General features: G+C 38.5%; 1 protein-coding gene across 2 annotated transcripts; it reads right to left on the bottom strand.

Moving 5' to 3' along the window:
* Nucleotides 1-16,650: 16,650 nt before the first annotated feature.
* On the bottom strand, nucleotides 16,651-70,047 carry LOC149187112 (uncharacterized). 2 transcript variants are annotated; one of them, XM_089411287.1, is made up of 7 exons: nucleotides 69,605-70,047; nucleotides 69,230-69,381; nucleotides 18,634-18,767; nucleotides 18,275-18,501; nucleotides 17,909-18,115; nucleotides 17,731-17,811; nucleotides 16,651-17,426 (listed from the first exon to the last, which is right to left on the bottom strand). In XM_089411287.1, the coding sequence occupies exons 1-7, from the start codon at nucleotides 69,616-69,618 to the stop codon at nucleotides 17,177-17,179; spliced, it is 1,065 nt and encodes a 354-aa protein (XP_089267413.1). In that variant the 5' UTR covers nucleotides 69,619-70,047; the 3' UTR covers nucleotides 16,651-17,176. The 2 variants fall into 2 exon arrangements, with proteins under 2 accessions (XP_089267413.1, XP_089267414.1); XM_089411288.1 differs by having other exon boundaries at nucleotides 18,275-18,483; nucleotides 69,605-70,045.
* Nucleotides 70,048-72,089: the final 2,042 nt, after the last annotated feature.

Raw genomic sequence — 72,089 nt, 5'->3', positions numbered from 1 at the left:
GCAGATGGTCTATACCTTTCTGGCTACCTTCTTTCTCGACCTGATCTTCTCACACCCGGAGTTTGTAGCTCTTCATTTTCTGATTCCTCGTCTGTTGTAGAGTCTGATTCTTCCTCCTTTAGTTCAAACTCTATCTTCTCAGGTTCCTTTGGTTGAACTTCATGTCTAATAACATCTTTCACCTCTCTGAACACCACATCTCAGTTGTACACAACCTTCCTTATCACTGGGTTCCAAAGCTTATAACCCTTTAAACCATCCTTATACCCAATAAAGATGCACTTTTCAGATTTGCTATCCAACTTGGTTCATTTCTCCTTTGGAACATGTACATATGCATCACATCCAAATACCCTCAAATGTGAAAGAGAGGGTTTCTTACCAATCCATACCTCTTGTGGAGTTTTATCCTCCAACGCTAATGAAGGTGATCTGTTGACCAGGTAACATGTTGTCTCCACCGCCTTTGCCCAGAATTCATGTCCTAACCCGGCACCACTGAGCATGCTTCTTGCCCTTTCCATCAATGTCATTTTCATTCTTTCCGCAACTCCATTTTGCTGAGGTGTATATGAAGTAGTATTCTGCCGTGTTATACCACATTTCTTACAGAATTCTTCAAATTCCTTGCTGCAAAACTCTCCACCGTTATCTGTCCTCGGCACCTTTATCTTCTTCTCTGTCTGGTTTTCCACGAGAGACTTGAATTCTTTAAACCTGTCAAAAACTTCAGATTTATTCTTAAGGAAATATATTCATGTATTCCTTGAGAAGTCATCTATAAATAATACATAGTACACAGACTTACCTAGTGATGGAACCTTCACAGGTCCAAACACATCACTATGCACAAGCTCTAATATGTGTTTTGCCCTCTTACCACCAAAGGTGAAACTCACCCGATTTTGCTTCCCATATACACAATTTTCACAGAAATCAAAATCCAGAGAGCTATTACTCATACCTTTTACCATACCTTTACCATGAAGTATTCGAAGGCCCTTCTCTGCAATATGTCCAAGCCTTTGATGCCACAGTATGGTCTTCTCTCCAAAGACCATTAGATTTTATGCTCCACTTTCAGGAACCACAGAATTGTTGCACCCATCAACAACCGTGCTACCTTGCAGCTTGTACAGAGTGCCAATCCGAACTCCCCGCATCAATACCAGTGCTCTCTGAATCATATTGCAGGTATCCTTCTTGAACACTATTTTTACACCTGCATCATCCAACTTGCTTACAGAAATTAGATTTCTAGCCAATGCAGGAATATGCAAAACACCCGGAAGTGTTCTAACCCTTCCACCTCGCAACTTCAACTTTACTTTTTCGTGACCAATGATTCTAGCCTTCCTATCATCCCCTAAGAAGACATCACCACCATCGTATTTCTCATACTCGCAGAACCACTCTCTATGGGGAGTGAAGTGAAAGGATGCACCTAAGTCAATCAACCATGCCTCATGATCTACATGTGTACTTGAAGAAGCCAAGTACACATCCCCACCTTCATCTGAGGTTGTTTTCACCTCTGCAGAAGGAGCATCACCAGATCCATTTCCTTTATTAGGAGCTTTAGATTTACAGTCCCTTTTGTAGTGCCTTTCCTTTCTGCATTTTCAACACACCACCTTTACAGGTTTTCCTAGAGATTTAGATCTCCCACTTGATGACTTATTTTTGTTCCTATTCTGGGACCGTCCTTGTACAGACAAGGAATCACCATTCTGGCTCTCCATATTTTTCTGCCTCATCTCCTCCGTCAACAAGGATGAGACTATTTCATCAAACTGCAAGGCAGTTTCATTGCTACCTATTGCAATAACCAAACTATCCCACGAATCTGGTAGAGAACACAACAAACTGATGCACTTATCTTCATCTAAAATTTTAATATCAACAGATGCTAACTGACTTACCACAGTATTAAATGCGTTCAGATGCTCTATCACCGAGTCTCCATCTTTCATCCTCAGGTTATACAGTTTTTTCCGCAAGAACAGTTTATTCACCAGAGACTTAGATTGGTACAAAGTCCCTAACTTGTCCCACAAAGCCTTCGTCGTAGCTTCCCCTAATACATTCAGCAATATTGAATCTGAGACACACAATCGTATTGTGCTCTTTGCCTTTCGATCCAATTTCTTCCATTCTTCATCGGACACTCTCGTTGGTTTAGTACCCGGATCTACCGCGATCCACTGATCTTTATCCACCAACAGATCCTCCATCTTGAGTTTCCAAAACTCAAAAATCTGACCATTAAATTTCTCGATCTCTATCTTTCCAGTGCTTGCCATCTTCTTTCACCACCAGAATCGATCTCGTAGATCTCCCACTGAACAGGGTCTACCACAAGCCTGAGCGAAACCCCTCAGCAACAAATGCGTCCCCTTGAAGCCAAAACAGCTCTGATACCAATTGTAGGTTTTAACCCCGTACAGAAATTACCTGCATACGAATTCTAAAACGCATAAAATAAACAATGCTAGAGCATAACACATATACACAGAGATTTTCCCTTGGATCCCAAAACCGGGACTACCAGCGTGATTTTTCATTATGTTCCTTTCAATGTTATAATACATATTTATACATGCCAAAGCATTCAATACCATGGACCAAAAACCATCGTGTCCAAAACCATGGACCGAAAACCATCGCGTCGAAAAACATGTGCAAAAATCATGCACAAAACCATAGGTGGGTCCGCCCAACCTAACATAGGTTCCAAAACCAAAATTTTCCGGGGTGCTGCCTTGGACCCCATAGAGTGGGGTTACCTGCATCCCTCAAACCCCCTGTGACCCCCCTGCTACGCAATTGGCGCAATGAAGGGAGGGCTCTACACCCACTCTAAACCCCCGGTTAACTACGTGGGCTAGTTGTGGAAAGAATATAACACAACCCAACAATAATCATTTTGTAAGTAAAGGCTAAAAATAAAACATTTGAAAAAGATACTTGGTTTATGGAAAGAACATAATATCATGAAAAATTATTCATTTGACTTCAACTCTTTGTAGAATTCTTCATTCTTCAAGTAAAGGATGGGAATAAAACATTTTTTTTAAGAGACACTTTGTGGGGTGCCTAAGGACCAATTTATGACACTTTGCAAGATGACATCAATGGACTTTCTATACACCAGTGGAAAAATTTGGGGGTCACTATTAATGCACATGTTATTCTGTGCTAGCTTTATTGTTTTCCTAATCCCTGGCCAACTAAGGGGAAAGGTGACATTGTTACAAGATGACCTCACAGTATGATCTTCATGCTCCTTTGCTCATTTCAATTTATGAAGTGTATTAATCATATATTGTATCATTTGTGGAGGTTGCTTCAGTGGAATATCATGTATAGTCATCTTGTTACAAGTGATACTCCATGATTGGCTTTTGGTGAAGAAATCTCATATCTCCTATCTTGTGCTCATGATATTCTTGTCATTATTTTCTCTTGGTCATTTCATGGTGGGTTCAAGCCTTTCCTAGTTATGGTGTCCTTAGCTAGGGGGTGAACTCTGTAATAATATGTTTAGATGCATAATCCATCCATTATTGAGCTTAGATACCACTCATTATGTCATCACATTTCTATTTTTCCTAAACAATTGTAGTATTACTCATATGCCACCATTTACCCACTAAGAGAGTGCATGACCCGAATTCATCTATTTCCATATAGTGTTCCTACATTACTTAACTCTCATTTGGCATATTTAATAAAACCGCATTTCCCATGTTTGAACATGTCAAAGTGATTTGTGTATTTTACTACTAGTTATCAAGCCCAAACCTACCGTTGAAGCACCTTATTGACCTACTTTATTATCAGATTTTAAACCTTAATCAAAGCTTATTATTTATGCTCCAACTTGATTAAAATAGAAAAAGACTAGGAAATATAACATGCTGTGCATGAGAAACACATGTTCAGGGTAGCACTCCCCTTTCACATACACATCAAGGAAATTCACATAAAAAATATGTTGTTGAAATTACCCTCATGTAATATCAATGGCATTCTTTTAGCCTTTTTCACACTCCACGTGCCACTTCCATTAACTTCATCTGGCACACACATTGAGCAGTGTGTTGGGTTTACACATCCTTTGAGGATTAGTTGTGTATACGCCATCCCTTCATGCCAACTTTCACATCATTATTAAATAATAAGTTTTCATGTGAAATAGTTTTGTTCACATTTTGTTTGCGCCTACAATACGGTATTTGACTTGGTACTTGAACACATTTACTATTTTGAGGAGATTCTTTACACATTATTAAATTTGAATGTAGTCATCACATGGATTCTATTATTCTATTCCATAGAGTTTGTCACTTACTATTTTGAGAGTGGTATGCTTCCCTAAGCTCACTACTTTCTATTGGGAGATTTTATTGTTGACAACTTTGTTGACCTCTTAGAGAGCACACTTGTTTAGAACCCCTATTGTTATTTTAGGAAGTGGTTAAAAGTTCATGGTACCATCCTCAAGGGTACACTTCTCTTGAGCATCATTTTACTAGTATTTGGATCATTTCTCTCTTCAGTATGTACCAAAGTTTTTTTTTAACTCACGTGAAAATTTTTATTAGTATTTGAGAACCAAATTAAGAATTTGCAATATTATTTTTAAATGTTTACTCATCAAACATTATTATCAAAATATTATTATTTTATTTGAAATGGTTGAACCTAAAATTCTATAAATAAAAATCTCCCCTTATTTGTAAGATAGTCTATTACATGAGAACATTTGTTCGTGATAGAGCTTATGAATGCAAATTGGAGAATTGAATAGAGGCTATCAAGCAAGAAACTTGCTTCAAAGGTTAATAATTAAATGTGACATCCTTCTAATTTAATTTTGTTTGAATTTCAGTGTTTCTAATCTAAAATATTTTTAAAAAAATGTTGACATGAATTACCAATATTTCAGCAAAATAAATCATTTGATTTTGTGTAAAAATTGATACTACTTTTGAATAATTTCCTTGCATAGTATTTATTTTTTCAATAGAAGGGCTTTATAGCATATTTAGAGTATCCCCAAGGTGGGTGCATAAATGGAAGGGCAGCTTCCATAAATGAGTGCGTCCCATTTAATGTGTGGGATAGAATGGCCACCAAATGGCACTTTGCATGGAGTAAGGTACACCTATAACTACAATTTGATTTGGTTTGTTCATAAGAGAGGTTAGAGATGATGGCATTTGATGCATGGGCGTTCAAAGAAGGACAGGGCATCCTGCACTTAGCCATTAGGAGTTGTCGAGTGACAATTATGGCAAATACAGGAGGTTGAAGGCATATCGTGGCACTAGTTGGTCCAAGGATGTGAAGAGAGAGTGGCCTGATGCTTGATCTGAAAATGGGGCACTTAGGCTCCTTGTCTAACTTACAAGGACCTCTCCCACTTCCAAAGCTTAAATGTTCCCAAGTCTTATTGATTAACCAATGCGGAATTGATAATATATTTGAAAATAAAAGTGTATGCTTGTGTTTGGTTTTAAATTGTTTATGTGCTGTGAATTGATTTGCTTAAATTGATATAAGGCATATAACAGTGAAACAATGCAGCCAACAACAAACACACATAAGACAATAATTTAATATGGAGTTCACCCAAAACTCCTGAGCTACATCTCCTTGATCTCTAGTCAATTCAACTAAGCTCTCTGGGATTATGGCAAAGTCCTTTTTACAAGCTCTTGGCTCAACTCCACCGTTTTACACAGAAACAATGGGTTTAGACACCATTTTATCCCTGGCTCTTGAAGCTCTCGGCTTTCTGGCTCTCGGCACTCGCTCTCGCTCTCGGCTCTGGCTCTGGCTCTTGGCTCTGGCGCTTGGCTCTGGCTCTGGCTCTGACTCTGGCTCTTCGGATCTGGGTTCTTTGGCTCTCTGCAGCTCTCTGGCTTTTCACTTGACCTCCAAGTGACTCCCTCGGCTGCTCTGCACAGTAGCTTTCGCTCTCTCTCTGCTCTCTCGGCTCTCCAACTGCTTTCAGCATTCAGCCCCCCCTCAATTGAGCTCTCTGGGCTCCTTTGAGGCATTTTCCCGGCTTTTCGGCTTCCCCAGTCGTTTCCCTGCGTTCAATCATTCCCCTGCGGCTCTGTGGCTTCTCTGCGTTGTCTATTCAACTGGCCATCTGGCTCTGCAACTCAGTGGCTTCTTTGCACTGTCTGTTCGACTGGCCATCTAGCTCTGTGGCTATGTGGCTTTCAAACGCCTCATCGTCTACCAAAACCCCTACTTGTGGCGTGGAATGATGATTAGGCGTTGTTACAGAAGGAATTGGGGTCGTTTCATAGGCAAAAACCCAAAAACTAAAAAAATTGCCTTAAATAGAGATTTCTAGAAAATACATTGTCGGACGTGAAATTCCATTCAATCGCCCCTAAATCCCTATCGGGTCCACCATTAGGCGCCATATCGCATTGCATTAGTGTATTGGACAAAATCCCAAATACACGGGGAAACCTTCAAAAACCCGACAAAATCCTTTTTATCGGATTTGAAAATGTATCGCATCCACCCTATAATTATTTCGGGTCAGCCTTTGGCTGCAGTCGCAATCTCCACTGTTGATCTGCAGGATCTCTGATCCAACGGTCCACATTAAATTTCAAGCGGCTTAAGGATACGGAGGTTACCTGCCCGAAAAGGCGGTTTTCCTCTCTCCTCCGCCAGCCACGCGTCGTTTACTGTATGGGATCGGGCGGAGCCAGCCTAAAACCGTTTTCTGCCTAAGGCTCACCCGAAATCCCGCCTACAGAACTCAAATTTCATTAATCGTGCCTTTATTTCCCCTTCGGGTCTGATTTTATTACTTTCGGGCATTTTCCTTTGTATTTCGTTTATTCAACAAAAATGCGATTTTACATAGAAAAACCCCAACTCATATATATATATATATATATATATATATATATATATATATTTGGGCCAATCCTGTCGAGTCCGGCTTTATCGCAAGTCGCATATATCGGCCCCACTCCTTTGTGTTGCTCCGATGCGATATTGCGATGCGACATGTCGCAATCGCATATCGCAAAGTCCCAGGGTCTTTCCATATGGCATCGCCAATGCCGATTCGTCGATGCCAATTTGTCAATCCGATCATCGGCAATCGGCGTATCGCATGATCGGCGATTGGCGTATCGCAGGATCACAATTGCCAAGTCTAGGGTCCCGATATCACACATGTGTCTACCTCCGATCTGATACATCGGATCGGCGGATCAGAGTTTCTTCCGCCTCCGCCTAAGTCCGGCCCTTTGCCTTTTTCCAATGCCATTTCCCTTTATAAGGGTTTTTTGCCATTTTTAGGAGATTTTGCCTCTTTTTCTAAGGAACAAAGGACCTCTTCTTTAAGCGATAACTTCTGCATCCTAAGTCCATTTTAGCCTATTCAAGTTGCAGTAGATTCAAAAGGAGATGATCTCTGCAATGGAGCTATTTCCAGGAACTTCCTTGGACTTTCATTTTCCACTGTGAAGAACACTTAGACTTAGGAGTCTATCCAAAATCCGTTTTGGATCATGCCTTCCCACTAAAAGAACTTTTTGTCTCCAAAATACTGATATACTGATCTGAACAGTACCTGAGAGTAACAGCGCCCTCTTCTTTCAGCCTCCACACACTTGCCTTGCATAGTGCCTCTGAACCAAAGTCTCTGACCACTTCCCCTCCTGGATGGGCTGGTCTTCCTGGAAAGCATTGTCTTCCTCCTTACCTTCCTGCAGAACTTCTGCTGAAATGGTCATAGAAGGTGGTTTGAACTCCTTTGCCTTGATCATTGATCCAAGGTAACTCAAACAAATATGAAGTTCATCTGCTTCACAAAACTTTCATTTGTACCTGTTTGAAAAGTTGTCAACAACAACAGAAACATAGACAACAACTAGATGGCCTAAACTCCTGCTTCAAAAAAAGAAACAGATTTTCACATCTTGTGAACACCTCCATGTCTTATATCTGCATACAAATGATGGACTATATAACAAGCCCACAAAACATGTCTTTAAACAAATGACCCTTCAAGGCAAGCATGTAGAAAAAGACCATTAGGACTTTTTTTCAAAAGATGAAACACTTCATCATTATCTCCATTTGGAGACCAAGTTAACTTCTCCCAAGTCAACATGGCATCACATGCATGTCAAAGCAATCAACCCTGCAAGTTAATTACACATACATGTTCAAAAATGAGGAAATCATCAACATCCCTGTGTTCATACATCTCCTGCTCATGCATGCATTTCATCCTTCAACTTTCACTTAAGCACACTGTACTTTCGAAGCTGAAATGAAATATAATGTAGATGCATCAATAGACATGCAATCTTAATCGGATAAGAACTTTAACCGTTTCTTACCAATCCTTTTCAAAGGTATTGCCTTTGTCTGCACATCAGCATCATCATGTGAATCATCCTAAGAAACATCATTCATGGAATCTTCCTTTCCATTTCTGCCATCTTCTCTTTCCACTTTCTTCATTTTTTGTGGAAGCATTGCTGGATTCAGAGTCCAGCATTTTACAAAAATATGTCCTAGCTTATGGCAGTAAGTGCACTGCATGTGCATTGTCTTGGCAGCATGATTTGCCTTGTCCAATGGACCTTTGGCTTCTTGCTTATTTTCCTTCAAAAGTTTCATGTATGTGGCCATTCTCTTCCAAAATCTAGAAACATTATGGTTATCCAACCGACAAAAGGAACATGCAATTATTTTCTCATACATATGGGGAAATTTATTATGCTTTGCACAATCAAAAGGAAAATGTTTAGAACCAAATTTATACCTTTCTCTTTCACCTTTATTGCCTTCATGAGGAGGTGAATCAAATGAAAAAGTGGCTACCTTTGGAACACCATCAATCTCTTCAAGACTGTTAGAGTCTCCCCAACTCTCTGGTTCAAGTGTGTGCTTCTGAACACGTGCATCCTGCAAATGATGTTTCAAGCTATTGCATTCCTCCTGAATACAATCTTCACACTCTATAATGCAACTCCTCCTTGGAGTTGTTTCAATGGCCTTCATGGCAGCTTTGGAACTTTCTCCATAAGCTTGTCCATAGCCAAAACCCAAATACTTAGGCCTTTCCTCAATCATTATTGGCTCAACAATACCTTGTGCATGTCTACCCAAGCCTTTTCCTTCATAACCCATCTTGGACATTAGCTTGGAACCCATGCCTTTAGTATGTTTTTCAAAAGAACCAATATAAGCATTCTTAGAGGAGGCTGAAGACAAGATAGAATGGTTTACCTCTTCTTCAAGCTGATACTTGACCAAGGCTTTTTGGGCAACAAAGAGTTGTGTCTCCAACTCATGCATCCTTCTCAAGTTCATATTTGCAATATGAAGTTGTCTCTCCATTTCCTACAATTTGTCAATAAGCAATTGCTTCTCTTCCTTCATGGAATTCAACTGCTCTCTAAGTATGCTGCTATTTCTTCCATCCTCGTACATTTCTTTCACCATATCCATCATGGTGGACAAGTGTTGCTTCATGTCTTCATCAAAGAGTCTTGTGATGAAGAAAGAAGAATTTGATGACTCACTTGTAGAAGTAGTCATTATGCCAATGAACAAAAGAACTTCAAACAAGATTAATAAAGGGCTTTATAAGCAACCTTTTGCAACAAACCTCTTGTGCTTCAAGGATTGCTTTGAGGTCCTTTGGAATAGAAGAATGCCTTCAGCCCTTCTTTCTTCTTGTCCTTCCTGGACTGAGCTATCAACAACATTCCCTTCACCTCTGCAAACTCAAACAATAGTCAGTCTGCAACAAGCATACAATCAATCTTTAACTGCCCAAACACCTTTCAAACAAGCAATCTTTGCTCTATCAATGAAGCATTCTAATATAACCTTTTTTGAAGGTGGGAGTTAACCAAACTTATGGCTCTGATACCACCTGATCTGAAAATGGGGCACTTAGGCTCCTTGTCTATCTTACAAGGACCTCTCCCGCTTCCAAAGCTTAAATGTTCCCAAGTCTTATTGATTAACCAATGTGGAATTGATAATATGCTTGAAAATAAAGGTGTATGCTTGTGTTTGGTTTTAAACTGTTTATGTGCTCTGAATTAATTTGCTTAAACTGATATAAGACATATAACAGTGAAGCAATGCAGCCAACAACAAACACACATAAGATAGCAATTTAATACGGAGTTCACCCAAACCCCCTGGGCTACATCTCCTTGAGCTCTAGTCAACTAAACTAGGCTCTCTGGGATTATGGCAAAGTCTTTTTTACAAGCTCTTGGCTCAAATCCATTGTTTTACACAGAAACAATGGGTTTAGACACCATTTTATCCCTGGCTCTTGAAGCTCTCGGCTTTCTGACTCTCGGCTCTCACTCTGGCTCTAGCTCTTGGCTCTGGCGCTTGGCTCTGGCTCTTGGCTCTGGTTCTAGCTCTTCGGTTCTAGCTCTGATTCTGGCTCTTCGGCTTTGGCTTCTTTGGCTCTCTGCAGCTCTCTGGCTTTTCACTTGACCTCCAAGTGACTCCCTCAGCTGCTCTACGCAGTAGCTTTTGCTCTCTCTCTGCGCTCTCGGCTCTCCAACTGCTTTTAGCATTCAACCCCCTTTCAATTGAGCTCTCTGGGCTCCTTTGATGCATTTTCCTGGCTTTTTGATTTCCCTAGTGGTTTCCCTGTGTTCAATCATTCCCCTGCGACTATGTGGCTTCTCTGTGTTCTCTGTTCCACTGGCCATCTGGCTCTGCGATTCTGTGGCTTTCAAACACCTCATCGTCTGCCAAAACCCCTGTTTATGGCGTGGAATGATGATTAGGAGTTGTTATAGAAGGAATCGAGGCCGTTTCATAGGCAAAAACCCAAAAACTAAAAAAATTGCCTTACACAGAGATTTCTGGAAAATACACTGTCGAACGTGAAATTCCATTCAATCGCCCCTAGTTCCCTATCGGATCCGCCATTAGGTGCCATATCGCATCGCAATAGTGTATTGGACAAAATCCCAAATACACGGGAAAACCTTCAAAAATCCGACAAAATCCTTTTTATCGGATTTGAAAATGTATAGCATCCACCCTATAATTATTTCGGGTCCGCCTTTGGCTACAGTCACAATCTCCACCGTTGATCTGTGGGATCTCTGATCCAACGGTCCACATTCAATTTCGCGCGGCCTAAGGATACGGAGTTTACCCACCCGAAAAGGTGGTTTTCCTCTCTCCTCCGCCAACCACGTGTCATTCACTATATGGGATCGGGCAAAGCCAGCCTAAAACCGCTTTCCGCCTAAGGCCCACCCGAAATCCCGCCTATGGAACTCAAATTTCATTAATCACGCCTTTATTTCCCTTCGGGTCCGATTTTATTGCTTTCAGGCGTTTTCCTTTGTATTTTGTTTATTTAATGAAAATGTGATTTTACATAGAAAAACCCTTTCCTTCCGAAACTTAAAATATATATATTTGGGCCGATAAGACCCGTCCGGTTCGGCTTTATCGCAAGTCGCATATATCGGCCTCGCTTCTTTGTGTTGCTCCGATGCGATATTGCGATGCGACATGTCGCAATCGCATATCACAAAGTGCTGGGGTCTTTCCATATGGCATCGCCGACGCCGATTCACCGATCCGATCATCGGCGATCGGCGTATCGCACGATCGCAATCGCCAAGTCTACAGTCCCGATATCGCACATGTCTCTGCCTCTGATCCGATACATCGGATCGGCAGATCGGAGTTTCTTCTGCCTCTGCCTAAGTCCGACCCTTCGCCTTTTTCCGATGTGATTTCCTTTTATAAGGGTTTTTTGCCATTTTTTAAAAAAATTTGCCTCTTTTTCTAAGGAACAAAGGGCCTCTTCTTTGAGCGAGAACTTCTGCATCCTAAGTCCATTTTAGCCCATTCAAGTTGCAATAGATTCAAAAGGAGAATATCTCTGCAATGGGGCTTTTTCCAAGAACTTCCTTGGACTTTCTTTTTCTTCTATGAAGAACACTTAGACTTAGGAGTCTATCCAAAATCCATTTTTGATCAATGCTTATATAGTTAGTTATTGCACTCAACATACTTGGTTCGGGTGGGCAATTTTTAGCTTTTGCATACATATTATTCCTCGAGACAAAGAGTGTATAAAACTATAAGATCAAAGCCAATTTGGGGATGGAGATAGCACTACATGTTGGAGTGGCAGTAGTCTTCAACTGAAAACTAGTCAACTCATAGTGTATGAATTCTAATTCATTGCAAAATTGGAGTCATAATAGGTTATCGGTAATTTTCATCTGTATTGAACCTTTCCTCAATGGTGGATACTCTATTATTGTTGTTCTTCATAAATAGTGGTATCATTCTATTCTAGTTTTATTTCCATTCCCTGGTATTTTTAATCCTAGGAGGAGTTTGTTCTATGGTTTACTGGAATTGAATTTAGGCTTATGCACATTTACCTTTCCCTCTTGGCCTAACTCTCTGGGATCATGCCTCCCTAGTTTCAATCTTGTCTATCCTCTCAGGTTTAACTTTCCCTTTTGCAGTCTCCACCTCTAGTTTTATTCCTACTCCCTAATTATCCCTCTTTGTTGTTTTTGATTATGCTTATTTACCTCCCCCTTGTGATACTTTTTTTGGGTTAGGCTACTCCCGATCGCTCAACCACATGGCAAGATGTCATCTTTCTCACATTGTTGAGGGAGAAGAGGGCAATCAGGTCCCTCCCCTGTCTCCAACCCACCTCCCTTTACAAATCTATCCTAATTATCCCTCTTTGTTGTTTTTTATTGTGCTTATTTACCTCCCTCTTGTGATACTTTTTTTGGGTTAGGCTACTCCCGATCGCTCAACCACATGGCAAGACATCATCTTTCTCACATTGTTGAGGGAGAAGAGGGCAATCAGGGCCCTCCCCTGTCTCCAACCCTCCTCCCTTTACAAATCTATCCTAAACCTAAACATATGTCGAAGCCACGATGGATAGGTATGAAAACATCATTCCTGGAGTGGTTTAGAGAGCAATCTTTGAAGTCGAAGGCTAGGTATGACAAAGTAGAAGGTTATCCCTAATAGACAAGTTTACGAAGAAACAAGTGAATGGATTCCTAATGTAGGCAACTTTACCAAGGTGCACTCCTCATTTTACAAGTAGACATTCAACATTTACTGGCACATTTAAACTCTAATGGGGAGAGTGCTTACAAAATGAGCTAACACCCAACAAGAACCGTTAATTTGCATGGCTGAAATCATGGAAAATGTTAACAAGGTCAACAAAAAAGTCTCAAGACTAACCAAGAAATTGGCAAAGTATGACTTCCCCTCTTCAAACAATGATAATGAGCAACAACCATTGATCCTTGTGAACTCCCCTCCTGAATGATGATCAAGCAAGCCAGTTCTCTTATGAAAAAACACAATTTACAAAGTAGATATGTTCATGTTCATCAGTTTTTAAGTTTTGTATTATTTTCTAGTTATAATTTCAGTTTGAAAGACAATATAGTTGTCCATAGAACATTTAACAGAAAAGTTGTGAACCTGTGCTACTAGTGTAGATTCCCAAGTGGCACACTGGTAGATGACAATATTTTGTTATATATGCCCATCTAATAGTAATATATTAGGCCTAAATTTACAAAAAACAAAAAACAAAAGCTCATTAGAATAGCCCATAAATCCTTGATTATAGACTAAGTTAAGCTCTCCTTATGATAAATGTAACCCTATCAACCCAAGAATAGGTCGGCACTAGTTTCCCTCTCTCATTCAATTAATTTTCTTTTCAAACTTCCAACTTGTTAGCTTGCTAAAATTCCTATAAACTAATATATATATATATATATATATATATATATATATATATATATATATTCTTAAGAGTTTGTATTTTAATGTAAAGCTACATTAGGCTATAAATATAACTCATTAAAAAATTCATTTTAAATTTCTGTTTCAAGTTTAATGCAATCTAACACAACTCAGAAACATTGATTTTTGGCTAGTTTATTTGCCTTCAGACCAACTTAAATCATAATTGTATGTTCTTTAATTATATTCATTTTAACATTCAGAAAAAATTCAACACCTACATTTTTCCTGGAAAAACCAATTCTTCATATCAAGGTTGGACAAAATTCTGAATTTAACATTTTTTTTTGGCTTGACCCACAAGGGATTTGAATCTTGGATCTCGTTTACCTAATACTTTATAACATGTGATTGACTGGCTGCCCCTTGTGGGCCTGAATTTAACATTTTGGAAACTTAAAAATTTCCAAATTGCCTAAACCAGCTAAGGTTTGAAAATTGCATTTTAGGAGCACTTTTCAACATCATGCAATAAGGAGTTAATTCCAAAATTTCCATTTAAACCATTGTTTTATAAAAAAATCAGCATTTTGCATCATTTCTCATGTTGCAATTAATTTTTAGAATCTGACTTTTGAGACACATTCACTTCATGTTTTATCATTTACTTGTTTAACTCGAATTTCACATACAAATCTGAAACAATTATTCACTAAGACATATCAAAGATTCAAATCTGATACAAGCTAAGCAATCCAAACTCACATATCACAACACTTTGAAACCTAGTTTGGAACCACCATCTGTAAATCAACTTGAGAAATACTTCAAAAAAACTGTAAACAATTTCTTTGGTTCAATCAAACTTCACTGATTAAATATCATGATATTTTCAGTCATCTACTTTAGGGATACCCCGCTTTGGTTCAATCAAACTTCACTGATTAAATATCATGATATTTTCAGTCATCTACTTTAGGGATACCCCGCTTTGAGTTGGAGAGGAACCAACCTGAAGAGTGAGGAGACACCGTGGTTGTGATACTAGACAGCCTTCCACAGTAACACAAATTAACACCTTGTACTTGAAACTTTCACACATTATCTAAAAAATTAGCCATTTGGGTTCAACTTCTCATAATAGTCACTCTTCACAACTTCTTAAACTTAGAATTTGGCTCTATTTAAAATTCACCCTTAACAACCAACGAAGTTATTAAATATTCCTCTTAACTATGTAAAACTCACCATTAACAGCCCCTGATATAATCCAACAGTGAAATTTTGAATCATAGGCAACGCATTCGACATGTTAAAATATTTCAAATCCACAAGAGATCAAAGAATGCACCAATTCTGAAGATTATGTTCAGACATAGAGACGGGAAAGGAATCCTAACCTTGACAAAGAGATTCATCAAGACGACTTAAAGCAACCCAAATGATACCAAAGGAATAATATGAAGACGAGAGGAGGTGGTGCCAAGCAACTAATAAAATAACTGCATTCACCGGGTGGCAAATGTGTCATGAGAGATTCATCTACCCAGATAAACAAAATGAAATATTACTTCCCTCACCTAATGTAACATGAATAAAAAATAACACCTATTTATGTCAAGGGCTCTCTTAAATCTCGGGGATATAATAAGAATGCTTTGAAAAACATGAAATGTCATCGATCCAATAAGAATGTCACGAAAAATATGAGAACAGATCTATGTTTATCCAACATCCTAAAATAGAGAGGATGCCAAGACCTGAAGCATTGACGTGTGTAAAAGCTTAGTGGAGATTAATACTCGAGAACATCCAAACCAAAAGGGCTTTCACTATCAAGAATATTTGATTCTGATTGCCTTGTTATCTCCTCTATAAATGCCGGTAACTAGGTTTCCTATAATATAGAGTTAGTTGATCTTACGTTGTATCTATTGCATTTGATATGATGAAAGATTTTATTTTAAAAAATATTCAGTTACTCTACACGGCACAGAATCTGAACTAAAAGTTGACCCATCTTAAAATGGCATTTGCTACTAAACGTTAACAATAGTTGGATATTGACACAGAGAACATGGACAAGAATTAACAGTTTTCAGACCCTCATATAAAATGCTAAGCAAGCATGGTATGCAATTCACTAGACAAATATCGAGTCCCAAACACTCACATAAAAAACCAATGTCAATGAAAACCTTTATGGCTTTCCAAGGAAAGTTGGAAAAAACTTGTTTACGAAATGCTTCCAATTGTTTATTTTTTAGATATGTAGTCATTGTTGTCATGCCTCAAACAAAAGTTTCCATTACAAGCCAAGAAAAGTATTCAAAATTTTCCAAATAAGCATATCCAAGTATATGCAAATTCACCAAATAAGAATAGTTATTTTACCTTTCCTAAAACATTCGCTGTGCCTAACTAAAGATCATCCCTGGATATAGATACGTCAAAGCCTTAAAAGCCTCTCTAGTTATACTATTTACAGATTGCCTCAGGAGAAAGATCAAGCAAACGCAGGAGGAGCCGTCAATGCCAAAAGACTCACTTTTTGCATCTTGCGTTAACCACAGTTTGATATCAACAGAGAGAACATAAGCAGCACTTATAACAATTTTCAGATCCTCGTGTAAAATGCTAGTAGGTGTGCATTCACTAAACAACTATTGTGAATCACATTGAACGACTAATTAAAACCAATGTCAATGAAAACCCTTATGATTTTCTAACAAGGAAAATTGGAAAAGCATACGTGTTTCCAGATGGAGTTGTCTAAATATTCTACTTCTGGGACCTATTTTGGTCATATATAGGCCCAAAAAGTATAAAAGTTATAATACTCCATTTCCAAAATGCTTCTAATTTGTTTATTTTTCAAGGTATAATGTCATAGCTGTCATGCCTCACACAAAAGTCTTCATAACAAGTTCAGAAAAATATTCAAAATTTTCCAAATAAGCATATCCAAGTATATGCAAATTCCCCAAATAAGAATAGTAAATTTACCTTTTCTCAAACCTTCCCTGTTCTTAACCAAAGAAGACCCCTCGATATAGAACCATCAAAGTCTTAAAAGTCTCTATGGTTACACTATTTACAGATTGCCTAAAGGAGAAAGACCAAGCAAGAAAATGAGGCCATCGATGCTAAAAGACTCACTTATTGCATCCTATCTAATGGAGGGCCCTCCAAAATCCAAACAATAGCCCTTAGAGAGGTTTGGGCAAACAGCCTAATATGGTGCAAAGAATAATTCCCTAAAGAGAGCCTATCAGGCCAATTGACACAAGTGAGAAAGAAGGACATCATGGCAATCAATATGAGACGCAAATGGCAAATAGCAGCAATTTATCGATGCAACCTGCCTAAGTCAGCATGAATTTGACCTTACATCAAAGCACCAGCAGTAGTAATCAGGTTTTGAAATCGCCAATAGAGCTTCAGGTGTCATTTTTTCCAAATCTGACTGTCTCAATGAATTGAAGATATTGTGTCTATTGGACTCTGCAGTACTTTCGCCATCCTTCTGCTCATGGACTTCAGATCGCATTTTCTTGTAGAGGCGCATTGATGCTATTGCATCCTCGCAAGGGTCATGATGACCATTTTGTATCTTGTATCTGTGCCAATCATAATAAATCATTTACTATCAATCATCAAATAAATCACAAAGTAATAACTATAGAATCCCATGTTTCATATTGCTTAGTATATCTACTTTTAGAATTGTGAACTATAATATGGAACTTAAACTTGCGACCAGTGATGACCAATTGCTAGACACAGATCATGAGAGCAAGGCATCTTTTCACTACGAACTTCTGTTGCAAATAATATAACTTGAAGGTATTATCCAAATTGAAGAAAGAAAACGACTTTCCCTAAAATATGGAATGTTTCGAGATTGGAAGGAAAGCAAAGTACCCTAATAACGTTTTAGTGAGATACTTGAGAGAATGACTTGTCTTTCCAGTTTTGCGCAGCGGTGGATACTTGGAGGTGTCCCTGAAGATGATAATATGAAATTATACATTACAACTTTATCACAAATAAAACAGGAGCAAGGTAGTGCTCTAGATTATGTTCTTAAAGGGGCAGATACCTGGTGAGATTACTAGGGTATTCAAGCATTAAGCATTGCAAATCATGGTCTAGGCCATGTCCTACAAGGAGCTTTGCTTTCCCCCCTGTCAAGCGTACTCGTGAGACAGATTCACCATTATACAAAATTTGCTTGACTCTCTCTGCTGCCTCCTTCACTGGCATGGCATCTGCAATATGCTCTGCTTTTATGCCAGTTATGTCAAACCTGCAATACAAATTGACACCATAATTTACCTAGTCTAGAAAATATAATTTCAGAGTTGATTTTCTACAAGAAGATAGTCATTCAACATATCACATTTCTTACAACTAACCTAAAACAACAGTTTAAAATTTTTGTATTGGCAAGGTAGTCACTGGTCACCTGTAATCTGTGACAGGAAGCTGTGGCTTCACATATGTCTGAAAGAGAACATTTTCTTCTTCATCAACCAAGCAGACTCTGGCACAGAGGTCAAGTGAACCATCCTGTCCACCACCGACCATCTCACAATCCAGAGCAACAGCAGAAGCTGGACCATTCTTTTCAGCTTGGACACGCTTATTTGCCCGAGAAAGAGAACCAGCCTGAACCTGCAATAATAAGCCAAGCTAAATAGGAAGATTAGGCCTCATATTTTCATACCCAGTATGGTATATTGACAAACTATTTAAACAATCAGTAAATTGGAACATTCTAAAGTCTATTCTTAAGCTCACCATAAACTAAAAACATTCACTTACGGACGGTGAAGCAGACTGCATTAAGCATGTTTCCCGATGAATGGAGGCTGCTGCAGGGCTATCCAGAATAGTTAAACACAACGAACACCCCCTTTTGCTGAATTCTACGGAGCATTCAGCCTTAGGCAGAGGACCTGCAACAAAAAATGCTCTATAGTTGAATTATGAATGAATCATCTTATAGGACTAGAATTCTAGCAATAAAGATCCATCAAACTTGAAATTACAGCAATACAGATGTAGTGCTCACAGATGGCCATAGTATTTAGTATTAAATAGGCATCCCTAAACTGGTTATGAAAAAATTATTGGCATATTCGAACAGATGAGAACATTTAAGTGTATCACAGAATTTGGGCAAAGCTTAAGCACGACAAAAAATGGCTGAAGATACCAAATTTGCTTGACTTCAAAACTAACCTTTCGTCAACACCTATGACAGAGCAGAAGTCTGGGGAATCCTTTTAGTGAGACGACTATTCTTTGGAGATGCTTTGAGGAACATCCCTGAGGGAGAGCACCACAAAGTGAGGACTTTCTACAACTGAGATGCCTAGTCTGATGAGGCACCTACTCTGCCAAAACCAAACAAGACTCGCCAAGCCTCATCACTCTGACCTCATTCCATGCAGAATGGGAGGGACCACAGCAAAGTTGGAACTTTAACGGACAGAAATAGGGAATTACGAGAGGCACATCGAAATGACTATATGCCAGATCTGCTCGATTTCAAAATTGGCAATAGCAAGCAGACTTTCCTCAAGAATCGACACCTCCCATTGGGCCAAAGTTGAGGGATGTTTTTAGCTATGTTCCACCAATTTTCCAGGACAGGGGAGAGCAGCAGCAGGGAAACACACAAGGGGCATGTGTGGGAGCACCCACAAACTTTAGGAAAATTCAGGGGGAACAAGTGATGTCTGGGTCCCTAGCATAGCGGTCCCCATCTATAAAATTATAAAATATTAAAATAATAATGATAAAATCACAGGTCAACTGGGTTTATCTTGAGTAGTTAGGAGGAATGATTGTTATCCTCCACACCCAGGTTCAATTCCTACAAGTGACATGATGAGCTTTGTTGTAATGACTTTGAGCCTTGTTGAGTTTGAAGTCTCTCAAGGAACGAAACATGTATATTTCTCATATGGCATATAAAGATATTTCTCATAGGACAAAAATAGTGATTAAATCACAACAATCACAATTCATCCATGCAAATTCATCATTGGGCAATTCAGTGGAAATGCTATATTCTTGCCAATCCCGAAAGCTTGAAAATTGTTAAGTCTGCTAAATTCTAAATGAGATGTGAAATTCCACTTTCTCCATATGAAGTCTGATGAGGTTGGAACCACTCTCAAATATCCTGAAACAATTAATGGTAATGTTAAAAATTTAAGTAAAAGGATAGAAAAGGTAAGATAAAGGAGAATGAATGTTTGAAGAGTTTCCTTTATCTTACCTTTTCTATCCTTTTACTTTAAAAATTTAATATTACCATTAATTATCAAGGTCTTAGACTCCTCAAAGCTCTAGCACTTTTTTTTTTTTTATCTTCATGGACTGAGGGGGATCACTCACGCATCCCCCTTCTTGCTGGCAGAGGGGAGTTTGGGGCAGGGCGGAATGTGGGTGGTGTGCTTAGACATCCCCCTTTTGGGGAATGCATCCCCAACACTAGGGAAACGTTTCCCGTGCATTTCCCCAAGTTTCCCCCAAAGGGGGGCATGTAGAAATGTTTCAATAGGGTTCCATTCTCACGTGAGGTGCTTTTTAGTGAGAATGGAACCCTAATGAATGGTTTACACTCTGTAGCTTTCCAGTTAGGTGAAAAATTGGAAAATTGTTTTTCTAATTCACTTGGAACATAGGTCATGTTCGTCTATGAAGCTACTAGTCAAACTTTGAGAGTGGGACCACCAGTAACAAGCCTCAATGTTCCCCTTGTGATTTAATCCCTTCAAAAGGCTAAACTGAGAATATAAGCCTTATAATTTTGAATTAAGCTTCGGCAAATAGCTAAAGAAGAACAATAGCAGTATTATGGGAAGAACTCCAAGCTGAACCCTGACATGATTCTTTCAGCTGCTCCATGTAATTGGTTTTTTATGATGTACTTTGTCATTAGGTATGCATTATGACGTCTAAATTGTGATGTTACTTTAATGTTTAATACCGAGAACTGTTTAGAATTCTTTTTAGAGATTCTTGGAACTGTTTAGAATTCTTTTAGAGAAATGGATTATTCACTATGTTACCAAATTTTGGGCTTATCATTTCACATATGGGAACTAGTACAGAAACCTTGGAACACCTGTGAAAAATTTTCCCATTAGTTTCCTGTATAGAAACATTTTTAGTAATGTTCGACATGGTATTGCCATATTATGATATTTTGATTTGGTAATTGGGCAATGTACTTGCCAACTTGGCATGCACTTATTTCTAAAATTTGATATTTAGTGAGAAGTTAGAACTAGTTCTAGTTCTGTTGAGGTATTGTCATTGATGGCAAAGGGCAAGCTCATGAATGCTATGGAATGGTCCATAATGTGATCATGGTTATAGTTGAAGCAGTAATGTGATCATGGTTGTATCACGGTGTACCTCCTGTCCAACAATTGCAAATAAGTAAATACTAGTTATCTGTCACCACCTCCTACTCAAGCATAAGACCAGAAGATCAGTTGTTGAACCAACAGGCAGGAGGCTGCAAAACATTGTGTACAAATTTGATGTCTGGGCAAGATGATCAGTTCTGTCGGCCCTGTTCATTTCTTAGTCAATTGCAACATTTGAGTTTATGAAACTTCATTGGAATGTGATCCCAACAAAATGATGATTGATAATGGTCGTGAATAGTAATGATAAGCCTGAGACTTGCCTTTGCATTTCCTCACAAGAGTTGTAATTTAAAGGCACAACAGAATCTAAATAATTTAACTCTATATTGATGTCAAATCTACTTTGCAGGCCTCAAAAATAGTCCAGTCTTCTAACACCTTAAATCTCTATTACCTTTTGTTCGTGTATACCGTTATAAGGCTTACCAATAGCATTTGTGTTTGCCTTTAAGCATGTCATGGATGAAATCTAAGTTGGTTGTGACTGTAAGTTTCTATTAGGGGTTTGTAATTTCGGTTAGGAGGTGTGAAATCAGTCTCTACCCTCACGTATTGCACATGCATGAACCGATTGAAAAAACAGGGAGCTATCTCTGCATTTGTCTATAAAAACAATCCACGTCGACCCTAATGTCGGCCCTATCCAATATAGGTTGGCTTCTCCAATGGACGTTTCTTTTCTACATGATTGAGCTTGCATACATTCGACCTCATATAGGCATCCAACTCGGCAGACAAGGAGAAAATAAAAGGTTCTTAAGAAAAGGATAAGTTCATAACTCATGAACTTTGTAACAAACAAGAAGAACTCGTGATGACTTCAGTGGTTGGATCTGGTTTTCTTGGTATATATTTCATTATTTCTTGGTGGTTTTTTTGTCTGGTTTTTAGTGAAATTCTTGTTGGATTTGTTGCCCTCCTGAAAACAAATTTTGGCTCTGGGATATTAATTTTCGGCCCTGAGGCCTGCTCCTGAATTTTAGGCCCTGATGCATGCTCCTGAATTTTCAGCCATGAGGCATGCCCCTGAATTTTCGGCCCCGAGGCATGCTCCAGAAATTTCGGACCTGAGGTATACTTCTGCAACTTCGCACCTGAGGTATACTTCTGCAACTTCGGACCAGAGGTATACTTCTGCAACTTCGGATCTGAGGCATACGAACCTGTGGTTGATATTTGTGACAGGCCCGAATAATTCTTAAGTACATCTTCTATGTTCAGTTTGAGGAGGACACTTGATGAATGCTGATTTCAGTAGACAATTCAAACAATCTTGGAGCTTGTGTGAGCTGACCTGGAGCACCCTTTTAGACAGACTTATAGCAGACCATGGAGACATCTATGGGAGCAGCTTATGGAAGGCCTATTGGGCAGACCTTGAAAACATCATTGATGCCTCGGTGATGTAGCATTAATGAAGCAGATGTTGTGAAGAATTTTGCAGACCTTGGAGAGTACCATGAAGCATTATTGAAGACTTATGTTAAGCAAACTTGTGCCAGTCTTGTTGAGCAATGTGAAGCATACCTCTAGTAGCAGATTTGAAGAATTTATGAGCATAACCTTGAAGATTTATTAAAGACATCTTTGAAGTTATTAAAGCATATTATTGAAGAAAGCTGAGAGGGTTGGAGCCCTAGAGGATTGAAGTCCTCACACAGGGTTGGAGCCTTGTGAAAAACCAGGTTGGAGCTTGGATTGAGATTTGAGGATTGGAGTCCTCAAGTAGACCAAGTTGGAGCTTGGATTTGTAGTGAGGATTGGAGTCCTCACCCAAGGTTGGAGCCTTGGAAAAGTTGAAGAATTTATTGTACAGGTTGGAGCCTGGTTGTTTGTAAGAGGATTGGAGTTATCATTTTTATTAATAAAATTATTTTCTTGTTGTACAACTTGTGTTCTAGTTTAATTAAAGATCTTAACTGGCATAATATAACAATTGTAAAGAAACACTGATTCACCCCCCCTCTTAGTATTTCCAACAATTTCATCATTCATGTCTTTTGTAACTCTAATTTTTTTGATAGTTACATGATTTTTTTGTAAGTAAATGAGCTTTGTATTACAGAAGTGGTGCAAATATTACAACCTTTTGAGCTTTAGAGCTAAAAAACCATCCATGGACATGGGCCTGAAATAGAGAGAGAAGATAGTGTAGGCAAGCATGAGGAGACCTCTGCTCACAAAGGAGATACCAAAGAACCTCATGACAGTTACATACCAACAAAATAAGCAAATCTATTACTAGAGCCGAGAACAAAGAGACATTAAAGCCGCAAAGAGGCTACCTAGAGGAACGAGTGATGCCCAGCTAGCGCTCTAGAGGGTACCACAGGGCATGGCTTATAGTAATTTGGGTCATATGGCAGAGGGAGCCCTCTGGAAGCTGGCTGGCTAGAGGAGGCTGGAAACTCATACTGCCGCTGGAGAGGAGTGTCACCTTGACTGCTGACCTAGCCGCCTTTGCTACTGGAGGGGCCCAAGCCAGTTGAGGTAAGCTTTGACTCGCCGCGAGACTGGCATCGCTTAGGCGAAAGGCTACGAGGCCTATCGTGGTGAGCTTCAATGTGCACTAGATAGAGCGAGGGGGAGTTGTCCACAGTGTCAATAGCGGGAGACACAGAGCCTTGGAGCTGCATGCCTAGGAGGCTGGAAATGCAGCGGTAAGCTATTGTTGTGTGGTGCAGATGAAATTCCATGTCGAGGACATTGCCTTCCAGCAAAACATTGACCCCTTCCTGATCCCTGTAATGGTGGCTAAGGAGGTTACGCAGAGCCTAGGTGGTCGCCTGTGAACCTGAGATCTTGAGCTTCCGCATTGGCCACCATTCTGCGATAGCAATGTGGGATGCTGCAATCAAAGTGCTCGTCTCCTTGCCCATGCCAGGGAAGGGGAGGAGGTCTACCTCTTCCTTGGCCACCTCTGCAGGATTGACCTCATTCTCGCACCATGTTTGCAGTGAAATCAATTGCAATTCCTCAGATTTGAACATCATCTCCACCTTCGAGCAGCTGAGGAAATGGGTGCCCATTGCCATGGGCACCAAGTCTTTTAACATTGAATTCGTCTCGCCAAACGGCAGGGTGATTGAACCTGTGATTAATGCGCTTTAAATGTAGGAGGAGGGTGGGCTTGCCACCACCTCCTTGCTCTGGACCCAAGACACCGTAGAAGGCATGCCAGTGGCGCCGCCAAAATTCCACACCAGTTGAGCTATGAATTGGATTCATGAAGGCAATTAATGTCGTGGGCTTGTTGTTTGACACCTGGATATATATATATTCTTTTTCCAAGAAAAAAAGACTTACATTTGATATTTCAAGAAGAAATTAAAACATAGTATACATCTGCCTGACACTGCCAGATCATTAGATCTCTGCTATCAAAGAAACAAAGCATAAAATCACCTAATGTCTGTTTCTACAGTCTTCCCATTGGCAATGATGACAAAAACTGTCCTATCAAAAACAAGAGACAACTTAAAAACAGAAAGCTGCCAGTAGGCTAACTTCAACAATCAATTCAGCAATTAAAAACAGATTTTCCATATCAATTCAGCAGATATTGAATATAATAGTTGAACCCTTTCTGGGAGAGATCCTTTTTTGTTACTTTCAGCTTCAAACAGGAAATCATCGTGCAGGAGTAAAGCGTCTTTTGAAATTTTAAATATCTTTTCATTCGGCTCCCTGTAAACATGATTGAACAAAACATCTAAGATCTTGCTCATTGCCTCTTTCACTCTATCAACAATTGAAATTAGCAGTAAACTTTCCAATCTGGATATCTCTTTTGTCCAATCAATGATCACCTTGGAATTTCCCATTAACTGAATATTTCAGATACCTCTTTCTCAAACTATTTCAGCAACAACCATAAAGCTAATAGTCAATTGGGTTTAGCTTGGCTGGTTGTGAGAAATGTTGTTATCCTCACCGCTCAGGTTCAATTCCTGCATGTCGCATGTTGAGCTCATAATGAGTATTCTTCTAATGGCTGAAACATTTATATTCCTCACATGGAATATACATATATTTCCCATGGAAATTATTATAAAAAACTAGAAAAAAATTAACCAAAAAATAACAAAAGATATAAAAAAAAAGAAAATAAACTGACTCTAGTAATTCAGCCCCATTGTTTGTCTCTTGCCTTATAGCTGCTTTACAAGAAATATAATGATTTTCCTTTATGAAAAGAATACTCAAGCTCCACATACCCCAGGGATTCCTTGGCACGCACCACCAAAGAAACCCCATGCTGCAGATTTATCTATTTCTGGACACTTTCATATCCTGACTGTCTTCACTGAACTTGGCTTCCATATTCCACCATATCCAAAACTAACTTGATGACTAACTTGAATTGGAAGTATTTCATTACCTTGGAAAGTCACTGCATTTCTTGCTAGCCATATTGCCGAAGAAACTGTGCACACTGCATGGCAATCACTTATGGCCTGAAACTGGAGTGCATAATTCATTGATTGGCAGAAATAAGAATAGATATTATTAATTATTGAATGATGTTTACAACTGTGGGAGGCCCTGGCTTAAATACAGCCCTGGGTGCCTCTTGGTGAATGGGCATGATCTTTGATCACGCCCTTTTCTTAATTAAGATCATGCCCTTTTCCTAATTACTTACTAATTACAGACTATTTAATTTTATATAGCATTGCCTTCCCCTTAAAAAGATGTTTTGTCCTCAAAGCATACGTAATGACAGGTATTGTTGACGAAATGCTTGTCTCCCAAGAAGCTTCTTCTTCTGGTAAGTCCTTCCACTTGATCAGGTATTCTTTGATTACTCGTGATCGCATCTTCTTTTCCCTTATGGAGAAGATTCCTTCTTTCTGGTTTTAGAATGACCCTTCCTTCATCATCTAAGATCAGAAGTGTTGTTTGTGTTGATTGAAGTTTGCCAAGTAAGGCACGATACATGGAAAATGTTGTGAACACGACTTTTATTAGGAGGGCTTAAACTGTATGCTACTTGATTGATTTTTTTTTTGATCTAGTATGGTCCATAAAACCTTGTTGACAATTTGTTTTTCCCCTTTTGTTTTAAGGACAACTGCTTGTAAGGCTGAAGTTTAACAAATACCCATTCTCCAACTTCAAATTCTCTCTCGGTTCTGTTTCGGTTAGCTTGCTGCTTCATACGATTTTTTGTATTATTTAGATTTTCTTTTAGAGTTTGGACAACTTTTTGGGTTTCTTCTAACTGGTTTTTAACAACTGGAAGTTTTGTCTCAATGATAGCAAAGTCCTTCCATTTCGGAGGTTCGTAACCGTACAGAGCTTGAAATGGAGTCATTTTTGCTGACATGTGGTAAGTAGAATTGTACCACCATTCAGCGAGATGTAACCACTGGACCCACTTATTTTGTTTCTCTATGCATAACAACATAGGTAGGCTTCTAACATTTATTGACAACCTCTGTTTGGCCATCTATTTGAGGATGGTAGGCTGAACTCATGTTGAGGTACGTTCCTATATAATTGAAAAATTCCTTCCAAAAATTAGCCTTAAATTTGGCATCTCTATCGCTCACAATGACCTTGGGAAATCCATGTAATTTGTAAACATTTTTGCAAAATATCTTAAAAATTTGTTTTGCTGAGTCTGATTTCCTCATTCCGATAAAATGGGCACACTTGGTGAGTCTGTCGACTACTACAAGAATTTTACCCTTACCTTCAGACACAAGTAAACCTTCGATAAAGTCTATTGATATTGTTAGCTCTGCTACATGCTGCTAATTTTACAGGAGAAGGAATTGGTTTGGTCCTTGGTTGCCGGCTCAGAGATGGCTTATAATGGTTATCATTGTCTCTCCCTATTTTCCCAGCTACCTCTATTTCATCCTTCCCTTTCATTCCCTTTATTCTCCCTATCTTCATTATTGATTGTTTACCTTTTTAAACCCCCGATAACCTTCGTAAAGCCCATATTAACTTTATAAACCCCATTCCTCCGTTTTATATAAAAGCCCACCTAAACCCTTTTACCAATTCCCGGGCATATTTTGTTTTAATACTTTTAAACCGCATAAACCTTTGTTAAAAGGCTTTTGGGGCATTTTTTGTTTTAATATTATGAACCTCGATAACCTTTATAACCTCGTGCATATATTAAGATTTCATAACCTTGAGCTTTAATAAAGCCTGGGCCCACCCCTCGCCTGTCACATTAGCCCTAAATATGCGCGTTGATTCTGGGTCGTCCGTTCCTCCACCTAATGATCCAATGATGTTCGCAAGGCCTTGCCCCATTAACTGCTCATTCATTAGCCCGCGGGAAAATGGTTTTCCCCGCTGACCTACCTGCCACGCGTCATCATATTATTGCATCGCACTGCCCTGTATGTAAACCGCCATAGCCCGAAAGCGGTGCGGGGAAAACCATTTACCGCCCGTCCCGCCTGTCCCCGGCCGTTAACGTGCTTGCTCCTTTCGCTCCCGATCACCGTCAGATCTGCCGCGTCCAGATCCAACAGCCCTCATTTCTTCATCCGCCTATCTTTCGATATCCTCCGTCAAATGATCTCTACCGTCCGATTACATGATCTGACGGCCCTCGTTTATTCCATCATCTGCCTCCCAATTCCTCCCGCTTCCAAGCTCCGCCGTCCGATTTGCCAGATCCCATGGCCTACAATCCATCTCGCCTCTGTGCCTCCCCATCGCCTCCCGCCATCAGATCTAGGTCGTCCATCTGATTCATATAACGGCTGGCGTTCATCCTCAGCTCCTAGTTCATTGTTCATGCATTCCCATACACGCGAAAAAGGAAGAGATGACCCAACAATCTGCACATTTAATCCTCAGCAACTTCATTCAAAGAACAGCACGGTCAAGGACGAGAAAGTACTGCCTCGAGCAGTTGAATTCCTTCAGCAGTTATGGACATTTATTCATGAAACATTCCACCTGTTCAAGGAGTACAACAAAGTACCAGGGAATGTCAAATTTGTTAATTAAAACAGTCAGAATGTATCAGAGGCCCATGATAGTTTGTAAATTCGGTTGGTGGTCAGTTATGACCCCTCCACGCATAGGTTTGCAGAGCAATTTTGTAGTCAAACTCTATACATATCAAAAAACAGAATGCAATTAGGTTGATGAGTGTCATTTTGCTATAAGGTTCAACTTCTGGAGATTGTAACTGTTGTGATACCTGCAGCATCTGGTCTTCATTTTCAGCTAATGCAAGCTTCTTTTTGTTGTTAATTGCTCATTGTCCACTTCTTCTTCTTGTTCCAGGCTGTGCCTGTTTTTCATTTATTCATGTGCTGTTAATGTTTGGCATTAGAGGAGCTGTCATCCCGCCTCTGTGTTAGGATTTAGCATGTATCATTGAATTTATATGCAGGTTTTTGTTCTTTTAATGCCAGAGAGCTGTCATCCTGTCGTGTATTAAAAAACAGATTTATAGACCTTTTAACTGGTTGCAGTCAGCCATCACAGGGTCCTGTGCATCTGCTGGTGTGGTCAGTCTTCTCCATCATCACATTTTCCTTAAACTGTGAGTAATTGGTGGTTAAAAGCCTTGTAGTCTGGGGGTGTTCACCCATGTCTGGGGTCAAGCACAGTAGAAGTGGTTATCTGGCTTGAATATGCAGCATTTCTTTCATTCATCCACCATTTATCCAACATTTTGTTGAGTTTGTAATGTTCCCGAGCATCTCTGATATACAACCTAGGAGAGTTTCTTGGGGTGATAACATTAATTGGCACCGTTGCTGGAAAGAGGAGAACTGAAGCTCAGCTTCCCTAGGAAAACGACACAGCTTCAAGCTTTGATGACAGACAAGGTTTGAACACAGTTTCTAGTTGTAATCATCTGTCTGGCGACTCCATTGGAGGAAGACCATCCTTTGGCACCTCCACATTGAAGTTCTGGCTCAGTTTGTGAGAAACACTCGAAGAAATCCTCAGAAATTACCAGTTGAACCAATGCCTGAACTTGAGGAGACTGTCAAATCGAAGAAAGCATCATAGAAAGGGGCATTAGGATCAGGTAAGCCTAAGAAATCTAATTCATCTTTGAAAAATAAAGTTGTTGCTGAAGATTTATAGTTTGAAGATTTAGAAATCAGCACTGTTAATAAGGAAAAATCTTCAGAGATTAGTTCAGCCCCTTGTACAATTAGTTCCCCTTTGAATCTCAGTTCAAAGAAAGCATCACATTCAGTCCAAAACATCCCTTTGTCTCTGCCATCCATCACATCACTCCCTACCATTCAAGCTGTTAGTATTCTCCCACATATTCCAATCATGGCAGGACAGCAAGCACCTACGAGGATAGAAAGAATTGTAGCTGCCAGATATGGACCATTGGTCTTGCCTGTGCCTTTAAACCCTATGCCTGTGGGAGAACATCAAAAATATATGCCTAAATTCACTGGCACAGAGGGAGTAACAGCGGAAGAACATCTTGAAGCTTTTTACAGTTATGCTGATAATTTAGATATAAGTGAAAATGATGTATGGATGAGAGTTTTTGTCCAGAGCCTTGATGGAGAGGCTAGGAAGTGGTTCAGAGAATTACCCCACAGATCTATAACAGATATTGAAGCATTAGATGATGCATTTTTGAAGCAATGGGGAGATAAAAAGGACTCGTTGTATTACCACACAGAGTTTGGTAATCTGAAGAGGGAAAATGGGGAATCAATACCTGATTTTAATAAAAGATTCAATCGTATGTATAATAAGATACCAGCTGAGGTAAAACCTACTCCTACTTCTGCCAAACTCACTTATGCCAATGCTTTTGACTCTGATTTCTGCCTATTATTGAGAGAAAGGAGATGTGCCACTCTACTTGACATGCAGCATGCAGCACTAGAAGTAGAATCTAATATTATGGCTGCAGAAAAGCTCAAAAGTCAAGCTGACAGAAGGAGGCAGAGAGGTCAAACTTCTACTTCTTCTGCATCATCTTCAGAGCCTAAATTAGATAAAATGACCAAGATGATAGAGTCATTGGCTGCTGAAATTTCTAAGCTGAAAGTTGAACAGAATTCAGGGAAAACAAGGCAGCAGAACACATTTGCTCCAAGAATCCAAATCCTTTCAGAAGAGCAAATGAGCAATTACAAGTTATGCAAAGGGGTGAAGAAACAAAAGAAGATCAGAAAGTTAAAGCTCCTTTCCAAAATGTAGTCATGGAGGAGGAACAATTTGAAGAAGATGAGGATGAAATTCACTGCATGGAAGATAAAGGCAGCGCTGCATTTTTGACATTGGCTGAGTATGAACAATCATTGCTACAGGAACAAGACAATCAAGAATGGGATAGGGAAGTCCTACAAGCTGAGCAGCAACAGAGATATAACCTGAGATCAAATGCAAAGAATGTCAAAGAAAATCCTGCACAAAGAGTTGCTGTCCAAACAGAACCACAGAATATCAAGCAGAGAAGACCAACAGCTGATCCAGTCATCCTCAAAGCTCCAGTTCAAGAGGTAAAAAGTTCTGATAAATCATCTTCTTCTTTCAACTTTGAGTCAGAAGTTCAAAAATTGAAAATATATGTGCCTCTGGTTGAGTTGGTGAAGAGTGAAGTATTTAGAAAGCCTATCCTTGAAGCCCTTGAGCTAGAAACCAAACAAGCCTCCACTGACTCTATTAATTTGCAAGATGACAAGCCTGCTATTGTGCTCAGCCCCATGATTGAACCTGCTGATAATAATTCTCCATCGTCTTATGTCTCCTTGACCATTCATGACAAAATCCTCCACAATTGCCTGCTAGACACAAGGGCCAGCCACAATCTAATGCCTAAAGTTGTCATGGAAGAGTTAGGCCTTGACATCACTAGACCCTATCATGATTTATTTTCTTTTGTTTCAAGGAAGGTGAAATGTCTTGGATTGATTAAAGATCTGGCCATTACCTTAACTCAACTGCCCATGAAGAGTATGATGATGGATATTGTGGTAGCAGATGTCCCTCCCAAGTTTGGCATGCTGTTGTCCAGAGGACGGATTAAGAGGCTAGGTGGGACCTTACAGAATGATCTTTCTTATGCAATTGTCCCAGTGTTTGGAGGAGAAAGCAGGAGGTTATATAGAGAAGCACAGTTGGCATATATCATTAGTAATGAGAAGAATCCTACAAATCATCCTATATATGCAGTGGACAATGATTCTAGAGCATGTATTCTCCAAATAGAAGAATCTCAGAAAGCCTCATTGCAAATCAGAAAACCAACAAATCAGGCTGAAAAAAAGCAAGGAAGTCAGGTTTGGGAAATGTTTTTTGATGGAGCATGTTCCAAGGAGACTGCAGGAGCAGGGGTGGTGCTAGTATCTCCACAACAAGAAAGCATTCAGCTGTCTTTTAAGCTGGTTTTTCAAGTCACAAACAATATAGCAGAATATGAAGCACTGTTGTTGGGCCTTAATGCAACAAAAGACATAGGAATCAAGAATTTGAAGGTGTTTGGAGATGCTGATTTGATTATACAGCAAGTAAATAAAACGTTTCAAGCAAAGCACCCAAGGCTGAAAGCAAATAGAGATAAGGCATGGAGAATGAAAGACTCTTTTGATTATTTCTGTATTTCATACATTCCTAGAGCCCAAAATCAGCTTGTTGATTCCCTTGTTGTTTCTGCTAGTTTATTTATTCCTGCTATGCCTCCCAAATTAGTTTATGAAGTCCAAATGAAGTACAGACCTTCCTTGCCTGATAATGTCCACCACTGGAAGGTTTTTGAAGATGATTATGAATTGAATAGGTTCCTTCTGGTCATTGATGAGTTTTCTGAATTGCAAATTGACCAAGAGAATGATGCCTTGGAAGAAAACCCCCAATCCCAGCTTAGAAATAAGATTGGTAAAGACAGCATTGTCCAGCTTCCTAGTAATCATATTCCTAAGGGCCTAATTCCTCTTGAAAGACTGTTTGACCAAAATGATGTGCCTTACAAGGCTGCCCAAAAAGAAGACCAATCTGCAGTCTGTAAGCATGATATAGGAAGTCCAAGTCAGCCTAGATATGTAAATCTGTCCACTCATTTGTCTGTTGATCGAAGTGTTGAATACCGCAATTTAATGAGGCAGTTTGCAAATGTGTTTGCCTGGGAGTACAGTGACATGAAAACTTATGATAAGAATATAATTCAGCATAAAATCCCTCTGGAAAAAGACACTATTCCTTTCAAACAGAAGCTGAGACCAATAAATCCTATGCTCCTTCCTCTAATTGAAAAAGAAATTAAGAAATTGTTGGCTGCCCAGATCATTGTTCCTCTCAGATATACAAAATGGGTGGCCAATCTAGTGGTGGTGAGAAAGAAGAGTGAAGAAATCAGATTGTGTGTTGATTTCAAAAATCTAAACAAATGCGCCAAGAAAGACAACTATACTCTACCAAAGATGGAGCACTTGTTGCAAAAGGTCTCAGGAGCTAAAGTGATGTCATTTTTGGATGGATTTTCAGGCTTTAATCAGATTGTTGTTCACCCAGATGATCAAGAAAAGACTGCATTTACCACTCCTTGGGGCACTTTTATGTATGCCAAAATGCCATTTGGATTGATGAATGCTGGAGCCACCTTTCAGAGAGCTATGGATATAGCATTTGTGGGAGAAAATGACAAATTTGTGCTTATCTACCTTGATGATATAACAGTTTACTCCAGCAACCATCAAAATCATTTACAGCATTTGAAAAGGGTATTCTTGAAGTGCGGGAGGTTTGGAATTTCAATCAATCCCAAAAAATCTCAATTTGCTTTAAATGAAGGCAAGTTGTTAGGACATATTGTGTCCGCTGCAGGTGTTCAGATTGACCCAGAAAGAATCAAAGCAATTCAGACTTTAACCGTCCCTAGATCAAAGAAGGATATTCAGTCTTTTTTGGGGAAAATTGTTGACACCTAATCTTCATGATTGGGAATTTTATGTAAATAAAATAAATTGGGAAGGTGAACAGTCATCGGGAGATGAACTGAACAATCACTCCCTATTGTATATAACAATGGGTTACCTATGGAATAATACACCAATCAGTTTTTCTGCCCTTGGAGAGTTACTGCCTGGCCTGACATGGTATCAGAGCCAGTTCTAAAAATAGTTGTAACTCCCTTCATTTTTGCTACTATGGGCTGTACGCAGGCCTGAGCTCTGTCCTCAAACGCCTCTGTCGTTCTGTCCACTGTTCTGCTCTGCCTCTGTCGTTCTGTCCACTGACATGCTGCGACTGTTCGACCTGCCGGATTCTGGTGAGCTGGTTCCGTTGAAAACTCACCTCTGACCATAACGCGCTGCCTTTTCCAGCGCTGCCTCTGCCGCAAGCTCATCTGCTATCCATTTCCTGTTGAATGCTCATTGGAATATTCGTGGTGAAAGAGTCCGTTGGCTTTGCAGCTAACGCAGACATCGCGGAGGGCGCTCTGGAGAGAAGTCAAGGGCGTAGAATGTTTTCCATAGAATTTTATCAAGGAAAAATTGGTCGTCTTCTCGGCCTCCTCGGTGTTCTTTTCGTCATCTAATTTTTGGTTTACAGTAGATACAGCAAGCCTTCTATGCTTTGAACGTAGAGGAGGGTGCCCGATCCTATTACAATTCCAGATAGGCAAGCCACCTCTCAATGTCGCTGCGGCACCAAAGCTCTCAACAACCATTGTCTTGATCCAATCTCTGTCTATTATCCCTCCGCCTTCCTGAATACCCAAAGGCGCCTGTTGTCTAAGCACCAGAGTATGCCCTTGCGTTTTACAACGTTCATCGTTGTAAACTCCTCGGCCGTCAGAATTCCCTCCTGAATTTGTTCAACTGCGTCGTCGACTCGAAGATCATCGTAAGGGCTTCTAAACTTGATCGCAATTGAGTCCTGTGTAAACCTAAGGTCCTCTGGCTTTACCGTGAGCTGCGCCATTCTTGTGTGGTATTTAAAGCCCAGCTCTTTCATTTTTTTTAAAAGAGGATCTCAATAGAGGAAGTATGCGGTGAGTGAAATTGAATATGATATCGACTGATTTGCTTGCACCGTGGGTACCAGTGCATTCATGGCTCAGGGTGGATATTGTGGTTTGCTCTCACACTAGTTATTCTATGTATTATTGGAAACGACAGTCTTTCCATCGCTAGTTCTCATAAGTCTTTACCGTTTCTACCTTAGAGTCCGGCAGTGGATTGTTATCTACAGTTTGTTTGGTTGCAGAATTGTGGCTCTCAGCCTTACCCAGTGGGAAGGCGCTTCTTCAACGTGGGTCTTCATCCACATCCGAGTAAGATCATACTCCAGTTGGGTGTTCTTTGGCTAAAAGTGGAAGACTTAGAGCGTAGGTTTGGCCTCAGCCTTCTGCTATTATTATGGTATCATTGTAATAAGTATAAGGTGAAACCGAGTTTGCATCATTGCAATAAGTATTCAGATAATCTTGTAAGTATTGAAGTTATGTATGGATGAACAGCTGGTATTATTCTGGATGCTTTTATTAGAGGGATTTGAAGAAAATATAATGCATAAAGTTGTAGCGTAAGGAAGAGATTTGAAATCCTTTGAGAATGCCTTTTTGAGTGCAATTTCACTGTGTATATCAGCAGAAGTTTTTTTTTATCAGCAGAAGTATTTTTTTTACAGAATGCATTCAATCATCTCTATGGTAGGAATAGTTCTCAGTGCTCACTGGCAAGGAGAACTATCCTGAATGGTCCCGGATGATAACAACACACCCTCATCTTCAACGAGTTGTGGAAAGGAGTGTGTGTCGGAGAAGAAGACAAAGACCCAGTGCAGCCTACATCAGATAAAGAGCTTGTCATTTGGGAAAACAAGAACATCAAAGCCTATGCATTAATCGCAGCATCTGTAAATGAAGAAGTAATTCGCCATATTTCATCATATTCAACTGCCTTTGAAGCTTTACAAACGCTGAAAGAACTCTATGACTCACACTCTGCACTTGAAGTTGTTCAGCTCATGATTAAACTCTTCACTCTTGAACTGAAAAATAATGATCCTCTTGCTCTTGCATCTGAAGTAAAATCCATAATGCATGATATCAAGTCCACTAAGGTTGAGCTGGATATCCCTCTTATTGCTTTTCTCAAGGCACTCTATCCTACTTACTCCAATTATCTTGAGTCTTTACAAGCAAATGGAAATCTTAAAGATATAACCTTTGACTCTCTTGTGAAAAAGTTTGCTGAAAGAGAGAAAGCCTTTGGAAAGAAGACAGTCCCTGAATCTTCTGAAGAGACTGTGTGCCTTGCTCATAAAGAAAAGCATCCTGCTCAAGACTCTACAAGAGGAAGAGGTGGACGAAGAGGAAGAGGAAGATATTTCAGAGGCAGGGGGGGCAGACATTCTCAAGGAGAAAAGGCAAATCTGCATTGCATTCGCTGCAAACGAAATGGATCACATGATGCTTCTACATGAAAATTGAGCAGAAAAGAAACCAACAGAAAGGTAAAACTGATGATACAGACAAAGGTAAAGCACCTGAATCCGCTCACTATATTGAGGCACAATGTAACATTGGAGTAAATGAAGATTTGTTTAATGCTTCACTTGCTTCTTCGAAAAATGATTGGTTGCTTGATTCAGGAGCAACCTGTCATATGACTCATAGAAAAGATTTTTTTGAAGATTTCACGGACAATGTTGATGGAGCAGTATACTTTGCAGATCAGTCAAAAATCAAGCCATCAGGGCTTGGCACAATCAGGCTTAAACTGCCTGGTCTTCCAGACATTCTTTTGGATCATGTTCTATATCTCCCACAGCTCAAGAGAAACTTGCTATCCTTGGTCCACATCCGCCAGCAAGGTCACTCCATTCATATGTTTGATGGCAAGCTTGAGTTAAGAAAAGCATCTGACCACTCACTTGTCATGAGGGGAACAAAAGAAGAAAGACTTCTCAAACTGCAAGGAACCTCTGCTCATGCACAACATTTCTCATATATTTCTCATCATGAAGAAGGTACACTTCCATCAAGTTTATTATGGCATGCTAGATTTGGACATTTAAACTATGACAGTCTCCGCTTATTGAAGAAAAATGGTGTTGTCCGTTTGCCTACAATTCCTAGGAAACATAAGCAATGTGATGCTTGCATTCTAGGAAAGCATAGCAAACAGTCTTTTCATGATTCACATTCAAGAGCACATAGGAAGCTTGAACTCATTCATTCAGATTTATGTGGTCCAATGCCTGTTCCTTCTGCAAATGGAAATAAATATATCATGACATTTATTGATGATTACACCAGAATGTGTTGGGTTTATTTATTGAAGAACAAATCTGATGCCTTTCAAACATTCAAGAATTTTCATAAATGGATTGAAAATGATGCACAATCTCACATTGGGTCTATTCGCACTGATAATGGAAAAGAATATACATCAAATGAATTTGAAAACTATCTTCGCCAACATGGGATCAAACATCAAACAACTGTGCCTTATAATCCCCAACAGAATGGTGTAGCTGAAAGAATGAATAGAACAATCTTGAATATGGTACGATCCATGCTTTTCTTCAAAAATGTAAAGATAATGTTTTGGGCTGATGCTGTTCTATCTGCTGCATATATAAAGAATAGATGTCCATCTAATGCTATAAGAAACAAGACTCCTTATGAATTGTGGTATGGACATGTTCCTTCGGTAAAACATCTCAGGATCTTTGGTTCCACCTGTTATGCTTTGATACCAAAGATACATAGAAACAAACTTGGTGCTAGAAGTCGTAAGTGTATCTTCCTGGGGTATTCAAACACCTCCAAAGCATACCATCTCTATGATGAAGTAAATAAAAAGTTTGTTGTATCTAGAGATATAATTTTTCTTGAATCATCCAAATCTGACAATGTTGTTGAGCGGCAACTTGATCACTTGGATAGATTCGCAAAAACGAAATCATTTCAAGAATTTGATAATCAGATTCCACATCTTGAAGGGGGGATTCCTATACTAGATCAACATGTGGAATCTTCTTCTGAAGAACAATCTCCCCTGCATGAAACTCCAACAATGGATGATCCTTTAAGTGATGTAATTGATAGAATTGGGAGACTCAATCTTGATTCAGTCCCAACTCAATCAACAGATCAGCCTGGACCATCTCAGAAAGGTCCCCCGAAGTGGATGACAAAGACACTTGAAAGTGTTCATCCTGATGAAATCAGAAAAACAGGAACCAGAAATTCAAACAGACAAAATGGACGTGATGTAGATGACTCTAATTCACCTGTTGATATGGATGTTACTTATGATTGTGAATTGAACTTGTCTACAAATTTTGAACCAACTTCCTTCAAAGAAGTTGCTTCTCATGATGAATGGAAAGAAGCGATGCAAAAGGAGTATGATGCCCTCATAAAGAATGGCACTTGGAAGCTGGTTGATCCTCCATTTGGAACCAAACCAATTGGCTGCAAGTGGGTCTACAAGAACAAGTACAAGGCTGATGGCTCACTTGACAAGCACAAAGCTAGGCTTGTGGCAAAAGGTTTTGCACAGAAGGAAGGGGTCGATTATGAGGAAACTTTTACCCCCACAGCAAAATGGGCCACCATCCGGACACTCTTTGCACTAGCAGCTCTGAACGGTTGGAAAGTCCATCAAATGGATGTAAAAACTGCATTCTTGAATGGAGATCTAAAAGAGAATGTTTTTATGTCCCAGCCTGAAGGATTTGCTGTGAAAGGACATGAACATAAAGTATGCGAACTTGTGAAATCCTTGTATGGCCTCAAACAAGCACCGCGAGCCTGGTATGACAAACTAACTGAGCATCTTCTGAAACTCAACTTCAATCATTTTGATCTTGATGATGCAACTTTATTTGTCAAGAAAGTTGGCAAAACAATTGTGTATCTTGTGGTATATGTAGATGATCTTTTAATGACAGGGAACAATGAAAGCTACCTTGCATCCATAAAGAAGGAATTGGGGAAAAGTTTTGAAATGACTGATTTGGGCTATGTTCATTACTATCTTGGCATTGAAGTAACCCAACATCCAAAATCCATATTTCTTCCTCAAAAGAAATACATTGGAGATTTGTTAAACAGATTTGGCATGACAGAGTGCAATCCTCTTTCTACTCCAATGGAACAAAACTTAAAGCTCACATCTATTGAAGGAAAGGAATTTGAGGATGCGACAAAGTATAGACAGCTTGTAGGAAGTCTCATCTACCTCACTACTACCAGACCAGACATTTCATTTACTGTTGGAATCCTCTCCAGGTTCATGCAAAAGCCTTGTGAGGGACATTGGTCTGCTGCAAAAAGAGTTCTAAGGTACTTGAAGGGAACTCAAGACCTTGGAATCAAGTATACACAGGTGGACGACTTCAGCTTGATTGGATACTCTGATTCAAACTTCGATGGAGACAAAGAAACTGGGGTATCTACTTCAGGATATGCTACGAGTTTTGGATCAGGCGTTGTCTCCTGGAGATCACGCAAACAATCAGTTCCAGCAGATTCCACAACAGAAGCAGAATATGTGGCAGCGGATGAAGCAACGAAAGAAATTGTGTGGCTCAGGAAAATTCTTGAAGATTTGCAGGTAAAACAAGTACAATCAACTCCACTCATGATTGATAACACTCTGCAATAAAACTGGCCAAGAACCCAAAGTTCCATGATCGAACAAAGCATATCAATACTAAATATCATCTGATTCGACATCATGTTGAGGCCAAAACAATCCATCTCCGTCATTGTTCTACAAATGAGCAAATTGCAGACATCTTCACCAAAGCACTTGGAAAGGAAAAGCTTGAACGATTCAGAATGATGCTTGGACTCACCAACATCCCTTCAGATTAAGGGGAGGAATGTTGACACCTAATCTTCATGATTGGGAATTTTATGTAAATAAAATAAATTGGGAAGGTGAACAGTCATCAAGAGATGAACTGAACAATCACTCCCTATTGTATATAACAATGGGTTACCTATGGAATAATACACCAATCAGTTTTTCTGCCCTTGGAGAGTTACTGCCTGGCCTGACAAAAATAAATTTTGTAAGGAGGTTTATTCCAAACTTTGCAGAGCTGGTAAAGCATGTCACCTCCATGTTGAAGAAAGGGGCAGAAATCAAATGGACTCATACAGCAAGAAAATCATTTGAGTCTATTAAAAAGGCTATTATGGAGGCTCCCACATTGATAAGTCCATACTACAGCAAGGAGTTCCACATATTTTCTTTTGCCTCTGAAAACACCATTGCAGCAGTTTTATTGCAAGTAGATGAGGAAGGTTCAAAACATCCGGTGGCATTTTTCAGCAAGAATTTGAGGGATGCTAAACTGAGGTATGATATTATAGAAAAACAGGCTTATGCTCTTATTAAATCCTTAAAGGCTTTCAGAGTTTATATCTTGCATTCAAAAATAATTGCATATGTGCCTTCTGCTGCAATCAAAGATGTCTTGACACAACCTGATGTTGATGGAAGAAGGGCAAAATGGATTGCAAAAATGATAGAGTTTAATATTGAGCTGAAGCCCACCAAGCTGGTCAAAGGTCAAGGGCTTGCCAAGTTATTGGCTGAAAAAAATTGCAGGTCTTTGGACATTGATTTCCTATATGCAAATCATAGTTTTAAAAACCGCTCAGAAAAACCGGTAACCGGTCAAACCGGCCGGTTAGCTAGCTGGCCGGTCCGAACCGGCCTAAAAACCCGGTCAGACCCTTCATTTGCCCGATTTTTGGCCCTAACCGGTGAAAACCGGCCGGTTTAGGACAAAACCGGCCGGTTTGTTACAAACCGGCCGGTTTTGTCCTAAACCGGCCGGTTTTAGGCACAACCACCGTAAAGTTAAAAAAACATGTTTTTGACTGTGTTTGAGGGGTTTTGGGGGGGGACTAAGGGTGTTTCAACCCTAACAATGTTGGCAATTAATGGTAATGTTAAATTCTTAAAGTAAAAGTGACATTTCCTTTAATTTTCATTTTCATCCTTTTACTTAAATTTTTAACATTACCATGAAATGACTCAGGATGTTTGAGAGTGGTTTCGACCTCATTGGATTTCATATGGAGAAACTAGAATTTTAGATTTCACTCAAAATTCAGCAGACTTAATGGTTTTCAGGATTTCATGGTTTGGGGGTAAACAATAAATGCAATTAGAGCTCCAACTGATAAGAAAAACTCCTGATCTAGATCCCATTGTGTTGGACGATATTGATCCAACATCAGAATGGGTGGAGGAGACTGAAGAACCTGTGTTTGAGGCTGATTTTGATATCGACATGGCTTTGGCGGGGGATGAAGCAGATTATGTGGTGGCATCAGAACCAGGATCAATAGCGGCATCAAGGAAAGGCAAGGAACCAATGGAAGGCACTAGTCATGCAGGTCGACAAACTCGTGCTTCCATTAGGTCCACTTCTATTGTCATTGGTGGCATTGATACTGAGGTTGCAGATCAGGCTGAGGCATCCTCAGACTCTGAACCAGATGATGTCTATGTAGCTCCTGATGATGATCTTGTGTCTACTACTAGTAGTGGTAATGAACTTGATGATTGATCATGTGTATACTGTAGACTTGTAGTAGGCCAATGGCCTCATAGCTTGCAGCAATGTTTTTGGACTTTATAGGCCATTTAGAGCCTCATTTGTTATGTATTTTGCTATTTTGTTGATGATATGTATTGCACTCGGTGCCATTTTGATGTATTCACCTTTACATGGTATATAAATGAGAAAACTTTGCATATTTTGTCTCTATTGGCTTGGAATCATGGTTTTACATCTTAAAAATAGTCTTGTTTCATTAAAAATTGATTATTTAATGTATTTTTTTATAACCGGTTCGTTTAGACCAAACCAATGCCGGTTAGACCGGTTCCGGTCGGTAAACCGGTTCATTAGGTGGACCGGTCCGGTCACCGGTTCCGGTTTTAAAAACATTGATGCAAATGCAAAAGATGGTCAGGCAGAAGAGAAAAAAACAATTGAAACAGAGAAAAAACAGTCAGTGGCTAAGAATTTAACTTTGTGTGGTTGGTATTCTGAAATAATTATTTTTTTGCTGAAACTAGAAATCCCTTCAGACTTAAGCACAAATCAGGCCAGAACTTTAAAACTTAGAGCAGCAAAGTATTGCATTATGGAAAATCTGCTCTACTGGAGGGATCCATCTGGAATATTTTTAAGGTGTCTGGACAAAGAACAGTCAAAAGAAGTTATGCAGCAGTTTCATAACAGCATGTGTGGAGGGCACCATTATTGGAAGACTACAGCCCACAAAATTCTCAAAGCTGGGTACTATTGGCCCATTTTATTTTCTGATGTGTTTGCTTTTGTTAAATCTTGTGACAGGTGCCAAAGATTTGAAGGAAAATAGCAATTGAAATCCCTGCCCCTAAAACCAATAATTGCAAAAGGACCTTTTCAACAGTGGGCCTTGGATTTTATTAGAGAAATCAATCCACATTCCAGTGACCAGCACAGGTGGATATTAATAGCCACTAATTATTTCACTAAGTGGATTGAGGCAGTCCCTTCCAGGAAGGCTGATCATAATGTGGTCATGAAGTTTTTGACGGAAAATATCTTCAGCAGATTTGATTGCCCACATAAATTAAGCACAGACAATGCAGCAGCCTTCGGGGCGAAAGAACTGGTGGATATGTGTGATTCTATGGGTATTAAACTTGTTCATTCCACCTCTTATTACCCTCAAGGAAATGGTCTAGCAGAATCCTCTAATAAAACTCTGATCAGGATAATTAAAAAGTTGTTAGAGGACAATAAAAAGAATTGGGATTCTAAACTCAAGTATGCACTGTGGGCAGACAGAGTGACTATTAAGAAATCCACAGGGAATTCTCCTTTCAAGCTGGTATATGGCACTGAGGCTATATTTCCAATTCAGCTAACTCTCCCTGTGGCAAAATTCCTTCAAGAAGAGCAGGATGAGGAAGAACATATGGCAAAGAGGATCACTGATCTAGCAGAAATACATCAGATTAGAGAACAACTGGTTGAAAATGCTGCAGCACATCAGAAAATGATCAAGGAAGCCTTTGATAAGAAGACAAAAACAAATAATTTTCAGATTGGTGACTTGGTTTTGAAATGGGATGCACTAAAGGAAAAGAAAGGCAATCATGGGAAATTTGATGCTTTCTGGACAGGGCCTCATCATTTCACAGGTTCAAGGAAACAACACCTTCATACTGAAAACTATGGGAGGAGAAACAGTTTTTTATGGCCCAGTTAATGGGCAGTTTTTGAAAGTTTATGTTGTTTAAGGTCTTTGGGCCTTAAAGGCTGTAAATATTTTGTGTTTATCAGTTTTGTGAAGGCAAAGTAAACTCCATGCCCAATGGATCACTAGGAATTTTGGTTAATTTGTTTTCAACTGGAAAGGCAATGGTCTGCAGGTTCTTGAGACCTCACAGGGAGGCTCTCATCCCCAGAAGGAGCCAGTGTTAGCTCTGCTACATGGTGTTGATTTTACAAGAGAAGGAATTGGTTTGGTCCTTGGTTGCTGGCTCAGAGATGGCTTATAATGGTTATCATTGTCTCTCCCTAATTTCCCCGCTACCTCTATTTCATCCTTCCCTTTTATTCCCTTTATTCTCCCTATCTTCATTATTGATTGTTTACCTTTTTAAACCCCCGATAACCTTCGTAAAACCCATATTAACTTTATAAACCCCACTCCTCCGTTTTATATAAAAGCCCGCCTAAACCCTTTTACCAATTCCCGGGCATATTTTGTTTTAATACTTTTAAACCGCATAAACCTTTGTTAAAAGGCTTTTGGGGCGTTTTTTGTTTTAATATTATGAACCTCGATAACCTTTATAACCTCACGCATATATTAAGATTTCATAACCCTGAGCTTTAATAAAGCCTGGGCCCACCCCTCCCCTGTCACATCAGCGCTAAATATGCGCGTTGATTCTGGGCCATCCGTTCCTCCGCCTAATGATCCAACGATGTCCGCAAGGCCTTACCCCATTAGCACGTGGGAAAATGGTTTTCCTCGCTGACCTACCTGCCACGCGTCATCATATTACTGCATTGCACTGCCCTGTACGTAAACCGCCATAGCCCGAAAGCGCTGCGGGGAAAACCATTTACCGCCCGTCTCGCCTGTCCCCAGTCGTTAACGCGCTTGCTCCTTTCACTCCCTATCACCTTCAGATCTGCCGCGTCCAGATCCGACGGCCCTCATTTCTTCATCCGCCTATCTTCCGATATCCTCCGTCAAATGATATCTACCGTCCGATTACGTGATCTGATGGCCCTCATTTATTCCATCATCTGCCTCCCGATTCCTCCCACTTCAAGCTCCGTCGTCCGATTTGCCAGATCCCATGGCCTACAATCCATCTCGCCTCTGTGCCTCCCCATCGCCTCCCACCATCAGATCTAGGCCGTCCATCTGATTCATCCAATGGCTGGCGTTCATCCTCAGCACCTAGTTCATTGTTCATGCATTTTACGTGTTTCGGGCTTGTCCCATGCACGCGAAAAAGGAAGAGATGACCCAGCAATCTGCACATTTAATCCTCAGCAACTTCATTCAAAGAACAGCACGGTCAAGGACGAGAAAGCACTGCCTTGAGCAGTTGAATTCCTTCAACAGTTATGGACATTTATTCATGAAACTTTCCACCTGTTCAAGGAGTACAACAAAGTACCAGGGAATGTCAAATTTGTTAATTAAAACAGTCAGAATGTATCAGAGGCCCATGATAGTTTGTAAATTCGGTTGGTGGTCAGTTATGACCCCTCCACGCATAGGTTTGCAAAGCAATTTTGTAGTCAAACTCTATATATACCAAAAAACAGAATGTAATCAGGTTGATGAGTGTCATTTTGCTGTACGGTTCAACTTCTGGAGATTGTAACTGTTGTGATACCTGCAGCGTCTGGTCTTCATTTTCAGCGAATGCAAGCTTCTTTTGCTGTTAATTGCTCATTGTCCACTTCTTCTTCTTGTTCCAGGCTGTGCCTGTTTTTCATTTATTCATGTGCTGTTAATGTTTGGCATTAGAGGGGCTGTCATCCCACCTCTGTGTTAGGATTTAGCATGTATCATTGAATTTGTATGCAGGTTTCTGTTCTTTTAATGCCAAAGAGCTATCATCCTGTCTGTGTATTAAAAAACAGATTTACAAACCTTTTAACTGGTTGCAGTCGGCCATCACAAGGTCCTATGCATCTGTTGGTGTGGTCAGTCTTCTCCATCATCACATTTTCCTTAAACTGTGAGTAATTGGTGGTTAAAAGCCTTGTAGTCTGGGGGTGTTCACCCATGTCTAGGGTCAAGCACAGTAGAAGTGGTTATCTGGCTTGAATATGCAGCATTTCTTTCATTCATCCACCATTTATCCAACATTTTGTTGAGTTTGTAATGTTCCCAAGCATCTCTGATATACAACCTAGAAGAGTTTCTTGGGGTGATAACAGATATTTCTTCCCATTACTGATTCGGGATATTTAAAGGATGAAGTAGTCCATGTGTCATAATATTTTCATTTTTATTCCTCTGGCATTTATCACATTCTGCTACATATTTCTGAATATCGTTACTCATTCCCTTCCAAAAGAATGATTGGCATGCATTATAGTAGGTTTTAAAGAACCCTACATGTCCGGTTGACAGTGAATCATGTGACTCCTTGAGAATCTTGGCTTTAAATTTGGAATTTGAATTTAGATAAATTCTTCCCTTGTACCATAGAATATCGTTCTTCCATTCAAATTTTGAATTATGAGGAAGGTTATTGATTATAGCACTTGTTTTTGGATCTTTTGCATATTCACTTCGAATCTCATTAAGCCATTTGAGAACTATTAGGATATTTCGACACATAGGAAATAATTAAGTATAACTTGGTCTAGTGTATAGTTAGGTAAAGTGTGTTTCTTTAGTATGTACTTTTTGTAACTTACAATCCGACGGTCACGATATGTTCTAGACATGAAGTGATCCAACGGTTCATTCTCTCCTCAGTATTAACGACACTTGATCTATGGCTTAACACCTTATTGGTCCATGATCTCTATTTAAAAAGCATGGAGGGTCATCTGTTAAGTGATCGTTCATGAGAGAAGCTTATGTAAATTTTCTTTCTTTTACATTAATAAATTGCCTAGAGTGGCCGCGTTGGCTCAGGTCGTGGATTGTTTCCCTCTTTGAGGGTTTCAACCACGTCAAGAATATTGGTGTGCTGATCTGTGATCTGTTTGTGAGCAATGTCATTTGGTGTTCTATCTAAGAAACTTACCCTATAAATTCCTACATGGTACCAGGGCTATTCAAGGACCGCATCCATTGGTGATCCAAATCCGAAGCCGGTACAACTACATCCGACTGTCGTTTCTTAGATCTACTGTTTCTAACCGCTTTCGGGCCAAAAGGACTGCTCTATTGTGTTAGGAGCATCTGTTCCGGTGAGCAACCCCTTTTGTTTCACGCGAAAAGGCTTCTGGTAGCTCTAGCTACGTCATTTTTAAGATTTGGAGGTATAAAGTCTTTATTTGCAGTTATAATTGTTTAACTCTTTGTTTATTTCGGTTTATAGTCCTCTATAATTATTTTTTTATTACCAGATCTATACCTTTCATTTCTACATATGCTCTTTGCCCCGCGACTCTGTGCGATTTGGGCAAACCAAAAACAAAAAGAAAGGATTTTCCTCATGCGTATGCTCTTTTCTGTTACACCTTAGTGTGATCTCAGAAAATCAGAAACATTGAAGAAAATATATAGTCTCCAGCCAAATCTACCATTAAGCTGTAAGGCTTGCATACTTTTGCTTGGCCATTTGGTTTGTGTGGTTGTTTTTTTGTTTGTGTAGGCAAAAAGGGGTTTTTCAAGTAAACACACAACCCAAAGCTTCAGTGAGCAAAAAAAAGACCTTCCTCCTTTCCAAAAATTACTAACCTTTTAAACTAGCTCACTTGGTTTAAAGTTTACCTTATGAGAATAGAGATCTTGGGTTCAAGTCTTTCTTTTTGTTGAGTTACTTTTTCAAAAAACACATGTAACTTATGTTTTAAAGTTACTTTATGTAAAAGTGTTCTCACCCATTATAAAAAGTGAGTCACTTATAATTCTAAAGTCACTCTATCTTTTATTTAAGTTACAATTTAGTGGATAGTTCATAAAGTACCATTGTAAAAGTGGGTCACATAAAGTAATCTTTTTTTGAGAAGTGAGCTAATTAGATTAAGTTTGGAAGGAGGGGGGGTTAAATATAACATTATCATCAACTTCCCAACATTCACGTGGTTCATTGGCATCTTCAACAACTTTTCTTCAAAAAGCAATAACTTCTTCATCTTGAAGCCATTTTCAGAACCGTTTTTTTTAATCGGCCTAATTTTTCGAGATCTTTCCAATGGAACACTTAGTTTTAACATATACAACTTCAATTTCTTTTAAAATGGAAAGTCTATGCCTAGTTATTCTTGACAACACCAACTACTTCTAGTGGTTATCCTACATGGTGGATTTACTTAGAAGTAAAGGTATTTATAGAATAGCCTCAAGCCAAGAGTCTAAACCTCAAGATGAAGATAAACAAGCCAAAATAAGCAAAATCAAGCACGTGGGTTGATAGGGATGTCTATTTCTCCAGACCTTAGATTCCATATCACAGAAATCGATACCCTTGATGAAGCAATGAAAAAGCTCAATAAAGTTTTTGGAATTAAAAATGAAATTAGAGCCCATCAACTCAAAAATGAGTTTCTTACGTTGGACCCCAATAATTTTTCTTCCATTGAAGATTTTTTTGCAAGTTCAAGACCCTTAGACTTCTCTTGGAAGGTGTTAAGGTTAAAAAAGAAGATGACAGCCTTATCTATTCCATTCTTACTAAGTTAGGACCAACCTACTCTATGTTTGTTTCCACCTTCCATTCTACTAAAGAAACCTCTATTTCTCAAGGACAAGACTACAAGTCCCCTTCTTTTGATGCCTTTTGTGATTCTTTAATAAGAGAACAAGAAAAACTCTTACATCTTGGTCTTCTTAATACTGGAAACTCTTCTAAGAAAGCCTAGCAGCAACCAAGTTCAAAGAATCCTAAGAAGCAGCATCCTAAAAAGAATGGTCCTAAACAAAACAAGGGTCATAAGCCATTTCAGTCTCAAAATGAAAAATCAACTCAACAAAATGATAAGGCAACTAAAAACAAAGGGAAGAAGACTGATAGACATTGCAACTTTTATAATCGTGATGGCCACTTAGAATCCAAATGCTTTAAGAAGATGGAAGCCTTGGAAGCAAAAATGAAGAAGCATAACATCCATTTGGAGCACTCTTCAACTTCAACTTCATCTTCAGAAATAACACTTTCTGCATGTGGTTGTCAAGCAACTTGATCTAGTGATGCACTAAATGTATTTTCTTCTTCTCATTCTCATGAGTGGCGCATTGATTCTGGAGCTTCTTATCACATGGCCAAAAACAAAGCCATGTTTTCTTCTTTAAATGATTGTAACACCAAAAATATATAAGTTGGTGATGATAGATCTCCTAGTGTTGTAGGGACTGGAACTATTCATCCAGACAATGGTCAATTTAATGATGTATTATGTGTTCCTACCTTATCCTGCAACCTTCTATCTATATATCAGATAACACATTCAGGTGAAGGTAAAACCGTTGAATTTTCACCTCATGATGTTGTAATTAAGGACCTAAGAGATCTTAGACAGATTTTAGCTACTGGCATTGCTAATGATTCTACAAGGTTGTATAAGTTTAACAACTTTGGGTCATCAACTCTTCCCTCGATATTTGTTGCTCATAATTATAAAGTGAGCAAACTTTGGCATGAGCGATTTGCAGAGCTCGTGTTTGTTCCGAATGTGTACTTGGAAAACATCATCAGGATAATTTTGAAAAACGTGCCTCTTGGCACGCCTCAACACCTTTGCAGCTTGTGCATAGTGATTTATGTGGTCCACTTCCAGTTGTTTCATTCTCTGGCTACAAGTATTTCTTAACTTTCATCGATGATTTCTCCAGACGCACTTGGATATACTTCTTAAAACTCAAAGTCTTTAACATATTCTTGGCCGTTAAAGCCTTTGTTGAGAAACAATCTAGACATAAAATTCTTAAGCTAAGATCTGATAATGGCAAAGAATATGTTAACAACAAATACATCAACTTTTACACTGAGCATGGAATTCAATTGCAACATACTTTTCCATATACTCCACAACAAAATGGTGTAACTGAAAGGAAGAATCGCACCTTAAAGGAAATGGCTAATTGTATGCTTCAATCTAAAGGACTTAGTCTTAATTTTTGGGCAGAAGCAATTAACTGTGCAAATTACATAGTAAATCACACTCCTACTAAGGTTTTAAAGAATATCAATCCAGAAGAAGCATGGAGCTCAATTAAACCATATGTAAGTCACTTTCGTGTTTTTAGAAGTGAAGCATGGGCCCATATTCCAGATGAGAAACATAAAGCCTTAGAACCTAAGAATGAAAATGTATTTTTGTTGGATATTATGAAGATATCAAAGGATATAGACTTCTTCAACCTAAATCCTAAAATGTTATCATTAGAAGAGATGTAAAGTTTGTTGAAAATATATTGGCCTATGATCCTAGTTCGACAAATGTGCCACCTGTCTCTATCCCTTCTACTTCTAAAAATATTCCTTCTTCAGATGATGACAACGAGGATCAAAATCCTCCCCCACCTTCACGGGATCATCCTTCAGCTCCTCAACTTCCAAAATGGGTTCGCGCTACTTGGGATGCAGCAGGTGCCCTTGCAGGTGATCCTACATATCATCCTTCAGCTCCTCAACTTCCAAAATGGGTTCGCGCTACTCGGGATGCAGCAGGTGCCCTTGCAGGTGATCCTACATATCAGCGTCGTACACGTTCTCAGTTCAATAGAGCCTCTTCTTTATTGGCTCAAGCTTCAATGAATTATGATCCTGACACCTTCGCAGAAGCTTCAGGCCATCCAGAATGGGACGCAACTATGAATGAAGAATATTGTTCATTATTGGCAAATGGTACATGGGACCTTGTTCCTCTTCCAAAGGGACGAAAAATTGTTAGATGCAAATGGGTTTACAGAACCAAGTTTGGACCAAATGGAAAAGTTGATGAACATAAAGCTTGTCTTGTTGCTAAGGGTTTTTCACAAGTTGAAGGCATTGACTATACTGAAACATTCTCCCCTGTTGCCAAAATGAACTCTATCCACCTTGTTCTTTCCCTTGCAGCCTCTTTCGAATGGGAAGTCCATCAGATGGATGTTAAATCCGCCTTCTTGCATGGGGACTTGCATGAAGAAATCTATATGGAACAACCTCCTGGCTTTATACAAACAGACTCCAGCCTTGTATGTCAAATTAAGAAATCCCTTTATGGTCTCAAGCAAGCCCCTCAGGCTTGGTATGCCAAAATGGATAGCTTTCTTTTAGATATTGGCTTTTCTAGGTGTCATTCTAACAATACTGTCTACACCAAGAAAGTGGGTAAGTCTCTTATCATTCTTGTTCTTTATGTTGATGATCTTATCCTTACTGGTAGTGATCCCAACCTTATAAACCATGTGAAGTCCAACCTTAAAAAGCAGTTTGAAATGACAAACTTAGGACACTTGCATTATTTTCTTGGTCTTCAAGTCTTGCAATCCAAAGAAGGTATTTCCCTTTCCCAGTCCAAGTATGCATGTGATCTTCTACGCCACTTTCACATGGAAGATTGTAAGCCAACCCCTTCTCCCTTTCAGTCTGGAGCCAAACTTTCAGTCACTTGTACTTCCCCTGAAGTTGATGCTACCTTATACCGTCAGCTTGTTGGAAAACTTTTGTATCTGACCCATACTCAACCTGACCTTTCCTTTGTTGTTGGCCTTGTTGCTCGATTTATGCAAACCCCACATGAAAGTCATTGGAAAGCAGCTAAAAGGATACTTTATTATGTTCAAGGTACAGTTCAGTTTGGGATTCATTACAATGCAAAAGCGTCTCCTCTATTGGTTGGTTTCACTGATTCTGATTGGGCTAGTGACCCTGATGATCGAAAGTCTACTGCAGGTTATGTCTTCACTCTTGATTCTAGACCTATTACATGGGCTTGCAAGAAACAAAGTGCCATTTCTCTTTCTTCAGCAGAAGCAGAGTGTTGTGGCATTGTTGAAGCTAGTAAGGAAGCCCTGTGGCTTTGTCAGATCCTGTCAGAGTTTGGTTTTCAGCAACAGCATCCGACTACATTTTGGTGTGATAATCAAAGTGCCATTCAACTATGCAAAGATCCAGTCCAACATCAACGCAGCAAACACATTGAACTACGCATGCACTTCATCAGAAAGCTCATTCATGACCATGTTCTTGAAATGCAATATTGTTCAACCGATGATCAAGTTGCAGACATCTTTACAAAGGCTCTCATAGAGGCGAAGTTTACTAAACTTTGATTTATAGTTGGAGTTCAGGAAGTTGTCAATAAGGGGGGATAGGCTTTAATTCCTCCTTCCTTCTCCTATTGTGTCATCTTTGTACATCCTTCAATCCTATCCCAAGTTGTTCTTAAGGGGGATGTTAGGATATTCCGACACATAGGAAATAATTAAGTATAACTTGGTCTAGTGTATGGTTAGGTAAAGTGTGTTTCTTTAGTATGTACTTTTTGTAACTTACAATCCGACGGTCACAATATGTTCTAGACATTAAGTGATCTAATGGCTCATTTTGTCCTCGGTATTATCGACACTTGATTCGTGGCTTAACACCTGATTGGTCCATGATCTCTATTTAAAGAGCATGGAGGGTCATTTGTTAGGTGATCGTTCATGAGAGAAGCTTATGTAAATTTTCTTTCTTTTACATTAATAAATTCCCTGAAGTAGTCGCGTTGGCTCAGGCCGTTGACTATCTCCCTCTTTGAGGGTTTTAAACACGTCAAGAATATCGGCGTACTGATCTATGATCTGTTTGTGAGCAGTGTCCTTTGGTGAACAACAACCGAAACTGCAAGTAATGATGGTTCTTCATCCTTCCTAAACAAAGCATCAGCTACTATGTTATCTTTCCCTTTCTTATGTAATATATCCATGTCGAAGGTAGCAATTTTTTCTATCCATTTTTGTTGTTCTGTAGATAGCGTTTTCTACTGGAGGAGATGTTGAAGACTATTATGATCTGTTCGTATTAAGAACTTACTTCCCAAGAGATATTGTCTCTATTTTGCTAATGCGTGCATAATAGCAAGCATTTCTTTGTTGTATGTAGACTTGAGACGTTCTTGCTTATTGAGCTTCCTACTCTCAAATGCAATTGGGTGTCCATCCTACATTAGTACTGCTCCTATGCCAAAACCTAAAGCATCAAACTCAAATACAAATGGTTTGAGAAGTATGGAGTTGCCAATACAGACGCATTAGACATAACTTCCTTCAAGTCTTCAAAACACGTTTTTGCTTCATCATTCCATCAAGATGAGTTCTTCTTTAGAAGGTTCGTTAGGGGTGCGGTTATATGGGCATAATTTTTACTAAATCTTCGATAATACCCAGTCAATCCTAAGAATCCTTTAGCTTGGAGATACTAACTGGTTTGGGCCATTCCCTTATAGCCTTGATCTTATTACGATCCACTTTGACTCGTTCCTTGGATATTATATGTCCGAGATTCTCTAATTATTCTTTCCCAAAAATGCATTTGTACTTCTTGGCATAGAACTGATGTTTTTCTAATACAATAAGAACTTGCTCCAAATGTTGTAGGTGCTCCTTCCATGTTTTACTATAAATTAGAATGTCATCAAAGAATACCAACACAAACTTCCTTAGATATGGGAGGAATAGCTCGTTCATAGTAGCTTGGAATGTTGTTGGTGCATTGATTAAACCAAAAGGCATTACTTTAAACTCGTAGTGACCTTCAGGTGTTCGAAACGCAGTTTTTGCTATGCCTTCCAGCTTTATTCTGATTTGGTAATACCCTGATCTTAAGTCCAATTTTGAGAAGTATTTAGCTCCATGTAGTTCATCCAACATTTCATCAATAAAAGGAATTGGAAACTTGTTTTTAATTGTTATTTTGTTTAGTCTTCGATAATCGACGCATAATCTGAACGATCCATCTTTATTTCAAACTAATACAATTGGAGCAACATACAGACTTCTACTTTTTGTGATAATGCAAACATTTTAAAAGATCCTAGACTAATCTTTCAATTTCGGTTTTTTGATGATGTGGATATTGATACAACTTGATGTTAATGGGATTTGATCCTGATTTGACTTCGATTGTATGCTCGATTTCTCTTTTAGGAGGCAACTTCATTGGAAGATCTTGGAATACTTTTTCATGCTTTTGAATTAGCTCTTGGACTTCCGATGCTTCTTCATTGACCAGATTTGAAGTTAACATTTCTAATTGATGACATTGTACTAAATAAGTTGGTGCTCCCTTCCGAATCATTTTCATCATTTGGGATGATGATACAATTTGATTCTCAAGGGGCTAGAACCCATATAACTTGTATTTCTGCCCTTCCCATTTAAATTTTATAAACTGCTTTTGATGGTTGGCAGAGTAAGTACCTAGGGTTTGAAGCCATTGGATACCTAGGACCACATCCACTCCTCCTAATGGTATAGTGTAGAACGAAGATTCTAGATTATAGTCTTGAATTTGTAATTTGACTTTATGGCATTTCCCTACTTTTTCAATTTTCTTACCGTCAGCTACCATAACTTTCATGTTGGGCATGGGAAATGTAAAAATGTTGAGTCTTTTCGCCACAATTGAGTCCAAAAAGTTGTCGGTGCTACCGGTATCAATCATAACCATTACGTTGCTCTTCTTGATATGTCCTTTTAATTTTAATGTCTACAGTTGCGATATACCTGTCATGGCCGATAAAGACACTTGCATAATATTCTCGTTAACTGGATCTAGAGAAAATTCTGGGGAGTCTTCAATTTCTTCTACATCTCATTCTTCACTGTCTTAATAATTAGTTGCTTCACATTTATACAGGTTCTTGGTTTCTTTTCCTTTAACACATCTATGTTTAGGGTCCCAATTTCGCCACAACGTTTGCACTTGCCCTCTTTCATTCTTTGCATTTCCAAGTTAGTCTTTTCTCCTTCACGAAGATGTGGTGGAACATATTTTGTGTTATGCATGTTCGCATCTTGGGAAAATCTTCATCTCGAATACACTTTTGGCCACTACATCTTTTCGTGCTTCTTTTCAACAACTTTTGCCTTCTATCTTGCTACTTCTATAGAAGTGATGTCATGAAGCTCAAGCTCAGCCTAGAGATGGGGCTTAAGACCTGTGGTGTAGAATTGAATGAAACGGGTTTCTGATAACCCAGGTACTCGTGTAGCTAAAGTTTCCCATTCTCGAGTGTATTTGTCCACATCTCCTTTTTGTTGTAGTCTGGTGAGTACTGAAAAGAACTCTTCTTTTTTGACACCTTGGAACCTTTTAAAGAACATATTTTTAAATTTCCTCCAACTGATAGCAAGTGTCGTCTTTTTCCACCACATATACCAATTATATGTTTTGCCTTCCATTTGCATGGATGCATGCATGATCTTTTCATCATCATTGTCAATACCATAAATCTCGAAATATTCTTCTGCTTTATTGAACCATGCAACAATACACTTCTTGTTACCGTCAAATTTGTAGAGTTCAAGTTTTGCTCTTCGTTGATATGTCAGAACCATTGGGGTAAAGAGAGGGTGTTGATTCGCAAGCTGCATATTTGAGAATTGATTCCAGAGCTACATATTTTGAAAATTCGTGTTACTATTTTGTTGATGGGGTATGGACGATGCTTTTGGAGACTTGGATTTCTCATGCAAGTCTAACGAGTTTGACAATCCAGAGAATTGAGATGTTGAGTAGCTTCATTATTCTGGGGTATTTGATCAGGTGTAATCTTCAACTTGTCACAAATACAGGTCAACATCACCATTGCTTGATCACCGTATTTGAAAGGATTGCATGAGCCCTTTTAAATTCATTATGGTTCTTCTCAAGATGACTCTCTATTCTCTTTGATGTATCCTGGAGCGCCTCGATTTGTTCACCATGTCCAGTCACCTTAGTCTCCAGATCTATTAATCTTTTATTGAAATCGGCCATCGACATTGATGAAGCCATTGATCGGGTATGCGGTGGAGTATACTTATCCAACTTAACTTTTCTTAACTTGATCCTAATTTTTTTTATTTTATTTTTTTAATTAAGAAAAACCCCTTCTTCTTTTTTCTTCTTTTTTGTTTTTAAATTATATCATTACATTATAATTATATTATTATATAACTATATAACTTTAATTATATAATTATATTATTATATTATTATATACTTTATAACTTATTAAACGAAAATGTGGATAAATAAAGGTTTGGATGGTGATGAAACGTCAACGGTGGATGGAGTGACGAGCCACGGTGAATGACAGTGGTCAACACGGAGACTTGGAAATAAGAATAGTGACTAGTGGAGAAATGTAATAATGATTGGTCAACAGCCGACACAGAACAAGGAACAGAAGCGTTGAGTGGGTCGGAACCACACGGAAGGTTAAATGGGAACCACGCGGAACGATGGTACAAGGACGCAACGAAGAATCAGAGGTGACGCAGTCGAAAAACAGGTGACGTGATGGCGAAGTACAGGCGGAGGAACAAGGTAAGGATGATTCACAGCATGTGGAAGGCGTAGCAATGAAGTGCGGAAATGTGGCAGGGCAGAAAAAGCACAACAACAGCAGAAAGCACAAACAAAGGAAGGTGAAAGGCAGAGCACAAGGGCGAGCAGTAGTGGAACTAGATGCCAGGGATGTCAAACTTTGCTCTGATACCAAATGGAGCGCACAATTCATTGATTGGCAGAAATAAGAATAGATATTATTAAATATTTAATAGTGTTTACAATTGTGGTAGGCCTTAGCTTAAATACAGCCATGGGTGCCTCTTGGTGAAAGATCATGCCCTTTTCCTAATTACTTACTAATTATAAACTATTTAATTTTATATAACAGAAACAGATTTATCCTTGCACTATCCTTCAAAGTTGGTTGAAGTAGTTCTTCTTCCCACTTTCTCTTGCCTCCTATTAGATTCAATGCCTAAATCCAAACTTCTTTAGTAAAGGAACAATGTATTACCAAATGATCTACAGACTATACTAATTTTACACAGAAAACATCTTCCTGGACCCTGCCATGTCCTTTTATAGCAATTACCTGTTAAAGTTCGAATACCAACCAGATTTATTTTCCCACAGCAATTTATTTTATCCCCAGAAATTTATTTATTTACCTAAATCAACACTGAATAACAGAAAAATAAAATCACTAGTATTTTTAACTTCTAGAAATAAATATATGCAGCAGAAATTAAATCAAAGAGATCAATCACACATTGCAAAAATAATTGGAAAATATAGGTTTTCAACCCACAAAGGTACAAGAAGAAATACAATATCCGGATAATGTAACTCGACTCACAGACAATGAATTCAGCTCAAGGAATTAGGCCTCTAGGAAATCAGCCTCCGAAAGAAATCAACCCAAATACTCAGCGAGCAAAATCGACTAACGCCCTCCTTGCATGCCACTATTGTACACTAGGGAAAACTCAGCCTTCCAGCAACTTGGCCTCCTCCAAATCAAATCAATCTCCCTCCAGCAACTTGGCCCTGCAATTTCCTCCACTTGACCACCTGGATTCATCCACAATCCGCTCGCACTTCTTTTATGCGCTCCGGTCACTAAGCGACTCGCACTACAGAAAATCGCTCTCTTTGTGATGACTCACTCACTTGAGTTTTGTGTATCTTCACCTCTTCTTTAGGCCTCCTTTATAATCTTCATTAGGCCCAAATCCCTAACCCTAATCTCCCTTATAAAACATCTTGGAGATCAACGGTTGAGATTATTTATAAGTCACTTAAACAATTAAATTAATTATCCTTAGAAAATGACTTAATGGTCCACAATATTTAATGGAATTTAATTATTGTACTTTTCCTAAGTTAGACTTAGGAAAGAAGACATAAATCACTTACTCCGCCAAGCAAGCACCTAGAAGAGGCACATACTGTCTTCCACATGCTAGGACACCAACTCTATTTAGAAGACCTTTCAAAGCTACCACCCACATCAACATTACCCCTGCAACTCCACTCCTCCAACTCTAACATATCCCAAACCAAAGTCTACAATACCTCGTAGGTACCTCAACACATGCTTTGTTGCCACCCAATGAACCTATTTCGGCTCTACCATGAACTGGCTAAGTGTGTTCACAGCAAACAGCAAAACATTTATCTGGCCTAGTGTTGACCAAATACATCAAGGAACCCATCAGCTTCTTGTACAATGTGGAATCCACTAATTCACCTTCAGAAGCACTCAACTTCTTTCCTTCTGATCTCGACACTATATCCCATACATCATTGCTCATGATGGAGCTATACTCATCTATCATGGCATCCCTCCAAACCTAGTCACCTATAGCCTCCTAAAAAGTGGAAGGCTCAGACTCGCTGACATTGCTCGACAATGCCAAATAACTGGAAAATCTAGTAGGTGGTCTAATCTGTGTGAAAGTGCTGCTAGGAGCCTCCACATGCTCCTTAGCATCTCGCAAGGTCTGATGGGACCATCTCGGCCTCCTCCTGGTAGAGCTCGAAGGAATATCCAGCTCATCCTCCAGATCTGCTAATTGTGTGCCTGTTGTTGGTGTTGTTGACCTTTATTCAGCCTTAGGAGCTTCTCGCCCCTGCTCCTCTGCCACTGCTAGCTCCTTCTCATGAGATCTCCTAAGGCACCTTACCTTATCAAATTTGACATCCCGACACAAGAGCACCTTCCTCTGTCCTAGAATGTAGACTCAATAGGCCTTTGAGACCTCACTATAGCGCACAAATGTCAAATACACCTCGTTCTGACAAGGGCTCCAGCTTAGTCGTTTTCTCTATGGGAACGTGGACATAAACTAGACTACCGAATATGCGCAAATGACACATCCAATTTCACTTCTGTAAACAGCTCTTCAGGAGTCATATCCTCCAATATCCTGTGAGGACTCTTGTTCTGCACGTACACAGTTGTATTGCAAGCATCTACCCACAAAACCATAGGAAATTCTTGATCATAGATCATTACCCTCGTTGCATCCATTATGGTCCTGTTCTTCCTCTTAGCAGCCCCATTCTGCTATGGGTTGTAAGGTAACGTGAACTCCTTAATCCTTGCTTCCTTGCAAAAATCTTGGAACTTGTTGAAGGCATACTCGCCCCCATTATCAGATCTCAACACCTTAATCTTCTTCCCAGTCTCGTTCTCCTGAACTCCTGAAACTGATCGAAGACCTCATCCTTGGCCTTCAGGAAGTAGATCTAAATTTTTTTGGAATAATCATATATGAATGTTGCAAATTATAAGGACATTGTGATCGATGTCATAGATATAGGACCACAAATATCTAAGTGCACCAAGTCTAGCACTCCCTTAGACTTAGTCTCACTGTGAGGATATGCAACTTTGGCTTGCTACCCAGTGCACACCCTTTACACACCGCATCCTGCTCCACCCTAATCTCTAGAAAACCAATCACAGTCCTCTGCAACATAGGGAGAACTTTGTAGTGTAGGTGTCCCATCATCCTATGCCAAATCTCGCTCTAGCTATCACTCTCATGTGTGAGAGCCTTCATCAGTTATCCTCTCAACAGATAGAGATCCCTCTCCCTTCTTCCAATCACCCACTTCTTGCTGAGATTAGTCCTTTTGGCCCAACAACCACTTCACCTCCAGTAAAGCTAGCCTCTAATCCTCTATCTTCTATGGCCAAAATTGAAAGAAGATTCTTCTCCAAATTCGATGCATACGACACTTCATTCACCTCCATGATGCGACCTGAGTCCATCTGAAACTCAATACTCCTAGTGCCTTCTATTGCATACTTGGCCTTGTCACCAAGCTCCAGATATACATCCCTGGGCCCCTTGGTCATGTGGATGAAAATGTCTCTAAATCTCGTCATATGGCAAGATGCTCCACTGTCCACGAACCAAACACCTCTCATGACAATTCCAAAAAGGCAAGACACTAGAGCGAAGTTTTTCTCAAACTTCTCAAGCATCTCTTCCATTTGCATAGTAGTTGTTGCAGTCTTTCCCTTGCCTTTCTTCTTGTTTGGGCACCAACTGGCAAAATGTCTGAACTTGTGACAAGCAAAGTATTTAGCTTTGCTCATGTCCTTTTCCTTTTTTTTCTATGAAGATCCTCCCCCACTCTCGCTTTGCTTGGCCTTCGCTTTGCCTTATTTCATTTGTGCAGCAAGAGCAAGCTCATCTTTATCCTCGGCACCCTTTCGTTGTCCTCCAGCCAATGAGTTCTCCCATATCTCCTTTTAGATGAAGTTATACCACAACCAACTCAAATCAAGAATAGATTGCCTTGCAAGGACCCCATCAACAAAGGTGGTCCAGTGCTTGACGCAGCCCTTCAAAGCCACTTTAACCAGCTTTGAATCAGTCACAGTTTCCCCAAAAGTTGTAAGCTCATCATGAGCCTATTGGATCCTTGTGAGGTAAGATGTCACGGTCTCAAATCTACTCATTTTGAGGTTGTCTAATTTCTCTTACAACACCATTTTTTCTGTTTTCATTTGAACTTTCATAAAGACCAGTCAAAGCTACCCACATTTGTTGTCCAATATGATGTATCCTCCCGTGATATGTGAATAATTATGTGATCCCTCGCACCATCCAAAATTATGCAACTTGCTTTCATATCTTTGATCTTTTGTTCCACTGCAAGGTTTGGATCTGAAGGAAATTGAATGTCTCAACTCACAATATCCCACAAACCATTCATCTTCAGAATCATGGTAATTCACTCCTTCCAGGGACTGAAATTTGCTGCCCAATCCAACTTGCCTTCATATCGCAAACTGCTCAATGATCCCATCTCCACAAATTGACCATGGCCACAAAACCCAGCTGCAAAATTTTAAAAAAATAATTACGCTGCTGCAAAAAGGAAACTCACTACTACAAACCCTCGTGATCTCAGATCTCACTCTCAAAGTCTTCTAGAATACTCTGACACCATGTTAAATTTTGAATACCAGCCAAATTTATTTTCTCAAGGCAATTTATTTTTACCTAATAATTTATTTATTTACCTAAATAAGCACTAAATCATCGAAAAATAAAATCACTGGTATTTTTAACTTCTAGAAATAAATATAAGCCCCGAGGGATAGCTTAATTGGTCAAAGTCTCGTTGTTAAAGCATCTCGCCATTAGAAGGTTGTAACGACCAAAAGTCGTATACGAAGCGAAAATCTTTAAAATACTTCAAAGACGTAAATGTCCATTGTAAGACATGTAGCTGTATATTGAATATTGTATAGGAATTGATATGAGATATGAGATGATTACAAATTAGATGAGGGTCTACTTATATACCCTAGGCAGGTGCCCTTTCATGAATGGTTATGTCTCTTAAGACATGCCTCTTCATTACTAACTAACTAACCATTAGTTAATTAATTATTATTTTTTATTATTATATTTATATTTACATTTATATTTATTATTTTTATATAAATTATATTCATAACATTGTCTCTCTCTTCAAAAAGCCTTGTCCTCAAATCTTACTGAGAATATCTTCTTGTCTCTGAACTTTCATCTTTGTTGATACAAGATGATATGATGCACTGAGTGATAGACAAAATTGTCGTACTGAGAACAGATCAGACCATCCTAGATTAATCTTCTGTGGAACCTTCTAATCTCTGGAACAATGTTACTTGGGAGAGGGAGCGAAAGCGGGGAGCGGGAGCGAAAACGGGTGCAGGAGCGACATTTTCAGAAGCTCCCGGTTTGGGAGCGAATCCCGAAGCGTTTTTTATATAATATATATATTTTTATATTTTTTATATTTTGATACATATATGTCAACAAAAACATGTAGAATGATGAATTAGATATAAAAAACATAAAAAGACATAGATTGAACCATATAACAACAATCATCTAGAAGTTATAATCTTCATCAACCACATCCACAAGTTAGTAACATAGTAACATACAAAATATTGAGTCTCATGATTCATCAATCTTAAAGTTTCAAGCTTTCAAAATTCAATATATAACATTTATCATCATTGATCACCAAAGTTGTACTTGTAAGCTAAGTGTAACCATTACAACAAATGATATCTAACATGAAATGAAATGAAACAACTTTCAACTTTCATGAAGCATCATATTCATAAATTCATTACTAATGAGTTATAATTGCCAACTTCAAACTTAAATTGTCATAAATTGTTTAAAAAAATATCATAATAAATATGAAAGAGTCAATAGTTATAAAAATTACTAGAAACTAGAAAAGACAAGTAAATCTATTGTCTATTTCTTATTCTTGGGCCTCTTGCCACCACGAGAAATGTCTAATTTTTTAGTCTTGTTGGAAAATCAGGATCTTTGTCATTAATATCACCCTCTAAGCATTAATATCCAGAGGTATCTTTGTCATTACCTCTATATCTGTATAGGGATCTTTTTCATTTATATCACCCTCTAAGAATTAACATAAGATAGAAAAAGCATAGCATGTCAAGTCAAGATTTTGTTTGAGTGATGCGTACATTTTTAGGAGGGTCATGATAGAGGAGTTCGACAACCAATGTTACTAACATCAAGGTACATAGAGGGATTGGTGCTCTTGATTAAATATGAGTTCCATACCCTAATACAAGACAAAATTCAATGGAAACATTGTAATCCCCAAGTCCTGAAATCCTGAAAAACTGATAAGTCCACTGGATTTTGAATGAAATCTAAAATTCTACTTTCTCCATATGAAATCCAATGAGGTCGGAACCACTCTCAAACATCCTCAGTCATTTCATGGTAATGTTAAAAATTGAAGTAAAAATATGAAAATGAAGATTAATGAGAATGTCACTTTTACTTTAAGAATTTAACATTACCATGAATCACATATCAATACTAGGGCCATAGGCTTGATCATTAAGCTACCCCACTCAAAACTTATTTGTTTCTTTGAAAAAAATTGCATTTGGAACATTACTACAAAAAAAAAATTGCAAAAAAGGCTAAACACTCCCAAAAAGGCAAGGAGCGCAAACTTTTTTTAGGGAGCGCGCTCCCGACCCGCTCCCCCGCCCGGAGTGCGGATTGGGAGCGGGATCGAGGGGGGCCACTCCCCCACAACACTGCTCTGAAAATTTGTGATGAATAGTTATTGTAGGATTGGATTCTGCAAACTTCGGTATTCTTGGGAACATAAATTTGCCGTTTATGTTTTGAGTGATACTGGTACGCAAATTGATTGGAAAGTCTACTCTTGTGATTCAGATGTCGATAAATAATTCTTCTGGTTAGAATTCCCTTATCATGTTAGTGGTTGTTTCCTAATTTCATTCAGGCTTGTTGTTGTTGAGTTGGTTGTTGAATCATCATTTGGAATGTCCATCATTTGAATTGCAACTTCTACATGTGTCTTCACTTTAGTAGGTTTATCCTCTACTTGAGTTAAGACTTTGACTAGATCAGTGTTTGTTTCTTTATCTTCAACTTGGACTGAAATGACTAGAGGCTTCAATACTACTTGAAGTTGCTCTAACTTGTCATTTAGTGATTTCTTGTCACTTTTAAGCTTCTTTCTCTTTATCTTTAAATTTCTTATGTGCTCTTATAATTTTTTATTAAGGGTTTTTAGGCACAAATTTTCTTTTTCTTTTTCTGATAGATTCTCCTTTAGTTCCTTATCAGAACTTTCATTTTCTTGTTTTAGTCTTTGTTTATTAACCTTGGACTTTTTTATCTGTGAAAGTAATTTCTCATTGTGGTCCCTTAGACGCCAAATTTCTTCGTTGCTTTCTGTTGATTTTTCATGAAACCTATCTTCGAGATCTTTATATTTCTTCTCTGATGCTTCGTTTTTTTTTTAAGTTTTGTGATTTCTTCCTTTAATCGTTTTATTTGCATCTGCTCATTGACTTGATGTTCTTCTCTACTAAATAATCTTCCACACCTTGGACAACGTAAATTGCACCTTTTTTGGATATATGTATATCCAATTTCGTCTGGACAACTTGGACATTTAGTCCAAAATAGTGATTGTTGTGTGGGACTCATCTTGACTACTTCCTTCATTATTTTCGAATTAGGCTCCATTTTTCTTGACTTGATAACCTTCCTTGGTAATATATATACTCTCAACAATTGTTTTTTTCTTAAACTCTCTTTTTTTTTTTTTTTTTAACTTTTTTTTCCCTTTTTTTTTACTTTATTTTGTTTTTTTTATAAATTTTTTTCTATATATATTTATAATCTTCTTTTTTTTCTTTTTGAAAAGTTACAACCCTAGTGAAACGTGGTTATTCACCTCTTTGGGGTATAATACAAAATATATGTCCACTTATGTGCCTTTGGCTCAGTTAATTTTCTCCACGTAAAAAGTAAAACTTACCATTCACATAAAGAGATTTTGTATTCATTTTGTTCTTCTTTTACCTTGAAAATACCATGGGCAATTACCATGGGTTGCTAAAACCACAAGTTTGTAAACCACTTAATGAAGAATCAAAATGATCTTATCTACTCTTCCTCCTCTTACATATAGTTTTAATGATATTTGGGAAGATACCCTTTTGACTTTATCATGCACTTTTTATCAATAATGTAGAACATTTTTATATATATGAATGTTCTCCTTCAAAATTTATATCAGACTATTTTTTTTTACTAGAACCATTGAAATGTCAATGGCCAAAGGCCTTATTATTATTATTATTATTATTAATTAAATATTTTTTTAACTCTTTTCTTTTATAATCTTTTTTCCAAATCATTTTTTTAAGTGGCCAAGGACCTGACCGAAAATGGAGAAACTCCAATTCATGTAGCGAAACGCTTTAGTTGCGACGACAATTTGATGGCCAAAGGCCAGGATTTGCCAACGTCGCTTTGATACCAATATAACGAACAAGGTTCATAAACAGAGCAGAATATTCAGAATATCTGAAATATATAAATATCCATGATAAGACAAGTAATAATTATATATAGAATTGTTGAGTGTACAAAAGATATGAGATGATTATAGATGAGAATGAGGGTCTGCTTATATACCCTAGGCAGGTGTCCTTTCATGAATGGTCATGTCTCTAAGACATGCCTCTTCATTACTAACTAACTAACTATTAGTTAATTAATTATTATTAATTATTATTATATTTATATTTATATTTATATTTATATGTATTATCTTTATATGAATTATATTCATAACAGAGGTCATGGGGTCAATTCTCCTCGACACCCATGGGGTTATGCTCTGATTAGTTTGTCCGACAAGATGCGATCACTTTGGGTAGATTTGCTTAGATTTTCCGCCAAAAAAAAACTTTTAGAAATAAATATATGCAACGAAAATTAATAATTCAGAGAGACCAATCACACATTGCAAAAATAATTCACCCACAACAATTCTCCATCATCTATTGTCTAGAAAATCTCGTTTTTGACCCATAGAGATACAAGGAGAAATACAACATTTGAAACCTGCAACTCAGCTCACACAGAATGAATTCAGCCCAAGGAATTTGGCCTGTAGGAAATCAGCGTCCCGAAGAAATCGGCCCAAATACTTAGCCAGCAAAATTGACCTACGTCCTCCTTGCGTGCACCACTACTGCGCACTAGGGTAAACTCTGCCTTCCATCAACTTGGCCTCCTCCAAATCAAAACAATTTCCCTCTAGCAACTCGACCCTGCAATCTACTTGCATTTCTCCTTCTCTGCGCTCTAGTCATTGAGGCATCTCACTAGAGAAACCCGCACTCTCCGTGATGATTCACTCACTTGAGTTTTGTGTATCTTGATTCCTCACCTCTTCGCTAGGCCTCCTTTATAATCTTCATTAAGTCAAATCCCTAACCCTAATCTCCCTTCTAAAACATCTTGGAGATCAATGGTTGAGATTATTTATAAGTCACTTAAATAATTAAATTATTTATCCTTAGAAAATGACTTAATGGTACACAATAATTAATTGACTTTAATTATTGTACTTTTCCTAAGTTAGACTTAGGAAAGAAGACATAAATCACTTACTCCGCCAAGCAAGCACCTAGAAGAGGCAAATACTGTCTTCCACATGCTAGGACACCAAGCCTATGTAGAAGGCCTTCCGAAACTACCACCTGCATCAATATTACCCCGGGTAAGAAACTGGTTGAATAAGGCCAACCAGAGAATCATTTTTATGGGGGATTTCAGTTTCCAGATTATCAACGACCATATCCTTGCTCCTCCCCTATTCTGCCTTCATACACTAGTTTTGCTGTGCAGCATCCATAAGCTTTGTTCTTTTGATCAAATGATTTCATCTACCTTATCCTTCAGCCTTATGGCATCATGTTTCAGGCTGAATACATCTGCTAATTTCCACTTGAGTTCCAATTGTAAAGCATTTTTCCATCCTTGATCCCAAATAGAACTGGAACCTTATCTGCAGCATCTGCTAAGTGATATATCTGCTTATTGTTGAGGACATTTTTTAACAGATCTGATAACATAAGGTTAGGTGAACAGCCCATTACCTACTCTGCTTCCTTACTCTGATCTGATAACATAAAGATCCTTTCTCTGCTTCCGTTACCTACTTTCCAAACCAACTACCTCCCTAACAGTGGGAAGGCTCTCACTAATGCTTTCCAAATAACTGATGCTCCTCGGGAAGGCTTGGCCTCTCTTCTTATCCAGTCCTACACAAATGCAGGACCTATATACTTCTCTCCCATAACATTCGATCTGCATCATCTTCCACACTCTTTTCCGCCAGAGCTTGGCCAAATAGATGTATCTTTTTCATACCTCAACCTACTGCATCTTTTGGCTTTGGAAGCCTATACTCCATTTGACCAGGGCTATATCTTTTTTTTTACTCTTTTCCCTGTCCATAGGAGACTGAAGCATTTTCTTCTAATTCTGTCCAGCATACACTTAGGAGTATATGCTAAGAACAATCACTAAACAGGTATGTCACCTAGCACTGATTTTTCCAAGATCAACCTTCCCCCAGACGACAGCCATCTGTAACACTAGTTTGTCACTCTTCCTTCAATCTTCTCATAAAGCCATTGCCATTCTTTTAGTTTGTAATCATTAGGTTTAAGACAGAACCCCAGATATTTTATACCCTATAGAAATATAGGGTAGAACATGGGTTAATTGCCTTTCTTTGTCTTCCTCCAAGCCATTAAATAGAATAGAAGATTTGTGATTATTCGTTTCCATCCCTGTTGTGGTCAAAATTTCCTTCCAATTCCAAACAACATTACATCATCCACAAATAAAGTATGTGTCAGTGAGAGTGAGTAACTGACATTCCCAATTTGATACCTTTGATAGATCCCTCCCTTTTGGAAGCTGTGATTAACTTACTTAAACCCTCTGCCACCAATAAGAATAGGAATGGGGACATTCAGCAACCCTGCCTGAATCCCTCCCGTCACAAAATCTGGAGGGAGATCCATTTATTAATACTGCATAAGAGGCTGAGGAGAGACAACCCAATGCTTAGTTCACAACTTGGACCTTCATTCTTATTTGAATTAATAACAGCCTGAGGTATAACCAACACACTTTGTTATATGTAACCAGCCCAATTTTCTTAACCAAAGCCCGGAGTTTCTTTACCTTTATTGTATGAAGAGCTTCTTGTGCTGTTCTCACAGCATCATGTATTTGACTGTTGTAGAGAAACATGGACTGCTTTTTTTATATAAAGCCTGAAAATATAATTTTGAGTCTATTTGCCGGGATCTTCATTGTGAATTTGTAGTTGTACACTTGAGTTGCATAGAAAAATAGGCCTATAGTTTGCAAAAGTCTCCAGTTCATTCTTCTTTGGAATCAAAGCTACATAAGCTGCATCTATTGGCTCCCAAAACCTTTACAACTCTCCCTCCTAGAAATCAAAGAATCCCATATAAAGTTCAGCTGTCCATCCATTTGGCCCCGGACTATCTTTGCCCTTTATAAAGGACTCTAAGACTGACTTTAGTTCCTCTTGAGTCTTTAGTAACTTCCGAAAAGTTTAGGAAATTTTTCATATTTCTGTCACCTTCTGACAACCAGATAGCCTTGCTTTTCCATCTAAATTTTGCTTATGCTTATTCTTGCTCCAAGAGTCTCCTTTTTACTTCTTCAAGAGATCTTAATCTCTTACTCACTTCTTCTATAAAGATACCTTTAATGTTATTTTCAAAACAGCAGTCTTATTTCTTTTTTTGCCCTTGGAAAATCTGGGCAGATCAACCCCGAAGGGAATCGTTTAAAGCCCGTCGCCCAAACTAGCAGGGCCTAACCCCAAAGGCATCGAGGATAATTGACCCTGTGATCTCCCGATCAGCGAGGTACTTAACAACAGGGACTCGACCAGTTGAGCTAACCCTTGGGGCTAACAGCAGTCTTATTTCCTCCTCAATCTCATTTAGCATTTGTTCAGCTTCCTTTGCTTTTTCATCATATGTCCAATTTGATATTACTTTTTTGAACTTCTTCAAATTGTCGACTCAGCATCTCTCCTATGTTTGGATTAAACCTTCTCCAATAATGAATGACCAGCTCTCTAAACCCTTCTTCTTGTAACCATGTATGGTTGAATTCAAAATGGGCCTGGAGTTTTATGGCATGTGGTCATCCTTTTCTACTCGGAACAGAATACGGGGATGATCCAAAGAACCATTTATCCCTACCCACAGCTTCAGACCTCCCAGTTTCCTCAAATATAATCTTTGCAACCAAAAATCTGTTGAGCCTCTTTGAGACCCCTTCTCTTCCACTTCTATATTTCCTCCATGTAGGAACAAGCTGATTAGGTTCCACATCACACAACCCCATATCCTCAAACAACTAAGAGGAATAAGAGTTCTTGCCTAGCATTGCACCACAAGCCCCCACCCTCCAACACACCACCAACAACTCTCTTGACTTCATTGTCAAATTTCGATCACCCTTCTGAGCTCTAATTGTGTAACAAAGACGAATTTATTAGTTCTATAGAATCTTTCCAACCTATAATATATTCCTCCTTATTTTCCTTCTAAATCCAATGAACAAAAGGACCAAACCTTCAGGACTAAAGAAAGAACCATCATTGCTTTTGCCGCTTTGCAAATAATCTCCTAAATCATAGTAGTATTCTGCCTAAATTTAGACAACCGTCTTTTTAGGGCTAACTTCTTATGGGCACCCCCTTACCCTCTCGCATTCAAGAAGAGAAATATCATCGGGTCTCTTTGTCAGAGATTGACCTTACTCAAAAGGGCCCCCTTAATAGTCAATTGTTTATCATCATTCACTTATTTTTTGGCCATGGTCAGGTCAGATATTCGATATTTTGTCAATGGTTGGCCTAGATCAAATGCCAAACCCCCTTCTATTCCCTCATCTTCCTTCTAGGTATTATCCTCTATAGGCTTTAATTTGCATCTAGATAATTCTTTCCCTTCTATCCTAGGGAGCGTTTGTATCCACGAGTTCCAATGTTGTCAAAAGAGCCCTTACCACCTAAACACTCCTTAATGCAAATGTTTGAAAAAAGGATAGGGCTTTCTTCATTTACCTAAAGACTTCTATCCTCAATAGGGAGCTCGGATTCTTCCCATTCCCTTTTTAAGGACCAACTCTTAACCTAAACATGTTCTAATGGGCTTCCCCTCAAAGATTTTCTTTTCCAAAATTTGCAAATAACATAGGCTAGGAATATTCGTGACCTTAGGAGAACCTCCTCTCCATCTTCGTCGTCAACAAATTCCTCCTCCATCTCACACAATTCAAAATTCAAATAAGGCACAGCATAAGGGGTTAGCACATCTTGGCCATTTTGTTCCTGATTGCCCATCTTTGCCATTTGGAAGCTCTAATTGTTGAAGAACATGCAACTTCTTTCTCTCTCTCTATTATCACATGTGACCTCCCTCCCTCTAATTTTATCACATGGGAGAGAGAGAGAGAAGTTACATGTTCTTCAACAATTAAAACTTTCAAATGGCCAAGATGTGCTAACTCCTTACACCCGTTGATACGTATTTGTTTAGTACCTAAAGTAGATGAAATAGAGGAGGAACTAGAGAACTACGAAGATGGAGAGGACGTTCTCCTATGGTCATCCCCTCAAAAAAAATTGGGGTGTACTCCAACTGTTCCAAATACCCCAGCCTCCTATTCCACATTCTGGAAACACATGCAGCATAGTTACTTTCAACAAAATTCCTTAAAAAATATTCACACATTTTATATGTTGACGTTAGATGTTCCCCTAAAAATAGAATATAAAATGTATGTCAAGGTTTGAACAAAATATCCAAAAGCTTTTCTTCTATCTTATTTTAAATTTTTTACTTTTCTCTGGTAGTGATAGGGTGTCTTTCAACCAGAAAGAATAGTAAACTTTTTAGTTCTTAAGATAAGCATGCGTCTTCAGGGTTATCCGTGCCAACCTTGATAAGTTAGTTTGAGTAGATAACAGCAAAATCCATAAGAACACAACAAAAAACTGGCATCCTTTCAAAATAGTTCCATATATCTGAACAAATTATCTGACGCTGAAACATACCCCTAACCTAACCCTACCAGAAGGAGTGCAAGGTTTTTTAAGTGAGGAGAGAATAATATCGTTAAGATACTCCTTTAATCAGAAAACCTGCAATGCTATTTGATGAAAAACATACCTATAACCCCAAACCCTAACCTTAACAAATGGGATGCAAGTTTAATTTAATTGGGAGATAAGCATACCGTTAAGATGCTCTCTTTAATGATTCATAAAACCTGCAATACTATCTGATCATGAAGCATACCGATAAAACGTATACCCTAGCCCTAACAAAAGAGGTGCAATGCTAATTTAATTGAGAGAAAAGCGTACCATCAAGATGTTCCCTTAAAGAATCATAAAACCTGCAATGTTTATGGCAAATGCCGCATATGGGCTCGTGTCCAGAATGATGAGTCAATTTCATGTGCTCCACAAGATGCTCCATTTTGCAGAATTGCCTGAAGCACGCTGCACACTTGTGCCTGCAAAGCATGCATGGACAGAATTCATAACAGTAGTGGATCTTAATGTTATAAGCTTGGTGATTTCGGCCTGTCTGCTGTTCGTTGTTTACATAAAACCCCAGAAAAGCCCAATTCTAGAAGCAAATCCAAAAAAATAGGCTATGACAGTGAAATAAAATTTTCGCTGAAGTTGCAGGCAAAACTCCATAAATATCAAAGGATTAGTAGACAAAACGCTCACCTGCTTGGCTCCATGGCGAATAAACCTGTGGCTCGATTATCCGTCGCGACAATTATTTAATCTGAGATGCAAGCATAGGGAGAAGCAATGTGTATGAAGTACTGGCGGGAATACCCAGTAATGGCAATTCGATCAGTTTACCCAAGTTTTCAGTCAGTATGCCCAAGTTTTCTCGAAGCATGAACCTACATGTGTATGGAATGGCAGGCCACATGGAACAGAAGTTGGGATTGTTGGGATATCAATCGCTGGGGTAGTCTGCATTCGAAGCTGGAGTATGACTAACAGAGGCGTTCCACATAAATAGAATAGTTTGTGAAGTATTTTGGCATTTAAAAATAGATGGTCATTGGTATCCCTGATATGGGCTTTTAGTTTTGGCTTATGAGGCCAATTCCAGCATGGATGTAGCCGCATTATGTGCTTCCCATTGATATGTCTGCGTCGATGTATGGAAAGGGTGATCCAGTCAAATAATGCAATTGTTTTATCCCACATGGCATGTGAAGAGCGGAACCTATACTATGTTGGACCCCATAGGTGATTAGGGTTAACCCATTCCACGTAATCTTTATGCGTGGATATATAAAGATATCAGATGTATGTTGGAAGACAAAGGTTGGTGGTTTGTTTGGAAAGTTGAAGTAATGTGGATGTTTGCAAAAGCAATATTATTGTGTGGATAATTTTATTTTGAGATAGTGGGAATGGAGATATCACACAAAGTGTGGGGATAAAATAAATTAATATTTTTATTTTTTATTTTTTATTTTAATAATTAAATGTGTATAGGGAATTTGATTTTTTAACTATATAAATTAGTTTAGATTTATTTTAATAATAAATTTATTAAGAGTCGAGAAATTTTTCATTGTAAAAGAGGTTTGATATTAAGAAATTTGATATTTTTTGAGCTTGGTAGATCTAGAATTAAGACGGATCTAGACTAGTATTATTATTAATTATAATTTAAAAAATAAATAAATAAATTTTAAGTTAGGGATTGATGAGGCTACATCATGGTCATGTCTAAGAATAACAGGTGAATAGGGCAAGGAATTGAACCGGTGAATAGGGCAAGGAATTGAACCGGTAACTTAACATCTAGGAGTACCTTAACAACACACATGATCATCCTCTATCTAAGACCCCGTGAACAATTATAATTGTGAATAATAATGTCTTTCAGATTAATCACATCATTATGATTTGGAATTGAACCGGTAACTTAACATCTAGGAGTACCTTAACAACACACATGATCATCCTCTATCTAAGACCCCGTGAACAATTATAAATGTGAATAATAATGTCTTTCAGATTAATCACATCATTATGATTTGGTTGACGTTTCTAACCAACTAATGTGGTTCATTGTGATTTGGTTGATGTTTCTAACCAACTAATGTGGTTCATCCTCACGACAAAGGTGAGGATGAACACATTAGTTGGTTAGACCAAATCCTAATGATGTGATTAATCGAAAGACATTATTATTCACAATATGGATCACAAAAGTCTAAAATCTAACAATTATAATTATTTATTTTATATTTATTTTAGTTTTAGTTTAGTTTTAGTTTTATGTAATTTAACCAAGTCAAAATGTTTTATTGATAATTAATATTTTACTTTATTTTATTTTTATTTTTATTTGATTTACAGAACATTACAACATCTCTACATACTGAGTTAGAGAGCGCTAGACACTTCCTTTTAACTCTTTATTATTTTTTAATTGAGCCCACATGCAAATGTTTGCAAATATTTGCATCACATCTCCCTTTAGCTTTTTGCTTTTAGATTTAATTTAAAAAAAATTGTTATAAAATTAAATTAAATTTTGAAATGAATTATGGTTTTTGGGGGTGCTATTGTTGATCCATGGTATTGGCCAACGATATTGTAACAAAGTATATTTAAAAGTTAATAATATTCATAGTAAAATGAGGTGAATATCCATGATTAATAATCTTGTTATATTACAAAGTATATTTAAAAGTTAATAATATTCATAGTAAAATGGGGTGAATATCCAAGATTAATAATCTTGTTATATTGTATGTTTATGGTAAGCATCATGTTTTAATTTTAAAAATGTTATAAAATTAAATTAAAATAAAATATTTATAAAAAAAATTTAAATGAGTTATGTTTTTTTGTTATGTGGCCCATGGTATTGTAAGAAATTAGAACTTAATAATATCCATGGTAAATGGGGTGAATATTCATGATTAAGAATCTTCTTATATTGTAAATGTTAAATTTTTATTTGCTTTTTAATAAATTTTAAATATGGTTAAAGAATATTTTAATTTATATGGTAAAATGGATGTTAATTTTTAACTATTGTTTATAGGTGTAATCTAACAAACGAGATTGTGATTTTTTGTTGTTTAAACCAGGCTAGATCCATAACTCTAGAAATCTACACGGAAATTTTTTTAATATGCAAACCAATTTTAGAGTGAAAAGAGATTTGATC

Source organism: Pinus tabuliformis, chromosome 3_1 (genome assembly GCF_031772625.1).
Source record: "Pinus tabuliformis cultivar Carrire ecotype Pingquan chromosome 3_1, CPIR1, whole genome shotgun sequence".
In the NCBI taxonomy this organism is placed as follows: Eukaryota; Viridiplantae; Streptophyta; class Pinopsida; order Pinales; family Pinaceae; genus Pinus; species Pinus tabuliformis.
This window is presented reverse-complemented; position numbering and strand designations above follow the sequence as displayed.

Excerpts from the sequence above, each read along its gene's own strand:
- LOC149187112 (XM_089411287.1), bottom strand. Across the intron at positions 18,116-18,274 it reads CTTCCTGTCACAGATTACAG|GTTTGACATAACTGGCATAA; the intron begins GTGACCAGTGAC and ends TTTGTATTGCAG. Across the intron at positions 17,812-17,908 it reads TACCCTAGTAATCTCACCAG|GGACACCTCCAAGTATCCAC; the intron begins GTATCTGCCCCT and ends TATCATCTTCAG.